This window comes from Chiroxiphia lanceolata, chromosome 14 (genome assembly GCF_009829145.1).
Source record: "Chiroxiphia lanceolata isolate bChiLan1 chromosome 14, bChiLan1.pri, whole genome shotgun sequence".
Taxonomy (NCBI): Eukaryota; Metazoa; Chordata; class Aves; order Passeriformes; family Pipridae; genus Chiroxiphia; species Chiroxiphia lanceolata.
In genome coordinates this window covers 7,821,661-7,893,749 of record NC_045650.1, presented here as the reverse complement: position 1 = coordinate 7,893,749, position 72,089 = coordinate 7,821,661, and the positions used below count along the sequence as shown (strand labels likewise).

Genomic DNA, 72,089 nt, shown 5'->3' with positions numbered 1-72,089 from the left:
CATTTATTTTGTTATTATCTAGCATTATTAGCAGGCCTTGCATGCCCTAGACTTGTCTTTTCTCTTCTGCAGTGTCAAGAACTTGAGCCTTGAGACCACTGCTGCAGTTGCTGTTCATTAAAGAACCTATTTGTCATTTATTAGGAATTTGTAAATGAATCTGGAACAGACTGGTCTCTCAGTACATCCTCCAGTGCTGGTAGTGCTGGTCCTCTAGTGTTTATGACTCATTTTTGCTGTGAGAGAAGGGCTCTTTAGGGGGTTTGATGTGGAGACTGTATTTGAGATGTTGGATTTATACAGGAGGTGTGGCTCACACTCAGCTCTCACAGATCAGAGAAGATGAAGATGTTCATCACCTGCTTGCTTGGTGAATATCCCCCAGTGAAAGCTGTGCACAGCTTCTACCTCCTGTCCCCCCACTTTTCACTTGCATTTGACATCTTTCCTGAGTTGACCAGACAGGTAATACTGAACACCACATTTTAGCTCTGAGCTAGCTTCTTTGAGGTGTGTCTAAAAAATATATGAAGCGCTGGCCTGGGTTTTGGCTTCTTCAGTGAACTTCTGGAGATGTGATCAGTGTGGAAGTGTCTGAGGAGGAAGCAGTCCCAAAGGGTACGTGTCCCTCCAGAAGGTGATCCTTAGGGAGTATAACAGCTCAATCTCTCCTATAAACACACCATTTCTCCTCATCTGAAGAGGGCACTGAGATGTGCAGTGTGTCCACGTGATCATCAGACATATGCAATTCCCTGGCCAAAGGGGAAAAGGCCATCTAAAACCAGAGGGCTTGTGGAGACTTCTCTTCCAATAGACTTTCACAGAAAGTGCCTCTGATGGCACTGCACAGGGAAGCCCGCTTTTCTCCAGCCCTCTTGAAGGTTTTTTTTTTGCACTGTTTTTGCAGTGCTGATCTTCTTAGCTAATGTCTTGAATTCCTCTGCCTGGTAATGCAGTGTGGTCCTCTGAGACCCCTGGGCCTATTTAATTTCATGCATGTGTAAGATACCTTTTCCCTTTTGGCACTATGATACCAGCTGCAGTCACTTTAAACACTGCCAGTCAATCCTAGTTATCAGAATCTGTACAGGGGACAGGAGGAGGGAGAAGATAATGGATTTGCCTTGAAAGCTCATCTAGAAATCCATCCCTACACAGCAGACTGCCTACGTAATGTATTACTTTTTAATAATGTAAATATATTAACATTAGAGCAGTCTTCTCAATCTTCAGTACCTAAACATTACATCACTATCAGAAGCAAATGTAATTAGATATCATAAATATGAAAAATATCAGGACATTAACATAGAGAGCACCAATAAGTTGCTTTGCTTGTCATGTAATTGGAAAGCATTAAGGGTGCACTCTGCTGTGTGCGTGGTGAGCAGGGATCAAGCCTAATGCGAAGGGACAGCTCCGGTATGCAGAGCCTCACCCGAAATAACTTCACAGGGACACTGTCAAGGGTTTTTTAGGTCTGAAAGTTAACATTTCTGTGAAGTTGATTAGTGCTTGCAAACGCTCTGTGCTATTTTCTAATCAGTGACATTCGCTCTCTTGGTTATTTAATGGTATTAGCAGCAGCAGAAGTGGAACCATTTGTTTCAGGCCAAGCAATCATAATCCTGCTCACTCTGGATGCTGGTATTTAAATATGCGTGGGATGCTGTTTTCATCCCACACTCCTATTCTGTTAGATTTTTGCTTTGCAAAGTTTTCCAGTCTCTTGGTCTTCTGCTTAGCACCCTCCAGGTAAGCCTGAAATTGAAGAAATGTCAACCATTTTAAATAAGGTACAATGCCAAAATGACAGATGAAGATTTTAAACTTCCAGAGCAAAAAGGAATTATTTAGCATGGCTCTACTGGGAGTACAGACTCAAGCTGAGAAAAAATGGGATGCTTTGAATGACTTTCTGGCAATGAAATCTGTGGAATAGCCCAAGAGGGAAATGTCAAGTCCTTGTTGCTGGGGTAGATTAGATCCACACTAGAAGATATCTAATCTTGACTGAAAGCCAAGTCAGTGGTGCTTTCCCAATCGGCCGTACAAGGGATTTCCTAGGCTGGTCATGAGCTCCTTAGAGCACCTAGTTGCACATTATCCAGGTGCAGGGGAAAGGCTTGGCTCAACACTCTCTCAGTGAGACAGGACTTGGAACCAAGAGTGACATCCTCATGGCACAGGGAGGAAACAGAGCAGTGCAGCATGACTGTGTGCAACCAGGAACAGTGTCTGGCCTTAGATAAGGTTGTCCCTCCTTCCCTCTACCCTGTGCTGTTTCTCTGTGCTAGGTTTCTGAAGCATCCACCATTTCCCTACCTGCTACATGAACACAGCAGGGATGTGCATGGTGTGTGGAGTCAGCCTGGGTTTGCACGGAGCACCTGCCCTGCTGGGCTGAGCAAGGAGGTGGGATTTTCCTGATATGGAACACCCCTGAGCTCAAGCCTTGTCCTGAGCTGCTTAGTGCAAGCAAGCCCAGCCAATGGGGTGTTCAATGGGCCTGGTCTTACTTGGGCTTGGAGAGTCAGAAGCGGTCTGTCAGGGGGTGCTCCCTTGGGTTTAGGGTAGAAGGGGACCCACCCGAGACCAGCAGTGATGACTGGCTGCTCTAAAAAAGCCTGTCACTGGCATTTCTTCATGTTTTCTCTCCTGGAATTATCCTTGTTTTAGGTTTGATGCCAAATCCTCTTTCACCTTCCTCTGTTTCTCTTTCTGTACACACCTTGTTCTCTAATTAGTTGAATTTCTGTCTCTCCTTTGCTTCTCCCTTAGTCCTTTTCCCAGCATTGCGCTTAGATCTTACTTTTCTTTACTTTTTATCTGCCCTCTTATGGCTGGATATTTGTTTGCTTATTTTAATTTCTCCTGTGGGAAAGCCTTTTCCGCACCACATCTTGTAGACATCAGAGGATCCTCTAGGCCCCCTTCTGTCCTCCCCATCCCTGTGCCAGCGTTTTTCCTTTGCTCTCTCCCCCTCTGTGAGTTGTGCTGTTGCTCTGCTCTCACTGCCATGGTAACTTCAAAAAGACACGGCCATTTGATATACCAGAAGAAGGAGAAGTCCGCAGGAGTGTGTGCGTGCATGTGTGCGTGTCAGGGGAGGGGAGAGAACATCCTTTTCCTTTCTCTTTTCATTTTTAGGTTCAAAGCATTTCATTACAGTTGCTGGAAGGAGACAGGCCATCTCTCTGTGGGACTGGAGCCACGAGCCCCATCCTTCTGTCCATCTTGGGGCCAGGGATGCTCATCTGCTCCCCAAGACCAGCTCCAGGCTCTGCAGGAACAAGGAGATTAAAAAAAAGAGGCGGCAACATCTTAAAAGTCTAAAGCATAGTAAGGAATAGCTCTGTTCCTGAGGGGAAACATATGGGGCATTAGGAACACTTTCCCCAGCTTGCACATTTATACTTGAAAGTTAACAGTGAAAGAAAACAAACACAACAGCTTCAAACCAAACAAGCCGTAGGGGATCCCAGGCTGCAGCAGCTGCTGAGGTGAAGCCAGCAGCACACTGAGGAGGGGAGTGGGGACCCACTGGAGAGGCTCGGCAGCATGTGAGCCACCCTGCAAGGACAAGGTGTGCTGGAGCTTTCACTAAGCATTTGGGCTGGAAGGGGTGGCAGTGAGGCCAGCCCTGCCCAGCTGGAGGTTTCTCAGGTGTATAGTCTCAGGCAAGCCTGTTAATTCCAGCTGGGAGTGCTGCACCCTGCAGCCAAACCCTGGGTGGGGCAACAGAAGCATTGGTGGAGGCTATTGCTGCAGTTTTCATCCCCAGAAACATCCCTACAGAACAGGTAGCACCATTAGCCCATGGAGTCATAAAATCATAGATCACGGGATCACAGAATGCTTTGGGTTGGAAGGGACCTTAAATATTACCTCATTATAACCTCCTTTCCATGGGTGGGGATACCTTCCATTAGACCGGATTGCTCACAGCTCCATGCAACCTGGCTTTAAATACTTCCAGGGACTTCCCATCCCTGCCCTGCCCCACAGCAGGCAGTATAGCACTCCGGGTACTCATGTGCTGTGCCCAGAGCCAGCTGTGGATGAGGAGCCGGAGCCGGGTTCTTTGCATGTCTGGCAGCAAAGGGCCCCTCCAGCCCTGAGAAATACAATTACTGTTTTGGACTCAGTGTATGTTTTCTCCACAGTCTCATTTTGAAAGCGATAATGATCTTTTCCTCTCCCCTGGGTGCCAGGAAGCAGCTTGGGGAATTAGTTGCAGAGAGGGGCTGTGGGAACTGCTCCTGCCTGGGAGGTGCCTGCAGCGAGGAGGAGGAGGAGACCTCTGCTTCTGACTTCCCTAGTTTGTTAACAAAAGGTAAAAAAAACCCCAAAAACAACTGCAGAAATGCCTCTGTATCAAGATGTTTGTCTTGTCGAGCTGCTGGGCAGGAATCAATCCCTCATGCTGGGGACAGAGAGGTGCAGCTTAAGAATACCGACGGGGTTGCAGGACCATGGGAATTCCATGTGCCACCAAAAGAAGGACTGAGATATGCACAAGGTGAGGGCAATGCAGTTGTGTCCTCACTCCCAGCTCAGGCAGGAGTGGGATCATCAGTGCTGGGGCTAGCACGGCTGTCTGCATGAGGTAGGGTTGAAAGCAGCTTTTCTGCTGCATGGAGCTGGGGAAGAACAAACCTGCTGCTCCACAGGGACCAAGCAGGGGATTCTCTGCAAAGATTTCCTCACATAAATACCCTCCTGGGGCTTTTAATATGGCTGAGGAGGAGGGAGAAACAATCTGGGCCAGCAAAGCCCTGGCTTTCTAATCTGTGAAAACCAAGCAGGGTAAGAATAGAAGGAGGGAAAGAGCAGTGGTGACCTTGCTGCGTGTCTTGAAGGAGCAGAAAAAGGTCCCTGAAATGATACTTTACCCCACTCATCTGGCCCTGTCCCCCTCACACATCTAGAGCTTTGTAGTGCACCTTTAATGACTGCATGAGGGATGGGGCAGCTGCTAATGAAGCACGATGTGGTTAAAGGCTGCTCCCTGATGCAGACAGAACTCACTCGGGTCTGTTATCTTTATTGTAATAGCAGCGTGGCCAAGCTATATTAATGCAGAATACTTTTCATTTGCCTGGCATTATTAAGTTATTCATGAAAGGATTTGACTAGATGCACATATTCCTGCTCCTTGGCTTGGTGGAGATGATGGTTTTGCTGTGTTCTCACAAAGAAGATGCAGCTTGAGACATGCTGGAATAAAATGCAGTCAATCTTCTTTGACACCAGAAAGAAACAGAGGAACACCTGGCCAGGTAGGAGCAGGCTGCCCCCAGTACTGGCCATCCCATGATGCTCGATGCAGACTCTCAGTTCAAGTGATGTGGTTCAGGCAGGAATGGAGCCATGGAAACTCCTTGGGCTTGACTCTGTGTCCTTGAGCAGAGCTGCAGAGCTCCCTGGAGCGCCGAGAGCTGATGGGGACAATCTCAGAGGGAAAATTCAGTGAAAAAAGAAATTGAAAGAGGAAAAGGGAAATGTGTTTCGGGTTAATATTGGTTTGGTTTTCACCTGAAAGCATTAAAAAAAATTGGAGGAAACTTGCAAATGAAATGATGTTCTGAGCTGAAAAGACGTGAAAGTCTGCTAGTGAAGGCTTTGACTTTTCTTTTTATTTTTTTTCATAAGCAAATAGCGGATATGTTTTGATGCTTAAGCTCATTTATTTTTGTTGGAAAGGGTGTTTGGCTGTTTAGTTTTGTTTTCACTGGCTTTATATTGGAGAGAAAACATCCTGGATGCAAATGGGTGATCCAAGAGGGAATCTGTAAGTCTGCCACCAAACACATCTTTTCGGTACAAAACGTCTCCAGCACCAGAATCCTGGGTTAATTTGCCATTGTTCCTGGGCTACAAACTGTTTAGCTGATTAGAGATGTGCAAACATTCCCACCGTCTCATACACTGATGCTCATAAACTGATAAATAACAAACCAGAGGCTGGTTTTTCCTCCCCAGAGCCATTTAGTCTTTTTCAGTCCTGCCCAGGTTCAGTGCCTGGTGTAAATATCAGCCTGTCTTACTCAGAAACACCTTTAGATTCACGAACTCTTGCTTTCACTTTGTTTTCTTGCTGCCTTCTCCTTTACCGTCTGGAGCCGCCCCAGCAATGCTCAACAGGCTTCCCTTCAGCTGCGGAGAGGGGAGGAGCTGGACCACATTTGGGCTGGGGATGAGGTGCTATCAGCTCACCTCAGGGAAGGAGACTGGAAAAGATGGATTTGGCGTGCCTGTTGGTACAGTTTAGGTGGCGGTGCAGTGGAGCTGGTGCACGTGCTCCATCATGAGCAGCCACAGGAGGATCTGCTCCATCTGGGAAAGGACAGGCTGGGTATGTTTCATTGCACTTGCCTTGTGGGCATGCATATGGATGAGGAGTGCATATGTGTAAGCATGTGCACGGGAGGAGATGGAGGGAGACTTATGGATTAAGGTGTCTAGAGAACCCACTCATGGCCATGGGGCAGAGAAGTGGGAGGACTCTCCAGATGGAGTGTTGTAAGGGGATGTGGGGCTCTGAGCGCTGCGAGGACAGGGCTGCTCCCAGCAGCACCCACCACAAACCCTCAAGTGCAACAGGACCAGTGCTGACCCTCTCTGCTCCCTGTTTTTTTGGCCACCCCTTTACCCACAGCTGTGAGATCCTGGTGGGGTTGTTCTCACAGGGGAAATCTCGCTGGCCGCTCAGATGAGCTTCTTGTTGCTGGAGCAACGCAGAGCACTGTGAGCAGCCCTGAGTACCTGGTTCCTAAAATACTGCTCAGCATTAAAGCCCTACGGTATTTATGAGGCAGCATTACAGGGAGACACAAGTAGAGCTCTGCCTGCTCCCAGACCTGACCATCACCCCTGCCTCTGGAACACACAGAACCCAAATTCTCCTCCTCAGGAAAACAATACCCCACATCTCTTCTCATACAGCTTGGGAAAAATAAATTAAAAAAAAAAAAAAAAGGATTTTTTAAATTGAGCTCATATTTTTCAAAACTTCCTTTCTCTTTGTCCTTGAAGAAAGTCTCTTGGTTTCCTCTGACTGGTCCCTGCGAATGAATTTCCTAGCAGGAACACCTTGTCAGCTTTTTTTCTTGGGCTTGAATTCAATTTTTCAAATGAAATACCTCTTTTAGTCTCATCTACTTCATCTACAAGAAGATGGGTGAAAAAAAAATCTATTTTCTTTCTTCTTTTTAAAAGATTTCTGTTTTCCCTCCTAGTGGCCTTATGGCTCCTTTTAAGAAATTATATAACAAATTGTGAAAATCTGGAAGGGAGCTGGTAGTTTGATTCCTTTAAGACTCTCCCTTCTGCCACTAAGACAAAGAAAGCAAAGTAACATTCAGTAGGCAAAAAAAATATAATAAAAAAAATCAAACTTCCTGTTTCGCTTTTGAACAAGGTGCAAATTAGTGAATATTTGTTAAAATTTGAGACAGCAATTGTCTAAGAAAAATAGTTTCAAAGAGGAGAAGGTTGTTTTTCTTCTTAAATAAAAAAGCCCCTGAACCTTTCTTTCTTTTAACTTCAAAAGGGAGCCAGATTGCAGAGGAAGAGAGAAAAACCTTAAATCTCCTCTGAAGGGAAGCAAGTAACTTAGTCAAAGTGATCTTATTTTTGAGGGAATAATTTTCAGTTCACATTTTTTTTTTTTTCCTAGATCTTGATCAAGTGCCTCATAAATTTTAAACTGAGCTGGTAAAACCTCTGCTCTACTCGCAAAGGTGTCAAATGGTCATTTATATGAGGATGACTGGATTATGCTGACCTGCTTGTTTCCAAAAACTTCATCAGCAGGCACCAAGCAGGAGTTTTCCCTTGGCTTTGGGTAGGTGTTTAAAGTAGTACCAGACTGCAGGCAAATGCTTCCAGCTCCCTATGAAGGTGTTTTGCACTTGCTTCTGCCTTGATGCAAGGAGGGGCAACACAGCCACACTGAAGGTTAGGCACGGATCCAGGGCTTGGTGGAAGATAAGTGGTGCCTGCCCTGCCTGGAACCTCTCACAGCCTCTGCATTTCCAAATAAATAGCAATGATAAAGAGGGGGTTTCAGATGTGACCCATAGGTACTTCATGTTTATGCAAGTGATAATCTCTGGAAAAAAGATGCCTGCTAAGGGGTGTTTTTGTGATATATCTATGAAAGCCAGAGTCAGCCTTGTTCAGAGCAATATTAGCCTCCGTATGCGTCTATATATGCAGCATCTGCTGAGTCTTTGGCTGGGCTCACAGATTTGACATTGAACTCCTCATTTCAATCTAAACTTTAATAACGTGTGAGTCGCCACAGTGCAGCAGAGCACCGATTCATCCCGTAGCCGGGTCTGCCAGTGGCCCGTGCCAGATGCTTCCGAGGAGATTGCAGAGCATCATCATACAGCTAATTGGTGGAAACACGTCCTCCCGCTGCCAGCTGGTGTTCATCAGCTATGTGTCCTGCAGCACCGGGGGCTGATGAAAATAGCCATGTGTAGTGCTTCTTGCCTGCCTTCAATCAGAGGAGCACAAACACCACTGAATGAAGCCCTTGTATGCCAGGTATTGTGCTGGTGCTCTCTGTTGATTGCCCGATCTCAGGGGAGTGAGAGCTGGCATCTTTGATGGAGGTTCAGCAGTTAAAATCACCAATAGCATCAACACAGGGCCCAACAGATGAAGGGGTTTGTTCACTGCTGTTTGTGCTCTCCTAATTTCCCTTATGGTCCAAGGAAAGTGAGGCAGCTCCTGTGAGTACATGGGGAGCTGTCCCAGCAAGGGCTGGACCACAGTGTGCAGCATGGTGGGCAGAGAGATGCTCCTGCAAGTGTAAGTAGGTTAAAAACATAGTAAAATTAAAACCAGCAAAAGAACACAAAGCTGGGCAAAATGTGACAACAGCTGGAGCCTGTGTGGGAGCAGAATTACAAACCCTGTAGCCCAGAGCTGGTCTCTGGCTGGACCTGTTTGTCTCCAGAAGATGAACAATTTCCTCGCTTTTGCAGAGCAGCAGAAGCTATTCTTGTAGCTGTCGAGTCCTTTTTTGAAAGTTAGTAAGGGTTTTCTTTTTGCCTCAATAACCTACAGCAGAGAGTCCTACAGGCTAATTATATGTTTCATTTTAAATCCTTTAATTTTTTTGTAGTTCAAATAGATAACTATGTTTTTCTCCCACATCTTCGATTCAGACAGATGATTTGCTTCATTAATTGATATGTGGAGGAGAGGGGCTAGAAATGAGCTATATTTATGCTTCAAAAATAATCTTTTCCCAACTGTGTTTTTTCTTCTGTGAATCCTCATATTTATTTCAAAATTATCCTGAAGTGAATATCATCAGCCTTTGTCCAGGATTCTTTTGCTGGATTAATTAGTCTATAATGAATCTACTTCTCACCCACTTTGATTTTAAACTTTCAGGTTGGCCTGGTGTCAGACTGCACCCAGAAATCTGCTTTCTCTCCTGAGCTGTCAGAGCAAGGAGGAGGGCAGTGTGCTGGGGCTACCTGCAAAACACAACAGCGTGGAAGAACTGGGATTTCGGTTGTTGAGGTGAGAAAGCACTTGGGAAGTGCTTCATTCCTGGAGGAGCTATTGGAAACTGGTGAGCCAGAATGGAGCCATTCCACAGCCCAGCCTGGTCCTGGTCCAGACACTCTTGGATGGCACAAGCATCCCTGCACCAGTGATGAATTCACCTCTCAGAGGGGAAGATTTTGTGTGGTGATGATTGTTTCAACTCTTCCTCTTCTTCTTTGTGAAGGTCCCAGCCCTACAAAGCAGACACCAAAGCGAATCACACCACTGCACTGTCGTGCCATCAGCCAGGGTCTCATCTCCCCAGGGAGTTTTCCAGTGCTGCTTGCTTGCTGCTTTCTTCTTGACTTTTTTTTTTTCTTTGGCTTTCAACACACTTTGGTGAAAAAATGGGTGTGAATCATTTTTCATGAGAAACTTCCATTGCAAAAAGTGCTTTTTTTAGGAACTCAGCATCTTTATAAGTGAAATGCCAGAAATCTCACAAGCTGAAGCTGAAATGTGCTGGTTGCAACATTAGGTGCTAACAGTTGGCAAAGCTTGGGTCCCAGTGGCTAAAACACCAGAGAAAATGGCAGACAGTTCCTTGGCTTTTAAATCTGGGCTGGCTCCCTTGTGTGACAGGAGGAGAGAGGGTAGGACTCAGCTCAGGCTGGTTGGCTGTGATTGACACGTTTCATGGACCGCTTTTTATGGCTCTCATCATGGTGACGTTCTGATTGCCTCCCCAGTGCTAATGAAGATCTCCTGTCATGGGCCTGCAAGGTAGGAAAATATTATTATCTCTCATTTCCAGATGAGCCTGCTCCACGTGGATGCATTTGCCTGTCATTGCTGGCCCATGTGACAGTGGCAATGACATGACCCATGAAGGTGGTGCTGGTGCTCCTGATCCCATGGTGCAGAGGTGGCTGCATGGGGCTGGGGCTGGCCCCACGATGGGTCTCAGAGATACTCTTGAACCCACCAAGAAACCTCTCAAGATCAGCAATATTGTTGGCTGAGAAACATGGAGCAATTGCCATGTCCACAGTTGATTTTGTATTGAAATCATGTCTTGAAAAATAGGTTTTGGGGAGAATTGTCAGTGGTTTTGTCTAGAACTCTGAGAATTTTTCTGGGAATGCCTGCAAAAAAAATGTGCATAACGTGCTAGTAACAGTCTCAAGAAAGATGGGAGAGGAGAATTTTTTTTTTTTAAAAAGAGTAGAAATGAATGTAGGAGTATTTTGTGAGATTAGAAATGTTTGATGCTGGCACTAGCTTGGGGTAAGGTGGGGAGAAATGCTTTTGAAAACCATCATTTGGGATAGAACCTTTCATCTGACAGTCCAGGTCAGTCTTCAGGACACCACCATGGCTGTGACTGCTGGCTGGGCAGTTTGAATACCTGCCAAAATTTCAGACCCTGCAACCTCTTTCGCAGCTTGTTGGGGGCATACCTGAGCACCAGGCTCGAGGGTGGGACTTCCAGCAGTGGCACTGTGCCAGACACTGCTTGTTCCTGCTTTATTGCCTGTGAGCAGCTGCAAGGTGATGACAGACACAAGTGGTTTATAGGCAGACTTGTAGAAAGAAGTGTTGTGTAGGTCAGTGCCACGCTGGGGATGACTTGGTGGCCAGCTACTGAGATGAAGGATGATGCCTCTGCTCTGGTCCCCTTTGACCCAAGCCAAGCAGCAAGCTCAGCTTGCCCTCTGGGTGGAGAGGTGGCACATATGGATTTTGATAACTTTCTTCTGTTTAGAGGTCATTGTCCACTTTAAATATTCATGTTCTGAGGGACATTAAATAAATAATGCTGAATTTGTTAATCTGAGTGGCTTGCAACTTTTGCATTTTGTGTTTTGTTTGGAATAAAGAAGGGATGTGAGGCTGCTAAATCCAACCTGCTCTATAACTAGAAAGGTTTTGTTGTTCAGACCCTGTTATCTGATCGCTTTTTCGCAAGGCAGGACTGAACTGGTTTGCAGACAAGCCTTCAAAACAGATGCTTCTGATAGCTACGGAATGGCTTCCATTTTGAGGGGGCAAATAGGAACAAAAAAGGTGTTGCAAATCAACATTTTTATTTTGATCAACCATCAGTGCCCAACATGAATCACCGTGTGAGGTGGTGGGCATTCCCTTTGGTGTCTGCTCTGGCCCTGCTGCAGTCCCAGTGCTCTTCCATGGCTCCTGACGGGGGTGTGGGGCACTCCCCATGGGCATTCATTATGTGGATCCCAATGCATTGCCTGTAGGATCTGCAATAAATGGCAATTTGGAAGAAATCCCTGTGGCATGAGATGGAAAATAAATGTCCATCACCTCACATTTTATTTTTTCATCTATTTGGTTGGTACCAGAATATCCCACGGTGTCTTGGGAATTGCAGTTCAATTCAGATACTCATATTTGCAGAAGATGGTTAATGGCTATGAGGTTTCAAGGTAGGAGCCTTTCAGTGACATAAGATTTATGTAGGGACAATTATTATACTTCCTCCCGCCCCCCCCGTCTGCTTCACAAAGAATGTGAATCACCAGCTGAAGGCCTCCTGATTTTGTAAATCAGCTGAAACATAACAGTGATGTTGGGAAGTTGCACTGAGTTAACTGAGCTACTTCTCAATCTCAGAGCTTTACATAACCCCTTCTTAACGCACTGTTATTTCCTTTATAGATAGACTCATAAATTACTCCTGGTACACAAAATGTGTGGGAGGCTGCCTGTTTGCACAGCATGGGACCAAGACCTGCACATTCAAATATCGGCAGACAGCTGGAACGCAATCTGTGAAAAGGCGCTCAGAGCCTCCAGGTCTATTAAATACAAACTTAGAACATCTACCGAGAATTTTATATCTTGCATTACATGTGTAATGCCAAAAAGAATAGGTGCAATACCCCTGGGACTTTGTCAATAAATGTCACAGCAGAGCATCCAAAAAATCTTTCTTCCGCGGGTGGGTGGAACGGTGTGTACAGAGAGGCTGGGGGGACATATGTGTGGTTGTGCGTGAATGGGTGTTTGTGTATAACGATATATTTGAGTGAGGAGGATCAGCCTATGGTAGCTATATTTAATTTAGTATCCCATTTTGTGCTGAACTCTAACCACATCGATAGAATTAGGAAATGTGCTGCTTTGGGTTCTGCAGTCGTTTTGCCGCAGTCCTATAAAACCACAATGTATACAGAACCCAAACTGTACTTTTCTGAAGTTATTTGCTTCCTAATGTGGGGAATACCTCCATTATGAGCAAAGTTACCATATCTACTTCCACCACTATGTCCAATTCACACCCACAGTTTTTAGCAGATGAGGCTGTGAGATGCAGCCATTAGACTGATGGGCACAAAGGGAGGCAGGACTGAGACTACAGAGCCTCTGGTTTTGCTTCCATTTCATTGCCTTTTTTATCTTACTGCCTGAATTCTTCAAACACCTGGTTTTGAAATGTAGTCCAAGGGTCACCTCTTATCCCAAACCCTTCAGTGAACATTTATGCTGCTTTTACCTTGTGTAGCTGCACAGACTTAACTAATATATTTCAGTTTCCTGTTACCCACATCCAGTAATCAAAATTTGGAAAACTTTGGAAAAGTTTTACTTTGGCTTTAATCCAAAGACCACCTCTTGATTAAGCTGGTTTTGATATGTTTCCAGCTGTGAATAAGGCCTAGGTATTCGGGCTAGTCATATGTCAGATTTGATTAGTAGCATAATCCATTGAGCATGGAAACAATTCACTAGCACTTCAAAGCATCTCTGGATGTTAATGGCTTGTAGTTGTTTGCCATGCAGGAGATGGCTGGATATACCAGGATTTTGGAAACAGAGAATCTCATGATGAAAGAAATAATGCATCCAGGTTTTATCATCTAATCATAGAATAGTTTGTGTTGAAAGGGACATTTAAAGGTCATCTTGTCCAAACCCCCTGCAACAAGCAGGGACATCTTCAACTACCTCACATTGCTCAGAACCCTGTCCTGACCTTGAATGTTTCCAGGGATGGGGCATCCACAGCTTCTCTGGGCAACCTGTGCCAGTGTTTCACCACCCTCATTGTAAAAATTGTCTTCCTTATATCTCACCTCAATCTACCTTCTTTTAGTTTGTTGTTTCTTTTAGTTCTTTCAGATATGTTGAAGTGTTGTCCAGGAGCTTGTATTAGGTGGAGATAACTGCAGTGACGTGATTTGTGCTGCAGTTATTTGGGTGCTCAGGGAAGAATTAGTTAGGTTTAAGCTGTACAGAGTATAGCCAAATAGTATCATTTTCCTGAGCATCCATGGGGCAGTGCCAGGACCTGCTGTACCAGTGGGGGATCAGACCTGAGCCCATGACCAGAGTGTTGCAGCACCCAATTGTGCTCGACAGCGGGCACAGGCCTGAAACCATGTCATGGACACCATCCTTCTAGAACTGGGATAAAACCAGCTGAGAAACAAATCAGATTATCTGTACTGCTCCCAAGAAGCTGGTCATCTCTGGGATATTTTTGTTCCTTTGAGGAATAAGGTTTGGTCAGGAGAGAAGAACAGAAATGTAAAAACAAATAACGCTCTTGCATGTCCATTCAAAATCAAAAAGCCTCCCGTGGGTTAGGTGAGAACTGGGAGGAAAGCCTGTTCCCTTGCCAGCCTTGCTGTCTGCTCATGTGTAACATTATTTAGGTTGCACCAAGTTTTGTTACCCTGGTGCATCCTTCAGTTGCTCGGGGATAAAAGCTCTTGCCTACAAAGCATACCAGATGCAAGGAAAATGCTTTGGGATTTTGGAATCAGAAATGGATAAAAGACCAAATAATTATTTCTCATTGCACTGTTAAGGAATTTTAATAAAATTCGATTTAAGAGGCAGGTATTAGGTATGCTGCTGTGTAAGAACATCAATTAGCAGAAGAACAACAAGCAGTCATACAGTTTGAGGTTGTTAGCAATTCTTGCTAGAAATATTTGGTGAAGAATTTCATGGGCATGAGTTGCCAAGAGACATACAATTGTCTTCTTGGTTCTATTGGTAGCTTTCTGTTTTTATAGCCATGGGTAAAAAAAGAGAAAAGATTATTGTATCTGGTTTTTAACAATCTATCCAGGGTGTGGAAAAAAACACCTTCTTACACTTTGCCTTTCAATTCTCCAATAATAAATTAACTATCACAGTTTAAGATGCAATTGTTGTTCTTTTAGGTCTCCAGACTAATGCATCATGACACCTCGATTACAGGAAGTGTGGATGGCTTCTCCTGCCTCCTCTCTTTTAGGTAAAAGCCTGTGATCACATCAGGGGAATGTTCACCAGCTGCCTGTGCTGGATTTGCCCCATTTCTAAGCCAGCAGCCATGCTCAGGGTCCCCAGCTGTCCCCTGTACCAGTGGAGGGAAAAACACAGGGTACATGTCCCCACAGTACTATCGAACCTCCCTACTATCATCTTTGAAGATACAATGCTTCTATTTGTGCTCCTGTGTACCTGCTGTCCTTAAAAAATTTAAAAAATAAGAAGAGGGAAATTGCAAAGCCACTGGACCGAAGCACAGTGGTGTGCAGTCAGAAGTCGGTGCGTCCGTGTGCTACAGCCACGGATGCTGTGTAAGTGAATGAGAGAATACAACCCACAGCTGTAGTGAGAGTAATGAAATGTTTTGTGACTGAGGCTGCCTGGCCCAGTATCTGCAATAATCAAATCCTGGTAAGGCAATTTAGCAACTTGTGGGGTTTTTTTTCCAAGAGAAAACAGTTGGTTGTTCTTTTATTCCATCAGCTAGGCTGTGCATTCCACCCACTCCCCTCTGGCTGCTCTGCCTTGGCCGGGCTCTGCTCTCCTAAGTGCCTGCTCTCCACAGCTGGACCTGCAAGGCTGGACTGCCACTGAAGCCATCCTGAGCCTCATGACTGTCTGAGTCCAAGTCCCTGGGCAGAACTGCTGAGTTTGGACACTCCCAGACAGAGGCAAAACTCCTTAGCTCATCTCCATGCAAACATGATTATTGCCATTAAATACACACTGTGATACACAATGTCTCTGCAATACTCCCTGATGAGCCCATGCACCAAACCTAATGGCTGCTGCTGTAACCAAACACTGAACTTGGCTGTGGAGGCACCACTGCGAGCTCGGCTCCCACCACTGATGAGTGGTTCGTGAAGCAGCCTAATGATTTTCTAGGGGTCTGAGATCATGGTAACACCATGAGAGTCGCACAAAAAAAGAGATCTCCTTCCCTTCCCTCCCACTCCCTGCAAGGCTCATTTTGCAAACTGCAGCTGCTGAAAATGGAAAGCCAGCTAGAGCAGCACCACTCCGACGGTGTTATGGAACTGGGGTGTTGCAACAGAAATCTGCAGGCGGGGGATGAACATGCTGGGCTTCCAAAGCACTGTGTTTCGATGGACTTACTCTCCCATTTGTGAGACAATAGACTGAGGAGCCGGTGGCACCACTGCTACGTGGATATGGTGACAATGCCCTGTCTCCTGCCAGTACCACCGGGGACATGCGTGGTCACATCCTGCTGGTGCAGCTGATGGCTGCCACCCTGCAGCACTCTGTGTCTGTCCCCAGGCTTGGCTCAGGACCAGGTGAGTAGCTGGTGGCCCTGGGCCACCAGTGTATGAATCCCCTGCTGCCCCATCCAATCACTACCACCTCCTTTGTTGTTTGGCCTCTCAGGAATCTTAATGTAACCCATAATATTTAATGGGTTTACTAGTGATAATGTAATTTTAAGTGACATAGATGTGATAAATCGCTTCCACACGTCACTGAATTCTGTTTCTAAGTTTTTATGTATTTTTGATAGGCCAATTTATCCCTGCTGTAGCTCCAGCCCATGCAGTCAATGGCATTCCACTGGGGGTGAATTTTGTCTGCTATTTACAGTGTGTGCTTCTAAGCAGTGATTGGTGTGACAGTGTGATCTGTACAGCTGTCTCTCTGTATTTATTCTTTTGCCTATAAGTTTGATTTATACTAGCTTCACAAAAAAAAAAGCTCATAGCTTTTCATGTGAATGACTAAATAACTGATTAACGATTATTATTAGCATGGCTATAATGGAACAGGGGTTGCCAAGTTTGCCAGGCTTGGCTGAGCAATTGCAGGTAAAGCTGTTGTGTGTCCCTCTCCAACTCTAAACCTTTTCTGAGGTTTCCTTTATAATTGGACAGTGCCCTCTGGGTTCAATCTGACTTGATGTGTCTGACATGAGGTTCACTGCGGAGCTGCCTGTGAGGGGATGTCTGATGTTTGATGGCACCGCGCGGGTACCCGCCGGGAGCGAGGGGTGCTCTGCACCAGCCTGCTCCTGCTGGGGAGAGGAAAATCCACACCCCCAGATGACAGTGGTGACTTGCAGGCAGGCAGGCAGTGCTCAAGTGCTCTGCTTGAACTTGCGTTGTACTTGTCAGATTTGTTTTCATGAATTCTAAGAGCTTAAAATGGTGACTCTCCGAGGCAGAATCCTTTCAGGCTTGTGTCACATGAAGAGCCCCTAAAGCTGTGTTTATAAAGCCAGCTCTCTGTGCATGACTCTGCGGCTGCAGAGAGTTGTCTCCTGCCCCTTCAGGTGCTGATTCTGCCTCAGTCTTGATTTATTTGGTGCCGCCCCAGGAATACCTGGAGATTTTTGTAGGAATGCAGAGATGACTTAATCCCCTCTGCTTGGCTTTGTGTTTCTTCTCTACTTCTGGACTGACAATACCAGATTCCTGGTGGCCAGGAACACCTGCAAGCAGCAAAGTTCTGCTCCCATGTGTCCGTGTGTCCCAGGGACAGCACAGGGATGGGCTCCTTGCTGCTGAGCCCTGTCATGGAGAGCAGCACAACCAGCATTGCCTTACACTAACCTGCCCTAAGGTGTCAATCAGTATCATTCAAGCAGCAAACTCTATCCCAAGAGAGTAGCTACTACATGGTTAACATTTTCCAGGACTGAGCCTTCTGAGATATTTATTCCAGTGTTATCCTGCTTGAACTACCACCTGTGGTACCAAATAGGAGGAAGGATGGCTACGTCAGTGAGATGTTCATGTCCTGCAAGAAGAAGGAACTTGCAAGCCAGGAAATGTTGTGTGTGTTTTCCTGAAGGTTTAAGTCCTGAATATGTTTGTTTTGATGTGTTTGTGAAAGGGGAACCAGAAGTAGAACCAGAGGTGTTCTATTTTCCCCAACATCATGCAGTGTAGCCATCCAGCTACAAGTATCCTGGCTATTTGTCAGATTTGTCCCTATCAAAGTCCTAGGAAGGGAATAATATGAAGTTTTTTCTTTTTTTCTTTTTTTTTTTTTTTAATAAGATGGCAGTGCTTCAAAAGTAATAGAGGATAAGGCAAAGTCTGGGAATACAAAACATTTTTATTGTTGTTATTATTAATCACAGTTCAAGCAGACCTGCCTGAGAATCACTCTTGTTATTTTGCCTGCTTTCCTCTGGTTTATGTTCCCTGAGTAGAGTTTGATTAAAAACTGTTGCATCTCATTTTGCTCACAAGGGTTGCGGTGCTGTGTCGCTGTCACCTGTCTGCAGCCAAAATAATATGACATATCATGGAAGAGGCTGGATATTTGCTACTGGTTTTGATCTTCTTCAAAATATCGTTTTCACTTTGTGTAGCTAAAGAATAGCCGGCCTCCTGCCGTTCTTATTCACTTCTTGCCCTTGAATAATGAGAAAAAAAATCTGCCTGCAATAAATGTTCAGCTTATGTTGAGGATTTTTCCAATACAGAAATAAAGCACTTTATGAAATAATGGTGCCATTCTCAGATAAACAGATATTTTTGCTGTTAACTTCATGAATAAGGGGTAGCAAGGAGGTCAGCTTTAGCTGAACTCATGCTAGAACTGCTTGGCCATTCAAAGTGTTTGGCCTTTCAGGCTTTTAGAGTTCTTTTTTTTTTTTTTTGAAAATACTTTTAACTCACACAGATTTTACCTTCTTATGTCTAAAAAGAGCAGAATTATTACAGATGTAACAGTGTGTCTGTGGTGTTTCAATAAATGTGTATTCCTCAGGGCTGATGAATTCCATGTCCCTGCAATCAGCAGCATGGGAGCTGGCATCATGTGCCAGGAGAGGCAAATGCAGGTGGGAGGGTCAGTGTGGACCTCTGTGCTATGGAATTGTTCGTGTTTGTCACCAGTGGTGACAGTGGTTTGTCTCAGTGGTGCTTAGGAAATCTTGCTGTTGAGCAGTTTGTCTCTTTCCAGCCTTGGGACTCTTTTCTGCTCCCCTGCCTGCCCTGGCAATGATGATGTGGACATGGGGATGCCAAGGAGGTTGCTCATGAGTACCACAGCTGTATGAAACACACACATTTGCTAGCATGACTCTGCAACCAAACATCAGCTCAACTACTTTTTACTATTAATTTCAAGCTCCAGCCGCTGCCTTGAAGCATTGTGTTTTGTCATTCTGAGAGGTGCTGCTCAGAACAAACAAAAGAGAAAGAAAAATGAAAGCAAAGCCCCTAAAACTCACTAGTAACGTAAAGTCTAGCAAAGATGGTTAACCGTGTCTAATAATCCATCAGGGTGGCTCATCTGTCAGCTATGAAAATGTCATTCCTAGAAGTTTACTAAAGCTTTTTAAGGCCTAAGCAGAGTTTATTGCTCGTGGCAACAGCACTGTGATGGCAGTGTGTGTTGATGGTACTGTGCAGGAGCCAAGAGAAACAGCCCATACCATGCAGGAGCAGCACCAGGAGCATGGGCCAAATGTGTATCAGCCCAAAGGACAGGGCCTCCTTCAGTCTTGGCTGCAGAGGACAAAGGCAGTTAGTGTCTGGGTATATTTCTTTGGCCAGAGGAAGCCAAAAAATCCAGCAGTATGGAGGTCTGACTCTTGGCCTAAGAGTAGGACCTGCTGCAGGAGGGTCCTTGTGTCTGCTTTCACACAACACGGCTTGTTAGTCTCTTATTCCTGCAAAGCTTCGCTCAGTCGTCTCTGCAGTACCAGTGTCACAGTGGAGAAGACAAGGTACCTGTTGGGGATGTGGGGAGAGCAGGGACCACCCCTCTGGCTTGCTGCTCTTGCCAAAAGGCAGCGAAGGACATGCAGCTCTAATCCCACCTGTCCTCTGCCAGCACAGACCCTTTCCTCCCCAGCTGGGCTTTACCTGGCCAAAGCAGGACAGCTGTGGTGTGGCTCCATGGGAGATAGGGGTGAGTGCACAGAGGGCACTAGGGCTCCCAATGAGCCCAGGAGCTGCTGAGGTTGGTCCATCTGGAGTAAACTCATATTGAGTGCTTCACAAGCAGTTGTACATGGCTATTTATCACCAGCAGATACTCACTCTGTGCCTCTTGCAATGTCTCAGTCACCTTCTCCACTCTCCCTTCCAGTGACTTTCCCTTTGCCCTCAACTAATCCATCATTTGGAAACAGCCTGTGGAGTATTTGCTGTTTTAAACTGCCGACCTTCAGACTTCGCTCCCATGGCAGCTCCCAGTCCGCGTTGATCCCTTTTCCCTTTGGAGACTGTCGATACATTCTGATTTTGAAACAGCTTCACATAAAACTGGAAGGAGGTCTCAAATCCAGATCAAGCTTAATATTCACTGCCGATCCCCCACATCCACAGCCCTCCTGCAAGTGTTAAACCATTCTTTTCACTCTGCTTCTTTGTAGGGCTAATGAATTTGCTGCTGCTATTCCCTCTGATGAGGGGATGGGAACAGTCACAGAATTGCTGTGAAAGGCTTAGAAATATATTTAAGTGGTTTGGATTTCTCTGTGAAATCTGAATTCAAATCCCCACTCTGTAAAAAAAAAAAAAAAGGGAGAAGCACCAACACTGAAGAGCAACAACTTAAAAAAAAAAATTGTTCATAGGGAGTCTGAGGTTTTGCTGCCTTTATCTCTAGACGGGAATGTTGTAGCATTGCCTACAGAGCCTTTCTTCTCTGCATTAGGCGAGCGAGGAGATTTCATTTCATACATCATTTACAATGGAGTGCATCAAGAGCAGAGTTGGTGCATATTAACAGGGATGTGGGGAAAGAGTTGGGTTCTTTGAAAGTTTCAAAGCATCTCCACTGAGGAGGGGATCCCAGGCTGCTGATTCCCTTTCACTCTGTTGTAGAAGCTGTGTGAACCAAAAGCCCATGAAATGGAAGGAGGAGAACAAAGGCACTGAAAGGCCTATAATGTGCCAGCATTAGTGGGAGCTGGAGTAGCACAGGGATGGTGTAGCTTTTCTCTCTCTTCTCACTCTCCTCACTGGCACCCGCCTTCCTGTATATTCACATCGGAGTGAGCACAGGGTCCTCTCTGTACTTGGAAAGGGTGTTCATGGGTTGGGAGAACATGAGGAAGACGTTGTCCCCCTTCCTCTCCAGCCCATCTAACCAGCAGCTGCCCATAATCATGTTTTCTCCATTTCCTCCCACTGTACTTTAAGCCAGGTCTTCAGATCACTACTGAATGGCCACCAATGTATTCATTAAAAAGTGTTTTAGATAATGATTTGGTTTAAGAATCAGCATCATTCCTTGATAAATATATTTGGGTTGATTTTGATTTCTTTCTGGAATTTGCAGGCATAAAATATACCCGAGAAAACTGGAAATTGTAACTCATGATGAGCTTCAAAACTAGATCTGGGGATGCTGATGTTGTATCATCACAGGACTCGAGGGGCTGGAGCTTTCTGGAAAAAACTAGACACCACAAAAAGTGCTATGAAAGTTATGGCACTAGTAATGAAATGGCCATGTCTTCTCCCTTCCCTTGTTACCATGCTGTTTCTCCCTTTGGCAGGAGCGGGACAGGCCACCCTACAAGAGGGTACAGGAAAGTCCCCAATGCCTTGTGACACCCATGCTAACATCTTGCCACCTTCCTCATGGCTGGAGAGAGCCTTTGGGCAGGCAAGACTTTGAGTCTTTGTGCATAAAAATCCTCTCTGCATGCCATCCTTTGCCCTTCCAATGGAAGACCACCTCAGGGGTCTTGAATTTTGTTTCAAAGTGTCTGGCAGAGAGCCTTAAGGATAATGCCATTATCAAGGACATCTTCCAGGACTGTTGCACTGGGAACACAATGATTACCTTGTCTGCCCGATGCTGCTCTTCCACCTACACAGCTGTAGGTCAAGGGATTGGGAAGAGATTTAAATAGGAGTTCCCATGGCTCCTGAAATTAATACAAAGTCTTAGTTGGCTGATGTTAATATAAAGGCTTTCCTGGCTGTTATAAGATTCACCACATTCCATTCTGGTGGGTCACCTTAGTGCTATAGGATCTGAGGGAGGGCAGAAACAGCAGCAGAAATGCCCACCACATTTGGAAATGCCTACCTGTACTCAAACACCTTCAGGTTTGTTCAGTAATTCATGTTGAACAGAGATATTTCCCTGGATTTACAAAGTTTATTTTCAATGTAACCATTGACTGGTACTTGCTCAGAGTCTGTTTTCAGAACTAGTGATGGATTTAAGTCACTCAGGAGACATTCAGCTTGTTCCAGGTGACTTATACAAGGTTATAGGAGGAAAAACCAACCAACCGTCAGCTGCAATTTTTGCCCTGTTAGAATTAGGAAATGGAAACTTTCCCCATCCCTCCCCCATGACTGTGCTCAAAACTCCACAATCTATTTTCTCTCACTCTTCACCTCTTCTCCTTTATATTGGCTGCTTTGCACCAAAAGTCCCATAGTTACATGCACTTTGACACTTGCATTTCAAAATGCATGATTGTGGAGTTCTGCCAATACTAGCAATTGATCTGGTGCCACAGACCAGCTTAATTATTCAAGGTCAGTCTCTCTCTGTCTCTTCTTGTCCAGGGAGCAGGAGCTACGGGGAATAAAACTTGAACAGTCTTTAAATTTTAATCATAAACTTTAGTAAGTCACAGATTTGTTTTGCTGTATGTGGGATTTTCTCTATTGTAGTTCCTGCAACTTTTTGAGCCTCCCTGCTCAGAGCATTCCTTTCCTCCTCCGTACAACACCGGGCTTTTGTAAAGCACGGTATTTTACACTGCTATTTAAAATGCATAAGTTGTGTGATCTAAGCAGTTTCCAGTTCACTTCTGAGCTCCTGTAAAACGTATCCCTGAAGGCATTTCAGCTGAGCAACTAAGAAGGTGAGGGTATTAGAGGTTGTGAAATGGCTTGTCTGCTAATTCTTTCTATGTGCATCTCTTCAGATAAATCTCCTGTGACCTCCTACTACAAGCTGAACATTAGTTAAGTATCTTCTTGGTAATGGAGTGTCCTGGACCTGATCTTATATTATACTAAGGACTCTTCACGCTATCTGGGAAGATGTTTGCCTTCAGGGGGGATAGGAGAGGTGTCCCTGAAAGCACATGAGGTGCAAATAACTTCACTGAACAGTGCTGGGCTGACTCAAAGACCCTGGTCCAGCCCTGCAGCCAGTCACGGGCACCGAGTCAGGCTGGAGCCTCCCTGGGCTGCACTGCCTTAGGCAAGCTCTCCACTGGCTCATGAAGGGGTAACAGCATCCATTACAGCAGCCTTGGGCATGCCCTGGATTCCATCTGCCCCAAGCTATGGACAAACAAAGAAGCCTTTGAACTTCTCAGTCCATCCCTGAAACAACATGGAGAGCTGACAGAGTCCAAGGGATTATAATTTTAATAAAAAGTCCTCAAAATAATTATTCTGTATTTTAGAATAGTAATTATAAAATAATAATAAATCCTTAAAAAGAAGATCCAAATGGTTTTTAAAATTAATAATAGTAATAATAAATCCTAATGTTGCAGGAAGGCAATATTGCAAGGATGCAGGAGGTACAATCACCTTTGTCTGCTGGGATCATTCAAAGGACAGTTGTGGGAAAGCAGGTTAACTGGGGCTGTTACACAGGGTTACAGTCATACTGATAATGTGAAAAGCAGCCTCCTGCAGTCATTGCCACAGCTCCTGTGCTTGGGAGAGGAGCTGGAAACTGTGACCACAAGGACAGCGCCAGACCTGCCTGAGAAGACCTCTGCAGAGGTGAAGGTGGGAATTGAAGGCACCTGGCCCAGAGGCAGCAGTGAGGGGCACGGCTGGGCTGGGGATGCTGGGGTCACCCAGCCTGCCCACTGTCATAGGTGCTGCCAGCTGGCAGGGCTGAGGGGTGGCGTTTCTTACATATTTTTTTTGAAGGGAAATAAAGCCCAGCAATCTTTGTTAATTTTCAAACTCCCGGCATGATTACAGTATCTCTGTTTTACAGCACCCAGCTATTAGAGAAAAGCACTATGCAAGTCAATTAATGATAATGTCTCTTTCCTTGAGATAAAATAGTTCATTCTTACACCCAGCCGGGATGCACAGCAAGGCGAGCTGTGTGCTGCCCTTGATGGTGTGGGATGAATAGCGGCGCAGAGCCGCTTTCTTCCGGTGCAGTTGCTGGCTTTGTTGCAGATTTAAAGCAGCACTGTTTGAAGCTCTGCCTCTATAGCTGTGTTATGTTGTCCTCCTTTGTAATGAAAACTTCTCCTTTTTCATCATTTTTAATTTCAAAGCCTTCAGGGGCTGGCTTCCCCAAGGCTACATCTCAGTCTGTGAAAAACAGGGTGTCTGGCTTTGCTCTTCCTCGCCAACCCAATGGCCAAGGCTAGTTGGCTTTCACCTTCTATAACAATGGTTTATAGCTCTTGGCTGGTGTTTACCCAGCACCTTGTCTTACTTTAAAATGTATTTCTAGATGTGAGGCCATTTGTTCCCGAGCTGAAGCACTTGCTGTTAGTTTGGGGGACGTTTGTTTACTGCAGTAACCAGCTTGCTTCGTATGTATTCCCATCACTCTCCCTTGCTATAACCTACAAATCTCTCCAACTTATTCAGCTCAATACTGGAGATGGTTTTTGAAGTCTTCTTTAAAGTATAGTGAGTGCCCTTAAAAATTTTCCCGGCTTTGAAAGATTCTACCTGTTCTAATGCAATTCCCTATTTTAAAGATAGGGAATAAATATCTTGGGGATGGTTGGCTCACATACAGCTCCTATCTCTTAAAACATTAATGGTCCATGCTGTTTGATTCTTTTTGAAAGTACTCCATTCCTGCTTTGTTTATTTAAGTTCTTTTCTCTGCACTGGGACTTGCCAAACGGAGTTGTGTCCCCCCCACACCTCCCCCTCCATCCTTTCATTCACAGAAATCAGTGAGATGTAAATATGGCTCATTTAGTTTTAGCACTGCCAACTTTTGTTTCAAAAATCAGACATGAGGTCCCTTGAATTTTGAAATGGGTTTCAGAAACCTTTGTTGAAGAAATAAATTCTGAATAATTTCTGGTTTTGCTTTCTGCATTTTGTGCCTTTGAAGGTTCACACTTCTGAGCCTTCATGTACAATCATAAGAGATTGAAACTTGTTTTACTGTTAATAATTGCTGCATCCTCTGCAATCACACAGCTCCAAAAGAGAGCCACTGCAGGAAGTGAGCCAAGTCAAATACTGTGGCTTAATAAACTTCTAAGACTTGACAACAACAAATTTTGCTCCTAAAAATCGCCCATCGGTTTGCCTACAGCAGCTACGAATGCTCGGAAAACACTGGCAAAGGGAGCACCACGACTGCGCTCAGGGCTATGAGACAAAATAAATCAGGCCAAGGGATGGGGGCATTGCCTTCCACGCAGTGGGATCGGGGATTACAGGCATCGAGTTTGAAGATACCAATGAATTTGTGCCCTGAAGGGCGTATTGGCCCTTAAGGGGTTTGTCAAAGCTCAACACTACTTTGTGTTAAAGCTGGTCTTTCAGCCCTGGAGCCAAGCTTGGGCTGCTTGAACCTCCCAGCAACACCCCTCGAGTTTGCCCACAAGCGTAAATCACTGGGTTTATTAGCTGGAGCTGTCTCTCCTATATTAGTGTCATTTTAGCTTGTCCTGTCCTGTGGCAGGTATCCATGGTTGTTTGGCTGGGTATGACTGATGTCTTCTCTAATTCATGTCACATGTCAAGAAGAGAAAAGCTGGAGGAAGAGGGAGCTGCCCTTGGCCAGCACAGGGGGCTGGAGCCGGGACCCTGCTTCTGTTGCTGGCTGGGGAAAGCAGGGCTGGGAGAGATACTTGAGCACCTTTGAGGGGAGCACAGCAGTAAAACTTCTGTTGGTCACATATTGATGGCATAATTTTTTGCTGTGGGTTTTGTTTTTAGCAGCTTCTTGTGCAGAAGGTGAGCAGGGGCTGAACATGAGATGAAGATGATTTGGTCTGTCAGAAATATGGACTGTTTTTTCTCTGCTGTTGGGATATGTTGATGACATTACACAGATGGTCAGGAGACAAAGCTCGGGATGGCTGTGGCTGGCCATCTCTGCCCTATGTCTGGGTGATGTTGACAAAATCTGCGCCAGTGAAATCTTCCCGCACATACGGACCAGTACTGACACCAGCAAGAGAGGGAGACCAAAAGCATATGGGCAGAGACGTGGCAGTTTGTAACAGAAGCATGTACAGGCAAGGACTTAATTAATCAGACGTTATCTGGGCAGCCAGGGCTGGCAGGCGGGTCATCTAACCACCCAAACTTCAGTCAGTGCACCAGAATCCCCTGTTCTTTTCTGCCTTTTAAGTCTTTTATCTTTCCAGTCTGCAAGATGTGAGATAGCAGCACAATTTTGCTTCTTTCTTCCTTTTTCCCTTACACACAATATAGATATAAAAATATATATATAATTTATAGATAACATATACATAAAATAATATTCTATCTAAATACATGCAGACACACACGAAGCATGTTGCAGAGCCTGTGGGAAATACTGTCTGCAATGGAGTTTGCTAATTATAGCAGCTCTAGTGGCAGTTTCCCCCCACCCTTCCCAACAGCAACAGAGATCAAAACCTTTTTTGTTTAAAATATTTACTGTACAGCTTGCAAAGCTTTAATCAACGTAACATGACGTTTCCTTGCAGCAGCCGAGTAATAAATATGCAATTAATAGGGAATTGAAATACACCCATTAGCTGTTTGCAGAGGCTCCACTTCCCCACTGTAAAAATGCTTTCAGAGCATTTAATGCTCTGCCTACAGTCAGCCGTGCCGCCGGAGCACAGGGAGACAGGCGATCCCCCTGCCTTTCGGTGGGGAGGGGGATGAAGGGTTTCAGAGCAGCTTTGGGAAGTTTGCAGTGGGAATCACTCTTGCTCCTGCTTTGGCGGCCGTGAGAAACGACACGGGCGGATGGTGAGGTGACAGCTCCACCCACGATTTATGCCTCTCCCGCTTGGGAATTGGGCTTTTGAGGCTGCTGGTTTTGCTTCAGTAAGTGTGACTCTGCACAGCCCACAGGTTCGGGAATGCTCTTTTCCAGTGACTTCGTATTTGCCCGGTGCAGGGCTGGCAGCAGGGAGCAGGGTTCTGTACATCCCTGGGTCCTGTGGACCTGAGGTCACAGCAGGGCTTCTCTTGAGCTGGGGTAGCCCTTGGGCAGCCCAGTGCTTGCTGCATGGGCTATAGCTGTGGCTGTGTTCATTCTGCAGAGGCCCGTCAGCCAAGTTAGCATGTGCTTTCTGCAATTTATAAGCTGCTTTTAAAAATGTTAACTTCCCACCAGGGTCGTAGCACCTGGTTCTGTCTTGGGTAGCAGGAGACATCACAGAGGTGGCTTGAATACCCTTGATACAAAGTAGTAAAATATATATGGCATAACAATCCACTTAGGAGTATTCTCCCAACCCTTGTCCCACAACTAAAGCCACAGAGTGAGACGAGCCTGAGCTGAAGCAACAGCTCTGGCAGCTTCGCGCAACAAGCTCCTCACTGGTGGGGCTGACCATGTCCCCTGTGGCCACCCTGCTCAGCACTGCTCCAGATTGGGTTGAGTGATGCCCAGGAGGGTGTTGGTGCACTGGAGCTCATGGAGATGTTTTGTGCACAGCCAGAGCAACAGCCAGACACTGCTACCCAGCAAAGCCTCCCCACTGCACGGGGAGGAGGCGGCGCAGAGCCGTGTGCCTCCCAGCTAAGCATTAGTGAAGCTTTTTAATCTCTCACTGTGGGATTTCTTTTTGCTTCAACATCGCGCCATAAAGTATTTCAGACAAGGTGACATTTTCCATCTGCATAAAGTGCTTGCAAACAGTGTGAATTTAACTTTTATTGGCCTGATTTAGGGGTATGGGACTGTGCATAAGTCTTGGTCTCTCAACCTATAGCCTTGCACTTCAAGTGATGAATTAGACAGTAAAATAAACAGGGCATTATCTGGCTGTACACACGTCTGCATCTTCCAAAGAAAATTAAACCGTGTTTGAACGTACAAAAGCTAATGATAGTGAAATCAACTTGGCTATAAATTAACCAAAACTCAAAACTAATCCCAAACTTTCTGAGAGCTTGAAATTGTTCTGTTCCCTGAGCAGAAAGCTTAGCAAGTAGGAGGGCAGTGGGTGACCATGCTGAATGGCTGCATGGCTCTCTCTGTGCCACTCTGTCCATCCATCTGTCTGTCAAGGTTCTCACCACTCCCCATGAGGTTTGAGCAGTGGATGGGGGGAGATACTGATGTTACTGCAGTTCCCATTCCCATCCCCACGTGCTGAGGGAAAGAGTGATCCATCAGTTACCATCTGCAGTGATCGACAAATGTTGACGTCTTAATGGCAACCACCATACCTGCACCTGGGGTGTGATGGAATACTGATAGAGACATTAGTACCCAGGCTGGCAATGTGATTTTATATTTCATTTAACCCAGTACACAACGCACTGCAATGTATACATTTGTAACTGCTCCCTTGATGGTCTCTCTGGAGTATTATAAAGATTTATCATGTAGTGTTTGGTCAATACTAAATACTGTGAAATGTCAGTAGAGCAGTTCTTGGGATTGCTTGAGCAGTAAATAACAGAATCCTACAATATCCAAAAAGAAATGAGCAAGTGAGCAAGAAACCTTGGAGAAACAAAATGAAACAAACACAATCCCTAACCTTTAGGAAAAAAACAAAGCAGGAAAAATTTTATTATTAAGTTCTCCTGACTTTTAATGAGGTATATGAATATTTGTCATGTAGATGCGTTGAAAAGCCATCTAGATCTGGAAAAGCTGCACCATAGATATTCAGAGTCAGGCACCACATCAAGTTTTCTCTCTTTCTACCCCCATGAAACCCTTGTACCTCCTGCTCCGTGACCCTGTGGCAGCAGCTGTCTTAGGGTTAGCGAGACAGCACGAGCATCCTCTGCTTTCTCCTCTCCAGAAACCTGCCTGAGAAACAGCAGCTGTTTCGTGGGAGGTGGGGTGGACAACCCCTCCCAGTGCTGACACGTTCCCTCCTAATCACTCCCCAGCTAATGGTGGGGATTGCTCTGAGAAAACCTTCCAGGATTTTTTTTTTTACAGGTCAGAAGTTGGCTACTGCTTAAACATATGTTCCTCTTTCCCTGTCTCTGACTTGCAGAATAGCTGCTAACTAACCAAAAGACAACATGGTGAGCCAAGGCTATTAGTGAATAATAATGCCATTTGCAGGCAGCAAAGGCTGAAAGGCTTCCAGAGCAGTTAGCAGTCTGCAGGCATCTCCCAGAAATGCATGAGCAGAGCTCCCGTGCATCAGCCAAAGAGCAATTATTCTTGGAAAGCACGTCTGCCTCATGCTTTAAAATCTTTTCTAGTGTCTTGAGTTTAAAAAAAATAAATGTGCTGAAAGAAAGCAGAGAAACTGGAGTAGAGGACTTTACATGCTGTGAATGAACATGACTGCAGGTATGGGCACCTCCTGGCACCCTCCAGCTCCATGCTGGGTGCCCCACAGCAGTGACAGCCAGCTGGGGTGAATCCAGGATGAGCAGCCTGGAGCCTGGCCCGGAGGAGGAGGTGGCAGCCAGGGGTTCCCCCCTCTCTGGCCTTCCCAAGAGCAGAGATACAAGCAGCATGCAAAGCTCCTCAAAAATTGTATTTTTACAATGAACTTCAGTCAAGCAGTCTTGTTTGTTGTTGTTGATTTTTTTTCCTTTTGGCTTTCCTGTGGTTTTTCCCCCCAACCATCTCATTTGTAGCAGAAGATTATATTCCTAACGGGGTCTTTTTGAGTGCAGTATTGTACACAGTTCTGCTCTTTAAAGAACTAGCACGGATCCTAACAACTCTCCAGGCAGGAAATCTGGTGGGAACTCTGCTTTCCTGCTTACTGATCTATCGCTGAATCCAGCGATCCCACTGAGCCCATCAGTGCAGTGCCTTGGTAGCAAGTAATGACACAGGGAGCCACCAAAGGACTGTTTTATGGTCCAGACTTGTTAACTTCAGAGAATACTTCTTTTACAACGTTATTATATTTTTTTTGGCAAATCACTGAGAAGTTTGCCACAATTTTATTTAACCACCATGGTGCTATATTTTCCCTTTAAATTACATATTTCAGTTCCTACATGAGACTTACTGTCAACATTTGTGTGTGTATGCTGTTACATCTTTTATTTTTTTGGTTCACTTATTTTAATTATGCATTTTATTTTAAGTACATTGTTTTATGACATCACTTGTTAATTCTTCAATTATAACTCTATTCCTCCACTGCTCTGCAGTGTGCAGTAGCCTTGAAGTGCTGTAGGAGTGTGCCACAAACAGTGAGGAAAAAAACAAATGGCCTAAAGACCCAAAGATGCATTACTGTGCTATTTAATTACATGTTGTTTGACAAATGATTGGTAAGAAATTAGCTTCTTTCTCAGTATTGTAAGAGCTTTTGCAGTTTGCTACTGGGCCCTGCTGGGAGAAGCCTGCTGCTCCTGCATGGCCTGAGCTCATGGCATGGCCACCAGCCTGGGAGCAGGTGACACTGTGATTTCCATGGATCATGACTGGCAGGACCCATGGGGTTACACTGAGACATTCTTGGAACTTCGAGCACTTCATGTCACCACAAACATCAGCACGGGGACTGTGCCAGGCTGTTAGCTGGTCTGAGAAGGTGCAGGTTAACAGCATGTGCATTTAGCCATCACTTCTTAGCTTCCTCAGCTCACCTGCCATTAGAAGTCCATGCTCCTACTCTTTCCTTTACTCCTACACCAACTTACTTACCACAATCATGCTTCCCACCTCGCCTTGGCTTTAGGGCGCCAGCTCCCCTTTACCCTTTGCATCTTCAGTGAGGAGATAGAGCCAGTGGGCTGCATCTCTTGCTGCCAGCCCCACCTGAATTTCAGAGGAAGTAATTAAAAACAGCCCAAACCCCAAGTGATGCAGCTACACAGTTAGTTACAGGTGTGATGCTGAGCACTGTATCTGCAGATGCAGAAGCAATCAGGTGCACATGTTTTGACAGATGGATGAAAGGTGCGTTGTGATTTGCAGATGCAGATCTATTGAGTTACTTACTCACTTTCAGCTTGGAAAGATGATGTCCCATATTCTCTCTGGCAGGGAAAGGACTGGCACTGGCCTTGTGCTGCCTGAGCAGTTGGCCAGTGCAGACAAAGGCAGCACTGCCCAGCAGTGTGTGCAGGTTGGTGTTAGGGCAGTCGGGTTTTGAGTAACTCCCACTCAGTTTTGGGAGACTAAAAGGAGTGATGAAGAAGTGCCCAATTCCTCTCATATGTCAAGCCCAGAGCTCTGTGTGACATGTAGCTGTGCATATCTTCTATCATCTTTTTTATCAAACAAATCCAAAGACAGCCTGGAAGCCAGTTTATAACACTAAACTGTTCATTAGATAGCTCAGACAAAGCATGCCAGGGGTGTCACGGCATGTCCGGGTACAAAACGGTTTCATTTGCAAATCCATACTGTTTACTAATTTGGAAAGGATGTGCGAGTTGATGGCTCATGTCTCTGTTAGGAATGCAACAGTTTGCAACCCATTTATAACAAAAACCTGAAAGAGAACCAAAGATGCTGAGATTCCCCATATATCGCTGCAGTTTCTTGCTTGTTTTACAGTAATTTGATGCTGCCTGCACACAGTAGTCGACCTTTTTTTTAACTCCCGCTTGCAGGGTAGAACAGCAGGGATGATAAACCTTATGCTTTAGTTCAGAAATAGCACACATCAGTGAGAGCGACCAGGGTTGCACCACGGGACAGAGGGGGTTGTGGCAGCTCAAAGCAATACTGATTACTGAGGTTTATTACATATACAAGAAAACCATACTGCCTGCCAGAAAAATTGCATGTTGGCCAAAAAGACTGCTTAGGCTTTGTTTGCTTTTAAACCCTGGCTCAGATCTAGTTTTATGTCCTTTCTCTCCTGCAAACTGTGTTCATTTTAGAGCTCTGAATTAGTCGGAGTCCTCAGAACCTGAAATGGAGACTTTTGTGAGCACTCTGATGGTCCTGCTCCACCTGGAGCTGTCAGTGGCTGGAGTCTGTGTCAGCTGAACACATGTTTAGGTTGGTGTTCCTTCCTAAAAGGCAAAACTGGCATCTCACAATACTCCAAGTATAAAGAAACCTGTGAAATAGCTACTTGAGGCTGAAAGGGAAGCATGATGAGTGCATGAAGGGGAAATCTCACTCTGGCCACTTGAAATTGTATTTGTGCCCTAAACTGGAGAACAAAAAATCAAGAGTAATAGTGACCTTGCTTCCTGTGTAGCCTCACTGTGCTTGGGCTGTGGAGGACCAGCTTAGTTCTTGGGGCAACATAGTTGTGGGGAAAGGTAAAACAAACGACAGCACAAGGAACATGGAAAAAAATTAATACAGAGAAAACTAGCACAGGATGAAAGCAGCACTCAAAAGTCATCTGGGTGCTGGATAGCATCTGTTTTTGTGTATACAGAAGGAAACATAGCATGAGAAATGGCTCTGAAGCCATTCTGGATGTTTACTACACAGATAGGAGTGGGCAAATGAGAGCATCACCTTTCCAGCGAGGCTGTGCGCAATGTGCATGACTCGTGGTGACCACAGACCTCAAGAACACTGGGCAAGCACCTTCCCTCTAGTAAACCGTATAATCTCTTTCCAAAACCGTGAAGCCCAACCTCAGAGATCACAGGGATTTTGCCTGATTAAAGAGCAGAATAAATTTAGAGGCCAGGTTGTCTGGCTGTTGTAGCAGCAAATGTGGGAAGAAGAGCCTTGGGCTATTTTCCTTGACATGGAAAAGTTACATGACAGATCATTTGATGTGTTGATTCTATTTTTTAAACATTGCCTAGCACAGACATCAGAGCTGGCTGCAGCTCAGCCAGCCGTCAGCTCTGCCCTGCACAGTCCAACACTTCTGCCTTCCAGGGCAGGAGCTGTGCCCGGTCCCTGTGTCTCTGCTGGCAAGGACTGTGCTCCCACACGGGCAGGAGTGGGATTTCTCAGGTGTCTTCCTCACACCCAGCACAAGCTAATAATAATCCCTGTGTTACTCCATGAACCATTTACATGAGCACAGCCAGCCTTTGGCACAGCTTTGTGCTAGTGCTGTAACAGTAATGGCCCTCCCATAATGACTGTGCTGCCACCAGCTAAAACTGCTCCACAAATTATCTCACCTGGCTCACAGTCTCCAGCTCATCTGTGTGGGGGTCAGCAGGGTGAATAGTCCTGCAAGACACGTGGCCCCAGGTGACCCTGAAATTATTTTGGCATGTTCCGGAGAAAGTATTGAATCCCTTTTGCTTGTCACAGTAACTGGAAGATTCCACTGGAGCATCACTGGCTCTGGGACTCATCGTCATGGGTGACACCTGGGGAGGGAACCATTCATGCTGGGGAACTTTGCTGAGCTTTTCTTGCATTTCATATGCATGAAAGGAGACATTCTGAGGAAGGAGTTTCATGGGAGACTTGAAGTGGCATTTGGCTGGTGGGATCCCTCTTACTGGTGCTAGTGTGTGCGGAGGACAAAAATGAGCCCAACTGTGAGGTCCTGGGAAAAAGTATGCTCAGGAACAGGAAAAAAAGACAAAACTGTACTTTCTGCTCTGTTGTTCATTTTGTAAATAGTTTTAAAAGGAAAAGCAATCCTAAACATTCAAGGTTGAACCTTTGGCTCTCTCAGATTTTCTTTTCAACACCAGTACTTCAGAGCTTGTGGACAGACCTTTAAAATTACATAAAAGGGTAGTGTTGAAGTGCAGAGACAGCTGAGAATCTTCCACTTGGAAGTATTCTCCAAACTGCACTTCCTGACAGAGACAATGGGAGATGGCAGATGGTAGGTGGCATTTTGTTTACCAAAACAAGGACTGTAGGATCTCTTGAGGTGCTGGAAAAACTATACAGCTGAAGTGAAAAGTTGTCTGTGTGCCCTTAACAGCTATTTCCTCTGAACTAAAAAACTTCTTCTGTTTGGTGCAACTGCAGAAAAAAATTAATGTAGCCAATGAGAATCAATAGGGAGGGCAACAGTCTTGTGCTGGGTTTGGAGGTGAGGTCACCAGGGCTGCCCATCACCAAGAAGCCCACAGCTTTGAGCCTAGAAACCATCACTGAGGGTTGGAAGGGCATCCATGCCAGGAGGTAACATCAACCCCACTGAGAACCTCAATTCCAGTCATTTTAGACCACATTTTCAATGTGCTTTTTTATGTTCAGGTCTGTGGCATCCAGAAAGTGATTGGTATGCTCTCATATTCTGTCTTTAATATCTAAAATATTCAGAGACTATTTGACTGGAGAGGCTGTAGGCCTGTTGGGTTGGGTTTTTTCCCACACATGAATATTGCCAGGTTCCATAAGAAATGCACGTTTTCCAGCATTTCTAAATGCCTAAAACTATCCCAGTTTTGGCCTAGAAAGGGCAATTAATCCAAATTATTTCTTGCATGCTCCAAACTCCCAAATAACTGGGATAGCTGCAGCAGAAAGATGAGGTGCTCAAGATGCCAGACAACTGTAGCATCCTCATGGGAGCAACCTAAAAACTGGAGGTAAATGCCTCTCATAGAAAATAGTGTAAATTAGCAGGGGCTTCCCTTACCGTGGTTTTTGGCTGCTTCCCTCAGCAGAAAACACTGAGATTGTTAGGTAAGTAGCAATTTACTCTACATACCAAAGCAGATGTGTACCCAAACAGATGTGGTCATTCTGCCACTGGGGCAAAGCCAGAGCAGCTTTAGGGATGAGAATGGAGATAAATTGGAATAAAAAAAGGTATGGGAGGAGAAGTGGAACCTTAATGTGGCTTTTTCTTTCAAACTGATCTGTACACATGTCACACAGTTGGATGTATGAATAGTAAATTATTCTATTCATTTCTTACTCTTGATGAACAGCAAATTAGTCTAATAACATTTACTGTTCAATTCATTGATTGTCAGAGGGAGATTAGAAGCAAATAGCTTTTAAGTCTTTCCAGCTGCAAACATTAGAGTTGTCTAAACTTATGATTTTTGACTGTAATTAGCTGCAGCTCTGCAGCATCCCCACCCCAGCTCCATCCCCACCGTGCACACACCCCCAAGCCCTGCCCAGCCCTCCTTCTGCCAGCTCATGCTGCTTTTGTGGTGGCAGGGATTCCAAAGGGTCACTTCAGCTATGTGAGCTCCTGTGGCAACTTTGGGAAAGCAGTTAACAAAAATAAGGTTTTTTAAAAAAATACCTTTACCGAAATGGCTTAGCAGCGCTGCACAGCAAGAACGTTGGAGAGTAGAGAATAAATCTGAGATCTGTGAGGCTGAGGGGGTGTAAGGGTGTGTGTGTGAGTAAAGTCAGGCTCTGCATGGCATGAAAAGCCTCACTGTTCTGTGTCTGGAGGGTCTGAAGTGCTCTTACACAGGAGGACTTCACTGAAGTTGCTGTACCGACACCGGTGGAATACAAGTGTGCGAGCGAGGAGAACAAGGCCCATAAAACAGCAGACAAGTCAAGCTAATTTAAGATGGATGCCTGCCTTGTACCCAGTGTGCCTCCCCTTTGTCATCCTCCTGCCCGTGGCTTCAGCTCTGCACTGGGATTCAGTCCTATCTGTATGAAGGCGCTGCTGGCTATTTAACAGACATAGAATTACTTGTAGCCAAAGGAAACCATAAACAGCAGAATCACTTCAAACCTTGCCACAGCTTGGAGGTGTTTATTACCTTTATCTACACCCTCATCCCCCTCTTTTCTTTCACAAGACTAAAGAAGTAAATAAAAGTAGTCTTCTCTTGCTATGCTAGTCAGGTTTTATCTCTGTTAGAGACATGTTGTGCTCACTGCAAGCTGCAGGTGGGCTGAGACACTGGTGCTTTGGGGAAATCATCCTCCTGCCAGCACCAGAGCCCTGCTCAAACATAGAATCCTAGGACGGTTCAGATTGAAAGGGAGATCACCTAGTTCCAACCCCCCTGCCAAGGGCAGGGGCACTTTCCACTAAGCCAGGTTGCTCAAAGCCTTCTCCAGCCTGTCCTTGAACACTTCCAGGGGTGGGGCATCCACAGCTTCTCTGGGAAACCAGTGCCAAAGCCTCATCACCCTCACAGGGAAGAATATCTGCCTAATATCTAATCTAAACCTCCTCTCTTTCAGTGTAAAGAGGGTCACCCCTTGTATGACCTCCCAAAGGGGATCATTACCCCTCATCCTGTCACTCGAGGTCCTTGCAAAAAGTCCATCTCCAGCCGTCCTGTATCCCCTTAAGGTACTGGGAGGGGCTCTATGGTCTCCCTAAAGGATCAGCCATGGTACCCAGCACTGCTGCTACAGGCTGGAGCAACAAGAGGAGCTGCTGGGGAGAGCTCAGGAGAGGTTCCTGGCAGAGCAGCTCCTGGCTCCTGGCACAGTGGGGCCAGCAGGGGTGCCCATCCAGCCCTGGTGCAGGGACAGGCAGGTGAGCTGAGGGCACGGGCAGCCACTGGCACAGATGGGGCTGGTTCAGCTGCTGGAGCTACAGCTTCTGCTTTCTAAGCATGTGGGCTGTACACAGCAACAAAATGCCACTTACCATATTTCAGGGAAATTCGTTTCCATCAGGAAATGGAAATCCGTTAAAACTCTCTGTGTGCAAATAGTCGATTTTGGGTGGAATATTCACCTGGGAAATCTGAGAAGGCATTTCAGTGACTTGGAACATGTCGGGTTTGGTCTATATTTAGTTCCAGGCTCACCTGGGCTGTCGGCATTTTCTGTGAGCAGCTCTCCATTTCCAGGGGCATGGTGTTGGCCTTGCTGAGGCTGACTCATTGCCAGGGTTTGGGCACGATGGGAGAGGAGCACAGGATGCAGAAGCTGAGGGGAAGAATGGGCCCATGACTCCTGCAAAGGCAAACAATATCTCAGCTGCAGATAGGCATTAATGTCAAAGCAAGATCTTATTAAAGGCAAGGCTTCTAATTTAAATTTCCCTGAGTATTTTTACTCACTTGCTTTGCTTCCTCTCCTTCCCATAGAATGACCCACAGTAATGAAAAAATATCAGAACTTGGGGGAACTGGACTTGTTATTGTTTGGATGGGGTTGATTTTAAAAGCTTTACTGTTCATGTCTTTCTTATCCTAAGGTTTTCAAACAGAAATACACACATACCTTAACAACAAAAGACTATAATGACTGCATTGTCACTAGATAAAACTGTACTAAAAATAAATAAATGCTGCAGTTTAGCATGATTCAGTAGGCAGGGTCCTTATTATTCTTCCACCATTGAAAGGAAGATTCAATTTTAGCATAATACGCCTCATCTCTGTAGCATCCCTTATTTGACTGGGGCTTCTTTTAGAGTTTCTGTCTGCTCATGAATGCAGAGGGTTAAGAATATCCACGGGTGCGAGTGTTGTGGTCACTGATGCATGTTTTTAAGTAGCAGGACGCAGTGAAGAATCTTGGTTTAAGTGTAATAAAAGTGAGGTCCCGATTTGTTAATGAGGAGCATTGTCTGCTGCAGACACTAATTTCACTACAGGGTGCAGTCTTCAAACTTTTCATTCTAATTAGAATGCATTTCCATATTCTTTATCAATTTCTTCCCTTATTGAAATCTTCTCAAATGACCTTTTTTTCTTCACTTATGACTCATCCAAAGATTTTTATTTTTCCCAAAACAATCATTCAGATGCAACTGCATTTTTCCAGTAAACACGTTAAAAAATAAATGACCTTGCCAGCTCATGCCTACACAGTGGGAGAAGGGCATTAGCAGTGCAGAGGCAGCTACTAATAATACATGGGAAAATTAAGTATGGGAGAAGACCATCTTCTTCTAATTCCTTGAGCATTTAATTTCCGAATGCCCTGCAGTAGAATGTGTCTCGAGTAGGAGCTTAATGGCTGCCAATGGAGTTCCAGCAGTGGGAAAACAAGTCCCAACAGAAAAAGGGGCATTTTATGCACATAAGAAAATAGGTTATCTGCTAAGGAGACTTTTTTTTTCCTTCAGTCCTCCACAGCTGTGTCCAGTTCCAATTTCTATAATAAAGTAAATTATTAACTCAAGTTGACGAATTGGTTGGTGTTGGTAATAGGCTTTCAAAATGATTAGTGATATATACTCATTACCCAAATTAAAAAGCCATATTAAAAATAAGGAGAGGAAATGTAGCAGCATTATCAAAGTAATAATTTCTATTTAGTGCGTATCTTTCCTGAACTTTGGCAAATGTTGAATTATGCAAGACAAACACTAATCTGAAACCGTTCCAATTAATGATGGTATTTCTTTGCTATCAAATTAAAACCAACACATTCACAGTGCATCTGACTTAAATGTTATCACAAGTTCTTCACACTTTGAGGAAAATTGTTGATATGTTTGAAAATATTATACCTATACCCAAGCTACCAGACTTAAGCCATGTTCTTCCCTTGCAGAATAATTGTTACTGGGAAAGACCTGTATAATTGAAAGTTCACCCAAACATTTGTTTTGTTATTCAGTCATCTCAAGGATAATAATAATAACAACAAGAATAATAATAATCAAAACAAATCCCAGAGATGAGTATCTTGACTTCAATTAATCACAGTGCTTTGTAATCCAGGGTTTGCTATGGTCTTCACCAACTAACAGAATCAAACAGTTGCTTTCACTTTAAAGATGCTTTATAGATGAAAACACATTTATAAAACTTCTCTCAGAATAAAACAATAATCAGGCAGCTAATTAAGCACATTGTAAATGCTGAGCTTCTGAGTTAAAGACCTGTCCAGGCTGCAACATCATTTTTACTTTATTATTATATGCAGAAAGCTAATAAAAATATAATTTTGAAAAAAAAAAATCACATTAGCGATTTGCCAGAGTGAATGTAGATGTCAAAAATGCTAATGCAGAGAAGCTGTCAGGAGTTTAAATAGATTTTTCACTGACTTGCCGTTCTTAATTATAGCTCAGCACCCTGTACAGGTTAAAAATGCCGGGTTCCTTCGAAACAAACTATGAGCTCCCTACCATCTCGTCAAATTCTCCTTCTCTTCCTTTCAAATGGATCAATCAGATGCCAACACATAACATTTTTCATTTACATCTTTTCTTAAGCTTCCTTATCCACTGCAATTATATTTTTACCCAAACCTATCCTGAAGGGGATAGAAGAGATTTCATGGAAGAAGCATAATTGGAAATTGAGCTTGCTCTTTCGTGGGCTTCTTTTATGAGAAAGGATAACATTTTGTGTGGTAGAAATTCAGCACTTAAATTAGGGGGTATGCTGGCTACTTAGTTAAATAATCTAGAATAATCAGGTCAGGAGGGAATAGCACATAGATTTCACTTAATGTTTGTATTAATTTTTCAGATAATGTAATTCCACACACTAAGCAAGCATTCAAGAGTGCATCAAAAAAGTGCTACGAACTGGAGGATTGACAAGTTGCTAATCCAATCCTCTGACAGTCACAGGGTGCCATGTAAAAGAGATCCTTTGTTCTTTAAGAGCTGATTGAGTTCCATTAGTATCCATATTCAGAGCCAGGGGCACAATATTAATGCTAATACCGTTGTTACGGAGATGGAAATCCGTTAAGAATGAACAATAATCAGCTCACAATATCACTGGACATATTCATGCAGCTTGTAGTGGGGTGAGATCCGATAGCTCTAAACCTTTCTAAAGAGAAAACGAAAATCCAATTAACATCTTCTGTGTAAACCTCCTCAGTTACTTTCACTGGAGATGACCTTGGGCAGCTGTGTTGCAATTTTGCCAAACCTCAATTATGTCTTTAATTCAGCGGTGTTGTTGGGTTTTGCCCAAACAGAAGGCCTGGCTCTGCAGCCTGCCCCTCATGCTGGGTAGGAGTTGCTCACACAAGTCACCTCAGCAGCCTTTGGCATGTTCAGCCCTGAGCTGCGACACAGACGGGCAGCAAACAGACTTTGGGCTTTACAAGTCCCTGGGGAATGTTCAGGCCAACTGGCAAGAAAACTCCTTTTCTCTCACGCTCCCACCTCCTGTAAAAAACCCCAGTTCTTAGGTCATAGAATGGTCTGGCTTGGAAGGAACCTTAAAGATGATCTGGTTCCAGCCCCCAGCTGTGGGCAGGGATGCCCCCTTATGTGGCTGTTCTGGGTAGGACAGGTGGTGAGACCTGGCAAACGGTTAATCACATTGTGCTGAGGAAGGATGTGGTGGGGGGAAGAGATGCTCCATGTGCCCCCATTCAGGACTCCTTTCCAGCCCAAGGTTCAGTGGCAGATCAGACCTTGCAGTGCAGTTCCCTGAACTCAAGGTAGTCCAGCCTATATTCAAAGGAAAATACACTCCTTTAGAACAAAGTTTCCTTGCAATCAGTTTGAATTGAACCTAGAAAAACTCTAATTATCAGCAAAATTTAGCCAGATGGGGGAAAAAAAAGGAGTGTTTTATTTTGGAGCTGGATATGAATTTACCTGCAATTATTGCCCAAGGTAGGGAGAGAAAGCAACTGCCATGATAGAACTCTCAAACAATTATTTTAGATGTATTTTACTGTACTGTCCACTGAATGTTTTTCGTTAACCCAGTAAGAAAACACAAGTTTTCATAGCCTGTCCTCCCTTTCTCTTTTGTTTCTGGCAAGAAGCCTGCAATTAAACTGGAAGATACTTCATGACAATGAACCCTCATCCTGGTGGCCACGTGGCTCAAGGCTTCCGTGGGCAACATCCTCCATTGCAAGGTCTGATCCTAATAACCATAAGCAGGACTCTGAAAGGAGAGAGAATCTTGATGGAAAGAAGTACATTCATTCCCGGGGCAGCTTCTGGACATAAAGCTTTTCCCTCCTGTAACTGTACAATCCACAGGAAAAGAGGTAAAAGCCTTGTTACTGACTGTGCTAATGCCATTGAGATGTTCAACATGAATGTAAGTTGTCTTCAATCTGAATCTTTGTTGCAGCTGCTGTCAACACCACAAGTGAAGATCCCAAAATATAAAGCATTTTGAACTCACTCTTTTCATTTCCTTTTCATTATACGAGGACGATACTGCCTTATCTCAAAGACACACTTGCATATTTGCACTCTATAATGGAGAAACAGCACTACACACAGGTCCCTAAAAGTAAACACCAAACTCTGTAAATCTTGCATATAATTAGGAAATTTCTTCTGGATTTATTATTTTTTCCCCAAAGCTGTTACTGCTTGATTTGGCTGTCATCTGTGTCACTTCTATGGAAAGATTTTCTGTGTTAGAAAGGGAAAATCAGAGCAGCAAGCTAATAACTTGTTACAACAGGGAGATTTAAGGAAGAAAATAATGAAGCCAAGCTGCTGACAGCACTGTGGTGGCTGTACCTCCTCTTTAAGTGGAATCAGCCAGGATTACCCTTTGTTTTAGAGAGTCCCTTTTAGAAAGAACCCACACAAACCTTGGACTGGATGGACACACAAACATCCTTCAGACTGCAAAGAAAACAGCTTCCCCCATAAATATCCCCAGCCCAAGACCAACAAAACAAATTTGGTCTCAACTTTATAACTTTGATTTAATTTCCTACTATATTAATTTTGGCCATTCAATCTCACTGATTTGTTGTGACCTTGATTCGATTGCTTAATTGGCTTAGCAAAGCCTGGATGCATTAGCTCTGTAATGTGCTTGCTTATTCTTTCTTGTAAGATCTATAAAAATAAGCAGAACTTATTTTACATTAAATGGCAGTCAAGCTTAGAAATCCCAGGCCAAAGATAATCTCAGGTATATGGAGGGCACTCTCTAGTCTAGTTTGATCTTGCCTTGTTCAGATCTGGCAATGTTTGAATGTTGACACGTGCCCTTCAGTACAACTTTCTAGTTTGAGATCACTGTCCAGTAACAGCTTGGCTGAGGCAAGAGTGCTCATTTTTTTCTCAGATGACTGCTGTGGGGGTTGTTTCTGCTGGTAGAAGCAGAGTATGGAGCAGCTGGTGGCAATACCTTCTGCAGAGACAGTAAAACTTTCTCATATGCTTCACTATCATCATTATACCTGACTGAACCCAATCTCTGCTGCTGATTTTAAGCTTGCCGACACAATGCAATGGCATTTCTGAATTTGCTTCATTTGCATTTAAACAATCAAGAGTTTTAATTAAAATGCATAAATGAATCATGCACTAGAAGCCCTATCTCCCATGTTATTTATTTTTTATATTAAACCTTCAGTTTGATGGATAAGCACTGCCATTGGTCATTTCTGCTAAAATGATCCCATCAGCAGTGAAATATTTGACAAATCTGATGTTAAATTTTTCATCCCTAGCTTTCAGCACTTGTGGTCCATTGAGATAAATAGTACTTCTCACACTTTTCATCTATTCTTTGAAGCTCTCTGGGACCAGCACTTCGCTAAAGAGGGAGAGGTATAGGTCAAAGGATTGTTTGAGATCCAAACAGTGCTCTCCTTATGGCTTTTTATATGGCCTAGCACATCCACAGTGATGAGAGTGTCTTTAACTTCTTCCGTGTCTTACATTTGTGACAACTATTGCTTCTTTCTCTATAGTGACAGAATTTTGGGTTTTGGTACTGACCTGTTGATGAAACAGAAACCAGTGTGGACTTTCTCCTAAGTAAAACCCATTACCTTAATGCTTTTTAAAAATTATTATTATTTTTACCCTGTGACAGTGGTATCTGCAGTCATCACAGAAGTTCCTGCTACTTCCAGAATGCACTACTTTGCAGCATGGTACTGAAATTTAACTCCAAGCAAAGTAATTTGTCCCAAGAACTGCATCCTATAGAGAATAAGGCAAAAAACACACTCTGCTGGTAGCTTCTCTCAGAGGATTACTGTAAAACTAAGCTAATAACAATGCAACATTCCTTCAAAAACTGAAATCTTGCTCACATGCTAAGAAGCTATAAGAGTAACAGCATCATCTGGTGGCTTCTGCCACAAAGAATGGATTAATTGATTTTTTTTTTTTTTTTTTGGTTCTACTTTCATTTAAATTCCTCATCTCTCAGGTGAGGCCAGGTCCTGAAGGAATGTGTGAGAGGAAAAACAGACGGAAAAGGATAAAAATGAGAGGAGGTAATAATGAAATCCTCAGCTATACTGAAACATTAAACTGCATCTGAGTATCTCAGATCTTTTTAAAAGGATTTTTTAAAGAACATTGAAAAACACCATGCTCATTGAAGTCAAGCTTCATTTACAGCAATGCCAGATGGGTTGGGATTTTCGAAGCATGCATTAAGAACAGGAACAATGCTGCTAAAGGCCTTGAACCTTAGATAAGGATTGGTGTAAACCTCCACAAAATCTTAAGACAATTCCTTTTCATCATTTCTTTTGTAAGTGCCAGATCAAATCCTTCAAACTCCTCCTGCATCTTCCTTTTGGAATTCTTATTAATCATCCTCTTAACACTTGGAGAGGTGGTATGTAAAAATGAGATGAACATACATTAGTTTTCAAAAGAGTTTCTGCTGTGAACAAGTGCTATTGTGATTATGACTGTAAAACAAGCTAATCCACCAAAGCTTACATCTATGGTTAGTGTAGTACTGTAGGCTGAATCAGCCTGCCTGAGGTATTAAACCTCCCCGACCTTAATGGGCTGAAGTATTCCCAGAAATGTCCAAGGTCCCTTGTAAGAAGTTTACCACAACCCAGATGAAGCATAAGGGCCATACTAGTCCACAGAACCCAAAGTCTCCAGGATTAGTTGTTGCAAAAGCTTATTAACAAGGCAATAAAATGAAAATTATTCCTTCTGGCTTTATTGGTGCACAATGTCTGTTTTACATTCGTACAGTTTCTGTCCTATCCTTGGCAGTTGTCTTCTTTGTTGTATTCTTACAAAGAGAGAAATATCAAAACATTAATTTAAGCTGTCACAATGCAAAGGGCTGACAGTCATATAAAGAATTATCATTGTGGCAGAGAATGAAGACAAGTTAGCGAAGGAAAATTAAAGTGACTAGCTAAACAGAACCAAACTTCTTAAAAAATCTAGGATATTGCCATGACAATTCGAATCACTCCAACTTTTTCTTTTTGTGTTTTCAGCACTTTCCTACACAGTCTATTATCAATCTGATGGGAAAAAGAAATCGCTTCACACATAGTCTAGTTTCAGTGAAATACGTATTTCAAAAGAGAAGATTCATCCTGTACCAGTTTATGCAATAAGATAAATTGCAACTAACATCAATCTTTGTAATTTTCCATAATTGTAGAAGTCAGACTGACCAAGATTATAGCCTGTCTAATCTTTTTTGCTAATGCATACTGTATAGAAATGTTTCTTTGTCCTCTCCAGGTCTTTTTTGCAAAACAAAAATTATTCCTTTCTAGCAAACAATAAGATTCCTGCAGGTGGTGGCTTGGGGTCTCAAATTGCTTCGCATATTCTTAAGAATAATTTTAAATACTTTACAAATAAGAAAAGGAAGAGATTGGTTAAAAGAAGAAAATAACCACTTTACTCTTGTGTTATGATTTTTAGCTATAGCTCTTGGGACACTTTACTCTGGCTCTGAAGCAAGTGAGAGCATGAGAGAGAGTCTCAAGGTGCACGTCCATGCCCAGCAAGCCAGAGCACTGCAGCCTGAATAAGTTGTTTTCTCCAGCAAAGAAAATCAACAGGATCTGTGTCATAGGACAGGTTTTCAATGCTTAGTCCTGTGCTCTGGCCTCTCATCATATGCTACCCAGCTAAGAGGTGGAGGCTTAGAATTAATTGCAAAGAGTTGGTGAAACTCCACATCCCATCTTCCACACAAATGTCCGCTGCCTTCTAGCTGTGGTATCTGCAGTGCAAATTAAGTCAGTCAGCATTGCTGTGGCTAACAGATCAGATTACTAATGAAGCATGAGTCCACAAGATTGCTTTATATAGTCAAAATTCATAATTAATTCCCATACACATAAGCAATCGAGTTCACTCAGCTAGCACATCAAAACCCGATGAAAACACCAAAGGCTGAGCAAAGCAGTCTTCCCAAGGTAGATGAATGAGAGGCTTACATGACTAATGCCAGCAGGACAGAGGCACAAAACTCCCTGTGGATGTAAGGACATAAGATCCTTTCCACTTGTTCATCATCCTTACCTGTCTTTAAGTACTGTAATCCTGGAATTAGAAAAGCAGAGTGTTTAGAAACACCGCAGTAGGTTGTGTGTGTATTCAGCAGCAGTAGGCACTCAGTCCAATCAACCCCAAAACCAGCTTGCCAGCATTGCCTGGTAGAGCAGGTTGGCCAAGGCCTGATGTGTCCTCGCAGGGTTGGACCCTCTGCACGGTGATGTCACACCTAAAACATCAGTCCAGATCATGAGACAGAAAAAAAATAGCAGGGAAGGACTGCAATCACTATTACTCTCCAAATAAATCAGATGTACATTATGAGTTGGGAAAGAAGACAAGAAAACACTTAGAAATGTAATAAATGTGAATTGCTGCAGTCACACCAAATGCAGATTCATTCCCCTAATTGTATCAATTATTTTTTATGATTGTGATCTCAAAGATGTTAAGTTTTGTAAGAAGACTTATTTGCAAATCACTTTGATTACTACCTGTGCACAGTGTGAATGTGTTTAAAAGCTTCTGCATATTCTCTTTGGCCCTCTGATCCCCTGTTGCAGCATCCTGAATCAGCTGGCAGAACATTAGGCACTTTAGACACTTCTACTTGAAGCATTCAGACAATCCTGGAATTATTGGGGTTACTCAAATGGAGAGTCTTTGTCTAAGCTGTCCTTTCATTGATCCCAGGGCTCTTATGACAGACTTTGCTTTTCAAATTTCTGTGTCTCTCTTTCATTTTTTAATCAGATATGTTTTACTGTGAGGAAGAATTTGACCATTTGCTATTGTGTTCTAAGAAATAAGCCTACTAGACCAAGCATTCAAGGTAATTTCATTTCTGCAATAGGAGGTATAATTGAAGAATCATATTTTCAATGTAAGACACTATCTAAAACTAGTCCCTGGTATGAACCCTAGTCAACTATATACAATCCTCTTTAATATGGCCTTTGATAGCATTCATTTAGCACTCCAGTGCAAAGCCTCCAAAAGGGCATTGAATGAAATTAGTTTCCAAAAGGACTAGAACAGTAACAAAAGTCTCTTCCTCTGAATTAATGGCAATCTTAAAATCTCAACTGCTTTGAAACAGCACATTAATCCGCAATGAAAATGTTTGCATAGCATTAAAAAAATACAAACAGGATTAACAAAGAACTTCCCAAGGACAAGATATATTCACTTTGATTTTAAGAGTGAAAGGAAAGTTAAGTGCCTTAACTTTTTTTTTTTTTTAAAAAAAGAGAGAATTAGAGAGAGATGTTCCAACTAGATGAGAGAAAAAACTAACCCTGCCCTCTTCTTCCCCAAACACCAACTTGAATATTGCTAAGTTTATTTAGTAACCATCTATCACCATCACAAATGTAAATCTCACTGCTCATTGATGCAGCATTCCTGGCAATGGGTCTGTAGCACACTTGTCACAAACACTCTTTCCAGGCCGTGCTGGAAGGCAGCCTGAGCCTGTAAGAGCCCCTTGTACCCCAGAGCTCCTCAATGCTCATACCAGGATCAATAACAGCAACTTCACTGGTGCAAGGAGTAAGATCTGTGAGCAGATCTTTTTGGATGTTTTTGGTCATGCAGCTTTACAGACTGTAAAGGGAAGCACCCAGATCATCACCTGAATAATTATTCACCAAAGGAAGGGGAGGTGCTTCCAGAGCAGGAAGTCATCCCCTTTCGGAGTCTATTTTATGGTGGCATAAAGTGACTCCTCTTTTTGTTGACTGCAGAAGAAGATTAAGCAACAAGCTTAGACTAGACAATAAAGCTTCAGAAGGCTAAAATTAGATTGGGGGAATCCTACCCAAAATATTTTTGAGTTTGGTCTACAGCTAACATATGTACAGCTAGCCCATTCCCCTGATGAAGTGTGTGAAACCATTTCCTCAGCAAAAGTTTGCCTTTCATAATATACACAGTCTGGATCCAGAAGGCAATGAGCAAAAAGCTTCTGTAGGACAGAGAACAAAAGGCTGCCAAAAGAGAAGCCAATTGCCTTGATTGTACCTTCATGAGGACACTGGTTCCACCTAGAGACTATGTTTCTCCTTGAGATTTTTCGCCAGCTTCTCATTTCTCCTTCGTGTTCCCTTTTGGGCTGAGCAGAGCTGTAGCACCAGATCTGCTCTTACCATCACTGTTCAAGGGTGGTTTCAGTGCTGTGCAGCACAAGTAAAGGACAAAGGCAGCCTGGAGTGGAGGTGAGACTCTGAAAGATGAAACAGCATCATCTACAAATTATCTACCTGAGAGGTATGGGCTTAGGAAGGCTCATTCTCCTACAGCAGAAACAAATTCTTACCCTAGTCCAGTCTCCGACTTCATTTCTCCATCAAGTCAGGGCTGGCCTGGTGACCACTCTGCTGAATGTGCTGAATGCAAGATGAAGCCTTCCTGCCCTCTCTGTCCTCTTCCTCACTTTTAAACCTGCACATCTGCACACACATCTCAGCACCTGTGCTGGGGGACCTTGTTTCTAAAAGTGAATTTAGTAGAGTTTCTGATTGCTCCAGGGTATATATGTGCTCACATGTATGTTAGAAGTGCAGCAAAAATGATTAAACACACGAGGGAAGAGGCTTCCATCTAAAAAGTGATTAAAAAGACTAGCATTGTTTAGTTTACAAAACACAAGAGTAAAAGATGATATAACAGAAGCAGGGAGAAGGGGCTATTTATTTTGTTTTCTCTGAAGCACAAATATGCATGGAAAGGTGAAGGAAAAATGATGAAAACATTTGTGCAGTGTATAATCAACCCTGCAACTCATTGCTGCGGGATATTAGGCAAATTTTTCAAAAACATTTCTAAATGTGTTTGATGCTATGAATAATAAGCCTCAGTTCCTGAGGTGAAGGAAAAGCAAAAACAAACCATCTCCCCAAACTGGAAGGACGGTTAGTCCCTGTCCTTGTGCTTAGATTGGTTAGAGATGGAATTTTTGTCTCCAGAGGGATGGCATTATTTATTTATCAAGTGCATGATATGGGAGTGCTTGTTTCCTTCAAGCAGGAGGTTCTGTAGAAGGCAATTAAAAGGGTCAGCAAGTGCAGCTGTATGAAGTCATTGCCGAAAGATTTGCCCCAGAATACATAAACTTAGTAATGGTGAAGTGGCTTGGGTTCAGTTACTTTGTTCTCAGCTGGTTATTTTCCTCAAAGAACTTCAACTACAGCTAGGTAGTTGAAGGCTGTGAATGAAAATGGAATAAAATATATTTATGTCCTTGGAAAGTTCTTCACTAATCCTGCTTGTTTCTACACGCTTGCACATGCCAAGTAAACACTTTCGCTGCAGATACAGCCTATTTTGGGTATAAAAGGGAAACTGTTGTACCTCCAATATTACTCCAAGCTAGCAGTGAGTGGAGTCTGGATTTTAATGGTCCCCTCCACACCAACCAGTGCTGAGAGCAGCCTGAGAGGGAGTGGATCTGGGTGCTGAAGTGACATGGCAGCCCAGTGCCGCGCTGCTGGGGCTGCCGTCGGCTGCGCTCCCACATCCCGTGCGGCTGCAGTTGGTGCTGTCAGATCGGGAATGAGCTGGGGAGCAGGGGAGGTACTGCTGCGAGCAGAATTAGTACCTGCTTAAAATGTACATGGAGAACAAACTGTCTTTTTAAAAGAATTTTAAATGCTACTTCTGGCTTATGAATAGTTTCCTTGCAACTGTCAGGCCATCTGCTTGGAGAGGGGTCTGTGCAGTCATGAAAAGGATCTTAAAATATACTCTCCTCATAAACATCTTTTGTTTGGAAAATCCACATGCATCACATAATGCAGTAAATGGCAGCACAGGCTGAAGTGAAACATTTTTAAATGCCGAGGATGCAACCTTGGATACAGCTCCCCCCGCCCCCCGCCTCCCCTCTATTAATAAGCACGCTTTAAATGCACCCTCAGACACATTCTCTTACAGCCTCAGATTGGCAGCACCCACCTGCTGGGAAACATGCTAAGATAACTTCCTTGGGTACATCCAAAATACCAAACTGGGTTGTGGGCAGAAAAGAAACAGGCTCCTGCAAAGCAGCTCTCTCTGAGATTACATCATTCTCACAGCCAATTTTCTGCCTACACTGCACCATTTTCTACGGGGTGTGTGTGTGTGAAAAAAAAATAGCATACGTTCGTGTGTACACAATCAAAAAGGCCAAATTAAGGATGTGCAAGCACATCTAATTCTAGCATTTCCTAACTTTTGGGAGCTTAGGTTTTCAGAACTGCTTGGTACGTGAATATATACAATATATACATATGCACATAAACATTTATTTGGTTTGCATGCTTAGAATATGAAATCGTGTGTATGAGAAGAGTGTTATGCTTTCCTTACATTTTTTTCTGTTTATTTTCATCATTCTTTGGTCATTTTTTTGTTTACTCACTTTTTGTTATTCTAATGTAAGTTCAAATATACAAAATGCTAATTTTCTTTTACATAAAAATGTAATAAAACTTTCTGGCTTTCTTTATAAACAAATTTTAGCAGGAATGTTGATGGGATGCTGTATACCAAGTAAAGAAGAAATACTGTTTAATTATCTTCCATATAAAATCCAATAAAACGTTCTGGCTTTTCTTATTTTTCTGTACTGGGGATTAACATCAGTGTCTTTGTGATGAGAAATCTGCATTCATGGCTCCTCTATTTAGATTTAAATAGGAATTATAGTTCTTGGCAGAAAGGGATCTGTCAAATATCACAGCATTTGTGGCAGGTGGTCACTGCATTGCTTAGTACAGACACTGCCTGCTTAACCATAGCCTGAAGTAAACATCAAAAGTCAATTATTCTCTTTGTAAATATTTTATTTATATTTTGGAGGCTAACAAACATCTTTTCAGTGCTTGGCTGAGACCTTCCTCCGCGGATCATAATTCTACTGAACCTGCATTTGGGTGGTTAAGAATGTGTTTAGCAATCCAGGGATCCAAGCTTAGCTACCACTGTATATTGGGTTCCATAACCCAATTCTCTGCTTCAAAACCTTTAATGACTTGGCTGGGTTGAAGTGGACAGAGCTAAAACTTGTCATGGTTGTTACCACTGCAGCTGCCAATTAGTACGACAACCATGTATTATTTTGCCTTTCCTCAGTTAAACTGTATTTTGAATATAAATAATGAAAAAGAAAAAAACCAAACAGGGTCCATTTCCTTGGATTTAACACTTTGGGGGTGGGAAAGCAGGAGGTCTGGTTTAATAGCAAGATAAGTGTGTGCATAGTGGCCCTGCAGTGGTAACTTGAATGCACACTGAGTAGCAAATGTGGAACAAGAGCTGAACTCTGAGGGTCAAATGCCTTGAAGAAATGTCTTGTTGCAGGGTGAACCTACTAAAATAAAATGACAGTATCTGGCAAGTTATGCATACATGGCAGAATCTCTCCCCAAACCACTATGGTGTGGAAAACATCGAAAGATGCTGCAACACATTTTAGATCCTTATTTGAACTCTGTCTGAACTCTTCGGGCCATTAACTAATCAGATCATCTCATTTAAACAATGTTATAAAAATAATCAAGTACTTCTGCCTACATAAATACACTTTGAATATATTTACCTTAAAGAACTGAGATTTCTTGGGTGTTTACTCCTGACATTCGGGAAACAGAAGGAGCACAAAATGTTAAGGAGGAGCAGAATTCTCTGAGATGGGGCTCTGGGTAATTTTCCCTGTAAGCCTGTTTGGTGGCAAGTTAATTGACTCCCACATTACTGAAACTGCAGTGTACTAAAGCACTGGGTGCTCGTTTTGCTGCACTATTTGACTGGCAAAGGCCATCTGTTCTATCCCATCCATCCACATGCACAGCGTCTATTGTTGTCAACAGGATTCACGTACACGTGGATCAAGGCAAGCATGTGCCTCAAACTGCTTTGATCCCTAGAACATGGATTTTTCATTTTCTTTGTTTCTTTGTGCTCACCCAGTAATAATACTTGTCATCTGAGAATTCATATTGATCTTGTCATTGCCTTAAAATTGGATGACAATTACTATCTCTGTCAAAATTCGATCTGATGAAATGGCTCCAATTAGGAAGGAAAAAGAAGGAATCCATCACAGCAGGGAGCATTGCATTTGGCTTTAGAGTAGAAAAGCTTCTATTAAATGGGAACTGTTGGAAGAAGCAAATGGGAACAAGTTTGACAGATATTAGGGCACCAGTCTCAAAATCCATAGAAATTAGGTATACATATGAAATGAATAGCCATTTAATATTTGCAGTCCGTATCTCTCTGCAAATCTGAGTTGAAACTCCTCTGACAATAAATGCCAGTAACTGTTGTTTTCATTTTCTGATTTGGTCAGACACACAGTGGCAGTTGATGCCAGGCTCCCTACATTTTCCAATCCAGTTCTGATCACCAGTGTAATTATAATACATTATCAAGAGTAGATTTGCTGAAGTTTGTGAAATGATAACAGCATAAATTACATCTTGTTTCCAGATACTGATCTTACCTTGAAACTAAATGGGAAGAGGTAGTGAAAGAATTGAAAACAAAAGAGCAAGTGCACTTCCATTGCTACTGATATTGACACTAAAGCAAACAACTTATGCCTGCCAATTACAAATAAAATTGTGCTAATTACAGATTTTTTGGTTTATAAATTAGCCCTGAAAAATTAGTGCGTGCATTTGTGTGTGTGTAGGGGTGGGGAAACCTTTTTCCAAACCAAAGATGTTTGTTTCATATCAAATTAATGTTTTATTCAACTAAAAAAAACCTGACAGTGTTCTGTTTCTGAGGTCAGGTTCATCTGTAATTCTGGGCAGGTCTTACCTGGGAGCAGAGAGAAGGATGTTAGTGCTCAGCTCTCCTCAAAGGACTGGAAGCCTCCACCCACCCAGCAGGATGATCTCAGCTCAAGGCCATTCTTGCATTGGTTTCTCTGAATTGGCCCAGTAAATGCTGTTTCTTCACAAATAAAAGCATGGCAGGAACTGGCTTTTTAATTTGTACAATTATTGAGCTTCTGAACATGAGACTGCACAGTTTACCTCCCAGGAAAATCATGTTTTCTTAACTATATGGCAGAGCTCCTCAAGACACTGAGGGAACCCAACCAAGCACACTATGCCTTTAGCAGGTGGTGACTTTCCAAGCTAAAAATGCAGGATCTGTGTGATGCAGAGATGAGTCACCACACCTCACACAGCAACAGGCTCTTTGGTGAAAGAAGGTAGGTGAGCTGGTGCTCACAGGTCTTCTTCTAGCAAGCTGGGTAGACATGATTTCCTTTTCCCCAAACCTTTCTCCCCCACCTCTGTTTTCATTAGCTAAAAACCTACTTACTGACTCTGACCTACATTTGCAATAGTTCCGGAATGCAACAGAACTGTGTTTCTGGGGAATTTGCTATTTGCTAAAAATTTTAATCCAAGCCATTTTGAAATGTTATATGTTAACTGAGCAAACACAGCAATCAGAAAAGTATACAAACCCCAAGCAATTGTCCTGGATTTGTTTACAACACACTGCTATTAATGAGCGTCTGGGATGAGTATGGGATCTTGTACTATGGATCTCATGATCTGTACAATAATGGCTGATTTTAATTGACTTTTGCTTCATATAGCAAATCCCAATTGGAGAAGTTCCAGGATGCTGCTAGTGAAGAACTGTGGGCGGGTGCATGTTTTGAAGTGATGGTAAACATTGTGACATATACTGTGTGTACCACATATTCTCATATGCACATTTTGACTTTTGTTGCCTTGGCTTTCACACAGCATTTCTAACATAGACATTCCTATTTGCCAGTTTGAGTGGAAATCTGTTAATATGTGAATACTGCTCGCCAGCACGTACCAGCATCGCTGGACTCTCAGTACTTCTCTTCTCCCATGGAACACCCAGCCCTGCCTGCTCAGAGGGGCTCCACAGGACTGTGGCATCTGTGTGAGCAGGACTGGCAGAGCTGTGCAAACGAGGAGTGATGAGAGCTGCTATGAGAAACCATAACTTTGAGAACGTGTAACTCAGCTCAGTGAGTGATCCACTAATTCCCAATGTAAGTCTCATCACTAAGAAGGCCTCGCTCTTTTACTGCCATGGATTCTATTTGCCTTTCAAGAGATGCTGGTAGCTAATGCCAAATTTGGTCAAGCTGTTTTAGCATTTGGAGTACTATGGGTATTAAAATACCTTTAAAGGTCTGGGACTTTGAGCCAGATTACCTCTATGATGTATTTTAATGACTAGCCAACCCTTCTGCTTGAACTGAAATTTGTCCTGAATCCACAGTAGCTCTTTTGGAACCTGGACTCAGCCAAGATTTGCACAGGTTTTTTAATTTGATGCATTAAAAAGTCCCCTGCTACATATCCCATTCTGCCTGGCTGCAATATCATGGCCAATATTAGACTAACAGTTTGGTTTTAGGTTCTTTTCACAAAAACATTTGCATCACACAGACCAAAGCTACAAGGTATTTATAGGCACTGAAGCTATGTCTATCCTCTCCCTAGCAATAAGATGCCCTGAGCACAGGGAGGGTCTCTGCTGCTGCCCACACCACTGCCTGTATCTCCAGTGATGTGGCCAGAGTGTCTCTGATACCATTGCAGCAGCTCCTCCACTTTAGCCTTAAAATATTTTTTGAAAAAGGAAGGAAAAAAAAAAGAGATAAATTTTCCTCAGTGCAGCAGAACCACTTCTCACAGAGTCCACCTGGTTGTTAGACAAGAACTGTGCAAGAGAGATTTGCATGTGTGAGGAAGCCAGTGTGAAGTAGCTGCTCGAATCCACTGTGCTGCACACAATGAAACGAATGCTGGTGAATGGGTGTTTCTGTGAGGTAATACTTCCATCACATCCAATTCTAATGTTATCCAGCACACTGCCTTGCCAAGAGCCTTCTTTGTATTGCAGGAAGCCATCTGTGATGGTAACTAAAATGGGAACGGAACAGGATTCACTTTGGAGCGCCCGTCAGAAGTGCTCCCCTCCGGCACGCGCTGCCAGCAGCAGCATCTCTTCCAAGGTGAGGAAGGCACTGTCTGAGCACGTCCCAGAACTACCCAAAATGGGTGTTGTGCTGCTCACCTGCCATTTTCATGGGGGGTACATACCATCTCTATGCCTTGAACCATAATGTGTCCTTGGTGGGGACCATTAATTGCTATGGAGATGGTGGGTGGGACGATGGATCATTTTGAACAGGTTATCCAAAGCCTTTTTTTCAGTCTTTTAAACATATCTCCTGGCAGAAAGTGCTGATTGTTTTCATTGATCTTTGCTGCTTCTGGTTTAATTTTTCTTTCTCTATCTTCAAGTCTCCATCTTTGTCCCTTTCTTTGCCAAACTATTCATTTGCTGCTGGCTACTCACAGGTCTGTGTTTCAGAGAGCTTCCTGTTTTGTCCATCTTGCTGTTCTATTTTCCATATATTTTTTTTTCTCTGAAAATTTTGCCTTATTGTGCAGTGGCATGTGACTATCTGCTAATGCCAATATTACTCCTTGAGAATACTTTTTCCTTGCATCATCAAGGGTTTAAGTGGAAAGCCTTCAGCACAGTGCAAATTTCACTCCTGAGAAAATCCATCTTTTGAGGTAGCTGATTTTAATTAAAGAATACTCTCTCTCCCTCTCTCTCTCTCTCTCTCTCTGGATTATACTTTAATTTCAGTCTCTATCACAACAGTAGATACTTCTTAGATAAAATGTATTTTTGTCTCTTTTCATCCATGATTATCTGTAGTTCTTAAACACTTGGGGTCAGCAGCTGGTCCCTAGTTGATGTAGTTCAGGAATAATTCTATTCAAAGGAATTAATTCAGAACAAAATTGGTTTTAAATTCAAAATCAGGCAAAATGTTCATAATATTGTGCCCTTATTACATATGTGAGTGAAACTCCCAGAAATATCAGTGATAACAATCATGGTAATAAACAGTAATCTCTGAAATGTATAACCCCTTCCTCCTGAGCATTTTAGACATCAATGCATTAAGCTGCTGTCATATGAAGAAATGTCATTATCCTAATTTTACACAAGGGGAAAAAGGGTGACAGGAAGTTAAGAAAGCACCTGAAATTCTTGTAACAAGAACTGAACCTACATCTCCTGATCTCCTGTTTCTAATGTCCTAAGCACAGAGGGAATCTGTTCCCAAGGGATATAAAACTGAGGTCTTGAGAGTTAACAGTCATGAAAGAATCAACACTATTCAAAACAAGTACAGTTTGAGTTTCTGCCTCCATCATCCTGCCAAATTATGATTGAAATAATATCAGTATCATAACTTAAATTGTTTATGCATGATTAATTTGCACATTTAAACCATTTCCAGATTTCTCACAGAAATGGCTGAAGCATAATGCTGGGTAGAGAAAGTCTTACTGCAGATTTAAAACCTTACTGGTGTGAAGGAAGCTGGAGTGAAACCCTGTCACTTTTGAAGCCAAAAGCAAAACTTCCCCTTATGGCAGAACCAGGATCCTGGCCAAGGTCCCTACGGCCATGAGGACTCCTCTCAATCCCCCCAGATAAGTGTTTCTTCATGTGAAACAGTAAGATATGGGTGTGCATATACACACGTGTATATATGTGACAGGATGCAGGCAGATGCGTATAAACCCACACAGAAATTATGGGATGAGTTCAAGCTGGAAAGACGGGGTTGTTCTATTTTCTGTGTGCTGAGTGACATGAAGCAAGTCCTTAAGTCATTACACCAGCCATTATGCATTTTTTCCCCTTTTCTTTCCTCTGCTTTTTGTTTGTTTGTTTGTTTGTTTTAATGCCCCCCCCCCAGCCTACACACAACACAGATATGTATCTCTGCTTAGTCATGCACTTCTTATCTCAACAGAATTAAAGGAAAAAATATGTATGTAGGATAAGTGTAGGAATAAAATGTGCTTTGGCAAAGTGCTTTAAACTGCCTTTCTGCCAGTAAGCCATTAATTTGTGCTGCTTTGTGTTCTCCAAGCTCAGAATAATTCCCATCTGCCTTGACTCACTATCTAACACAGAAAGGAAGAGGTCCTTTTCTGAGCATGGATGAAATAAGAAACTTTTTGTATAAATGAAGAACGGAGCTTGGAATTCTAGTGTTTCTACCACTGGGACCTAAAATAACTTGAGGTCCTGCTCTTTTAATTAATTTCATTATGATGAGCCTGCCTCTCCTGTCTGTGTATGTTTTTCCAGCTTTTGTGTTCCTGGCCTGCCTGAAATACATATGTATTCCCCTTCTTTCCTCCTGCTGAAGCTGAAGATGCAATCACATCTTTGAACCATCTGGTTTTTAATTTATTATTTTCCCCCATTGCATTAACGGGCTCTCTCGTTTTTCTGTCAGGCTAACAACTTGGCTCCTGTTTATCTTAGATATGTTAACATGCTGTTCCTCTTCTGGGCACTCGCTCAGTCTATTGTATTTTCTGAAATTAAACACCAGGGAGTTTTTAATATTATTTTCTTCATCAGCCCAGGGAATATCCTCTACCTTTACAGCCTCTCTTCCTCCTTTTGTTGCTCCAGCGAACATTTTATGACTCTTGCTAAATTTAGGTTAATATCTTATTTTTCTGTCCTCTCTAGATCATTCCCAAGATGATTTGCTGGAGCCTGCCTAGGCATGTTCCTGTGTGAGGAACTTGGTGAGCAACCTACTCGTGTGAGGCCAGAGAGCATCCAGGATTCCCTGAAGGAGGCAGAGGAATCCCTGCAGAACTCCTCATGCATCCCCATGGGACAGGACACAAGATTTGGGGAAAACCTTCCATGCCTTTGTTAACTCACCCACAAAATGAGTGGATTGGTGCAGTGGAGCCCCTCGCATTGACATAGCCAGCTCTTGTCCCAGCCAGGTGAGGCTGTGCCAGGCAGGGCAGCCTGGCAATCCTGAGACATAACAGGGAGCTGTACATCCCCAAGATGGCTTGGAAGTTCCAGGTAATCACAGTATGGAGCATAACGTGGATTTATATTTGTTACTTTACTTGCCTATGGTACCTCCCAAGAGCCTTCTGAGGCATTCCATTCTTTAATAAGCTGAAAGTGCTCCGAGATTTTTCTAATGAAAATGATATAGGAGCGCACAGTGTTATTATTAAAACCTCTCTCTTTTTCTCTAGGAACTGCTAAAATACATTTACAGTTTATATCCTTTTTGGTGAGCATTAAACTTTCTAATTTAAAATAATAAAGCCTGGTTTGCTCGCTTTCTTTCCCTTCTATTTCAAAAATATAAAAAACTGACAGTTTTCTAACTATTCTTATTTTGCTGAGTGATTTTTGGATTTCAATAAAAGTAACACTGTGGTTACAACACTTTGTGAGATAAGCAAAGAGATTTTTTTTACAGCACAATTATGGAAATTTCAAAGAATCTTATAAATATCCTGCTATTTGCATATATGAGATAAGCATATTTTAGTAATGGTTATGACAGGCTAGCAAGGAAAATGTGTGGGACAGCTATATAGCAAATACATGCAAACATGAGGGGGTGTCTGTGCACATGCAAACAGAGAGAGGGTGTCTGTGCACTTTTCCAGTGAAACCCATCCTCAGTGGGTGCAGGATCCCCAGGAATACACGGTGCTCCCCAAGGAAAAGGACCACCCCTATCCTACGACTCAGTTTCCCCCCTCACAGATGCAAGATTAGCGTTATTTTTCTAACACAACAAGGCATTTTGGTCGATCCAGATGGTGAGCACTAGATAAGAGTTAATATGCCAGCTCTGAGTTTTGTTTCCACTTACCAGGGTACAAAGGCTGGGATTTGCCAGGACCTCAGGGTGCAGCTGTGCCGTATCTCAGCTGTCCAGGCTCAGGGCTGGGGGACATGGGGACGGCTGCATTGTGCACTGCCAGCCCCACCACTCTGCTGCCACAGCCCTCACACCTCACAGGGACAAGGGCTGAGCCTCACCAAGGCAGGTCACTGCTGCCAGGAGTGCTACTCAGCAGGCTACTGCAGGCTGCCTAAAAGGCTAACACAGCCCTAAGTGCTCCTGAAAAGCCCATGAGGCAACTAAGGCCAGCTTGGTCTTCAACACATACCCAAACCTCCACTCAAAATCCCATGAGAATGCAGCCATAGCCACCTAAAAGGCTTTCTGAAACGCACCGTGCTTTTATTCTGTTGCTTGCCTTTATATTTTTAAGTTGGAAATTGCTCCTCGGGTTATGCCTCAGAGCTGCTTGGAAGCTCCGAGAATTAGTGTGGCAATTTTCTCAGTCCTTTGTTGAAGAGTCCACACAAAAAATGCACTGGCATTCCAGCTGCATAAACAGTGTAAATTGCTGTCAAACAAAATGACGATTTAGCTAAAATAAACCCCAAACAAACAATCCCCTCCACACATACTTTTCTGTCCCCATTAGAACCACAGGTTTCTATTCTGTGGACCTCCCATCCATCTGCTTGGCCCTTGAAAGAGTCCTTGAGAAACAGAAAAATGAAAACCACTTACTTTCTGAAAACTAATCTTGGCTTCCCAGTGCCCGGCTTTCGGGGGAGTTCCACTTGAGGCTTGATTTCTGTAAGTGTAGATTCTCAGTATGTCCTGAGCAATTAGATACCTTTGAGGATGTTGAAAGTAAGACATAAAAAACAGAATCAATCATGAGTCTTTTTTGACAACTGACACTATTTCTAATGCAAAAAACCCCAAGCACTAAATAAAACAGTAATAATAAAAAAAACCCAGAAAGCTCAAAATCAAAAGAGCATCTACCAAACCAACCCTCGTCTCTTTAGGTTTTAAAACATATATTTTTTCTACAAAATTTTTTTTCATTAGCCTACCTAGAAAAAAAATACGAAGGTAGAGATCCATCTTTTTCCTCCCCTGCTGAGGTAGATCACCTTTTTCAGAAACCAGAGTGAGTCCCCTGGCTTGTGCAGCACAGCCAGGGACCCTCAGGAGGTTCACTGGGGGGTGCTAATGGATGTCTTCTGGTGTTTGCAAGTCCTCCTTCCACACGACAAAACTGGAGGGGAGATGGGGTGACAGCATTACCCAGATCTTACAGGAGCCCCTCAACACAGCCTCTGGGCAGAAGGTGAGTGCTGGCATGAGGAGTCTGAAGGCAGTGAGCGGGACTGTGAGCTGCCCAAACTGTAGGCAATTATGTTGTAATTTGTTCCCAAGCTCTCACAGAAGCCTGTCTCTTCTGTAATGGAGACAGAAAGGATTACAAGCAACTGCTGCCTCCCAAGCAGTTGATATTCACAAGAAAAATAGAAGAGCAAGGAAAGGGGCAGTTTTGCCTCGTCAGCTAATGATCCTTGACTCTTTTGCTTTGTGTTTTTGGTAGCAACCACAGAGAGGTCACACATGAAACTGTGGAAGTATGAGGTATCTTTATTAAATATATCAATGGAGTTTATTAAATGGAACACACAGTACTGGGTAGTGTAAGCCACTGTTGGATGGGCTCAGGGTCACGCAGGCCTCCTGCCTTGATGTCACCGGCTTTCGGATTAATACTATGAGCTCACAGCGTGGGCCTGATTAGAAGGCTGGGTCCCAGGTGGTTTTACCTCTGCCCTCTGCCAAGGCTTTGTTTGCAGCGTGAGCAGTCAGCTTTTCAGCTCATCACCCAGCCGAGGCGGATCACGGAGGTCTTTTACCACCTCTGGCAGATGCGGGGCTCACAATTCCTGTCCGGCGGGAGGAGGCCGCAGAGGTGGAATCATTATCTCCTATTGTCTGATTGACTGTTTGGGCTCTTGGAAAAGTCTTCTTTTTGAAGATCTTTCTCTTTTCTTCATTTTTTTTTAATCTCCCCCCCTCTTTTTCTTCTCATTTTCAACGTGCACCAGGAGGGCAGAACAGAAAAAGGAAGCTCAAAGACGTTTTTAGCTTGCTTTCTCTCAAGAGTTCATGGCAGAAAAAACAAGTCCCTCTGACAGGAAAAAGACCCACCACCACCATAACAAGGCAGTTTTCCCTTTTGGAGCCATTGGATTGCTTGCACAAGTTGGGGACAGGCAAAGACGGAGAAACAAAGGAAAGAGAAGCCCAGGCTGTGCTGAGGGGTGAGGGAGGATGTAGTGTAATCCAGAGGAATGCAGATGGGAGGAAGGGATTTAGCATGATGGTGATCACTGTGTGATTAGAGGTGACAGGAACAATAGTGCATGGCTGTGTCTACACTACTTGTTAGCGACACGCTGGCCTCTCAGGAAAGAGGGATGACTCCTGTTAAAGACAGTACTTTTAAATTGAAGTGGAAAGGACTGCAGCATGGAGGGAAAAGAGCAAAGGAAACAAAACATAAGGACTTTCAAACTGTCGGGTGAGCCTGTGTTTTTCTTACAGCCACAGCAATGCATGACTAGCTCTGTGAAAGCGGGGCTGATGTAGTTTTAAGCCATCCTTACATGCCATCCAGGTGTGGATGACCAGGGAACTTGGAGATAAAAGCCTGAGAGCTCCACGCTGCTGCCCAGGACTGAGTACATCAAGGCCTACGCACTGGTTTTATCCCACTAACCATCCACACTGCCAGCAGAAGGTACTTAGCTCAGCCAGAGAGGGTGCAAAACAGTGAAGAGGCAGATGCAGCCATCTCAGGGAGCATCCCTGACAGCTCTGCTCATTCCAGTCCTGTCTGTCCAGTGCAAAACACTGGCAACACCACACTGCATGCAAACAGTGCACTGACACAGGGGCCAGACCAGAAAGCACCCAACACTATTCAATAATGTTCCTAACTTCAGTAACAGTGATGTCCAATACAACAGCTGGAAGAGCTATTCTTACACACCACTGCAGCTCTATGTTTCTACACTGATCCAAGTATGCTGACTGGTTAACACTCATTCCTTTCTGTCATCTGAAAAATAAAGACAACTTTTCATATGGCTTAGTGTTTTTTCCTTTCCAAAGTTTTGTCTGTGATTGATGAAGCTGCCTCACACATTGTCAGAACTCACTTGAACTAATAAACAATGGAAATGCCTTTATAAATGCTAGTGCTAGATCCATCCTCCTTACAGCCTAAGGTGTGCTCTTTCTTGGGAGCCCATGATGTACTACTTGCCATTCTTCATGTTGATTATTTAGCATTTTATACCTTTTATCCATTCTATGAACATTTTGTCCTAATTGCTCAGCTGTTTGTTGATTATCCTGCTGCAGTTTGTCAGATCCTTTTATCCATTAATCTGTGAGACCCTTCAGTTGCTATTCATCTGATAAGGAAGTTTTTAACCACTTTAGAAGCTAAATTCTTCATATCCTGAGGTTTAGGGGCATTCTGCTCTGTGTAGTTGCTGCTTTATAACTAGATGGGCAAAAAACTTGTTCAGCAAAATGCAATCCTTCATCCTTGTTTGCTCAGTCCATGGGGAAGCATGCCTGACAAAGCCTATGGGATTTCTGCCACTCGTACTGAGCGAGGTGAGACCTGCCCCACTGCCTCCTGCTCTTCTCTGCAAACTGGAGCACATCTTATGCAAGGCTTAGTCCACGGGAGCCTGAACCACCTGTAAAGCAGATCTCTGGTTTATGTGGATGTATTTTGACAGAGGCAATTAAACCTGCACGGGCCACTGCACATCAGGAGGCTGCAATATCTGATTCATGTTCAGCACCCTCCACCACTAAGGTACAGAGGTGCTTGTGCCACATGTCCCATTCCAGCTCTAACTCTCCGAGTCATTCACATCAGGGTCCATTTTGCCAACCCAAAGCTCGACGCACCATCCTGTGCTTTATTGAACACATTGTATTTCAAGGAAGCATGACTGGTGCGTTATGCCATTGGCTTGGCCTTCCTCCAACAAGATAATCCAATTTTTCTGATTTCCAGACTAAAGATACTCATTCCTTTTGACAAGGAGTTGTGGTGTCAATAAGATTTGAGATGCACAGACAATAGCCTGTAACACGGTATCTTTCTTTTTGTGCCAAATTGGCACTTTTTTCCTGGCTGACAGAGACAGACCATGCATGAGAAGGTTTCCTGGGTCTAGATAGCCCAGCATTGCAGTTTGGGCTAGGGCTGGCTTCAGTTTGACTGAGCTGCCTGCTTTCCTGCACACTGCTCCCACTGCCTGGTTTTCTCTAAAAGCTTAGCTGGAGGATGATTCACTCCAGTGAACACCAGAATAAAATCCTGCATAGAATTAAATGTGCTGAACAGTGCTCTTAGCTAGGCAGAGCAGTAGGGCTGGGTAGCTTTGGAATTAATGCCACACTCTGTTTATCAGGACTATGGCCTTCAATACCTAGTATTGCTACTAAATATTTTACCTCTTGTTGCACTAATTGAACCTTTTGTCTGTTGACTTTCCATTCTTCCTCCTGGATTGCAGCCAAAACTTCCAGGTTGCTGATTTGCTTGTTCTTCTAGATTCCCTCAATTCAGGTGTGAACCACATATGATGTCAAATGCTTCCTAGACCTGCAGGCTAATTTCTCCCACGTTTGGGTGATGTGTATGTGACAGACCACAGGAACTTGTAAAATCCTTGAAGAACTCATGTGAATTTTTTTTTTCCTCCTGAACTGTAAAAAATAAACTTTTACCAACATTTCTCTGCTAAAGGGCTGAAGAAAAATGTGTTTGCAAGATCTATGACCAAAAACCACTTAGCTCCTTGTACTGCTGCAGCCGTAATTTCTGGCATTTTAACAAGAAGAGGTGATGTTTGCAGAGTTACAGCATTTAATGCTCTGAAATCCACAGTCAGATGCATCTTTCTATTTCCCTTTAATACCAGCCACACAGGGGAATTACACACACTGGGTCATTGCACTGGCATTCCTTGATCCACCAGGCTTTCTGGGCTCGCTTGGGTACTTACACCATTTCTGCAGTCTTGGATCAAGCCCTGCTATTAAAGCAAAGGCATTAATCTTTCCATACTCCAACTTATCTCAAGCTTATACTTGCAGAAAGGTAACTGACCCTCGTCCTGAGGTGTTCTGACTATTTCAGGAGCCTTTACAGGAGAACATCATTTTGTAGGTAAGGTAATTATGAGTCTTTCTATTTCTGTATTATGCTTCCACAGTTAGTCGGATCTAAAGTAACCTATTTAGTTTAAGGAATAGGCTGCCGAAAAGCCCATTTTTTAACCTGCACATGATGCTGAATACAAAAAATCTCAAGCACACTCTCCAGTAAGCAGTTTGTACTGGGAGTGTGTGTAGAAGCAGAGCTGACACACTCCCTGCACCAGAGGAGACCATTGTACACTTGTGCCTGTGTGGTGTACCTTATGGGCAGCCATACTCTTGCAAAATAGTAGTTTCAACAGTCACTGAGGCACCAGAATCTAATAACAGTTCGGGCTCCCAGCAGCTTGTTTTTCATTGCTGTTGTACAGTTCTGCCAATTTATGCATTAAGACACTAATGGGCTTTATATTCCATCTAGCCAGATCTTCTCCCAGGCTTTAGTTCCCTCCAAACCCTATTTCACGTCTACTTCAAATGCCATTTCCGAGATTTATCCAGTCCAGACAAAATATCCTCTGCCTTCCCATGGGCAGAGAGCCACATACTGCGGGACTGTGAAGGTCCCTCTCATCCTCCACAGCTTTGGGTTTGTTTGTCCTCAGGAATCCAGATTATAATGAATATTGCTGGCATCAGTTGCTTTTACTAGATTTTTTTCTAGTTCATCATCTTTCCAGAGAATCCTTCCGGCCCTCCCGGCATGTCTTTCCACTCCTGCTGCTCATGTATGTTAGCAACGTTGCCAGGTCCCTCAGTCATGCCTAACATCCAGCACTCTGATTCTGAATCCCAGTTCATTATTCATAGCACCTCAGTCTCCTCAACAATGGAGCAGCAGATATCCCAGGAGCTCTTTTCTAGCAATACATGACTCCAATCCCTCCTTTGATTTTTTCTTTTCTTTAATTTTTTTTTCTAGTTTAGGCACAAAACCAGTTCAAAATCTCAAGTCATCACAACCATCATAACCTAGTACCTCTCACAACTTCTGGAGCTCAGTGTCAAGCAGAGTCCAGTTAGTGGGCAGTCATTCACTTTTACCTCCAGGATTTACCAGAATTGGTTTAACTGGGATGTTCGCCTAAAGCCACAATCTGCTCCACATAAATATCCCTATTTGAAGTCCCAATTCCATAGTGAAAGCTCAGCCTTGAGTGGTAACCAACTCCATTTAAGTGTGTCTTTCAGTGGTCTCTCTTTCCCACCAGTCCATGTCTCCCTAAACTAAGAGCATTCTTTATCCTGATGGGATCCTCCTATGCTTGTAGCTTATTATGCAACGGAGCATAAATTTCCAAGGTATGTTCTGGTGAAACGGGACCATTCTGAATGTCTCCATTCCAGTCACCAGGGTCACTACTCCTCCAGTTTGTACTGCAGTCAGTATATCCAGTTTAGCTGACAACTTCTGTTTATTTTTCTCACTAGCTTTCTCACTGGAGTCTCAGAATTCAAGTGTTTTTGTTCACTCTGTGTGGCAATGATTTGATTTCTGTTCCTGCTCTGCTCAGGCTCTCACAGCCTCGCTCTCATGGACCTGACTGCTGGGTTACCACCAATCTGCCACAGGTAAAATGCAGCCCAGTGATGCATTCAGACACCCCCTTCCCCACCAGGGCAGAGCAGAATAAAAATGGCTTGGCTAATACCTCCTTTACTAAACACAGCTTGAGAGGCTGACAAGTGCTAGTGCTGCCCTTGTACCAGACAATTTTGGGGCATTTACATGTGCATTAACATGCTCAAATGCCAAAGCCAAGGGAAGTCCAGATCCCTGGGGTAGATGCATGTCCTGCCTACTGGTGAGGACCATAGCATCCATGCTCTATTATAGCCTCCTTTTTCTCCTTGTATAGCTTAGTTTCAAAGAAAACCACTCCTGATCTGCCAGTTCAAGCCTCTTTTTTCTAGGGTTACCTTTGCAAATATAGCAGTGGGTATGACTGTATCACATACAACTATATGATCATTCTGAGAAATAGATCCCAGTTCCCAACAGTTTTCCAGCCTACTCACTTCAGATCTACTCTAAGTTACTTTGAGCTGGCAAGAGACAATGTGTGACTAAGGCACTCGTGGAAGTTGTGCTGTAGCCAGTGTCACTCTCTGTATCATAACCCTTCTCAAGAATGATGTCCTCACCTTAGCTCTTCCTTGCCCATCCAAGCTGCACAGCTCCTTCAAAAATGTGTTGTTGAAGAGGTGAAGCATGTGATAAATAGATCATCCTGCCTTTCCATGGCACAGCCCAAGGATCACGCTGCCCTTCCCTGTCTGTCAGCCAGGGTCTAGGGGCTGAAGGATCATGTGGAGTAGCAGCTGCCTGTGAGGGTTTGCCTGCCCCATGGGAGTCCTTTTGCAGTTCGGGGGTCCCTGATGACGCTGCTTCCTCTTGCAAGTCTGAATGGGGAAGTTGTGATCTCACGTGCTACACTGTGGCAGTGGTGCTGCATGTACATTGAAGGACTCCGTGATTTGTGGTGCTATAAAAGCTGAAAACTCCATCATTGCCTTTTATATATAATTGAAAACACAATAATTGACTGCAGTGTCAAGTAAAGAAGGCAGCAGCACCCTTGGAAACACACACACTCGTTCGCACGCACACGTGCACACACAGCCTCCTGCTGCCAGCCAGGCAGTGCTGCGTGACTTGTCTTAATAGAAAGCTTAAAATAAATCAGAATTATTTCCAGATTAGAGGGAAAAAAATCCTGTGAAGATGTTTCAGTCAAGCACAGAGAATACAAAGAGAGCAGTCTCTCTGCCAGTCAGCACAGCATTTGCTTTCCTCTGGTCCTTTGCTCTCTGTCCTCCTGCTCCCACAAACTGGTTTAACCTTCTTTTTTGTCTGAGGCAGGTGAACACACAACATTGTAAAGCTGCTGCATCCACATCAATGTGTCTGTGAGCAAGTTACGTGTTTCCCAGCCATTCCCTTTTAATTTTCTTGACAGAGGTCTCAGCCAAGCTCACCAAACCAATGTGATTCTTTTCTGAACTCAGCTTCAGCAGCTGAAAAATACCCATCTACAGCCACAGTGTCCAAGACGATGAACTCTCTTCCTCCTGGTATCACCCGATCAGGTCCTAACACTATGAAGCCCCTTGACCCATGACCATGTTGTCTGACAGAGTTCACAGCAGGGACCAGGAATGCACGGGAGCACTGTCTGCATCTTTGCCAACTCAAGGGCCCCAGATGCATCACAACGTCTGGTGGAGCTGGTGCTCCCACCTCTGTTTGATGCTCTGAACGCTGCCATTTCAGAGCAGCGTGAAAAAGTTTTCTGTGGTGGGGAAGCCACTGCAGGCAATTCACTAATTTCAGTGTCAAAGCACATGGGGATCTTGCATGACTTCCCTGATGCTTCCACTGGAGGATGAAGCCCGGAAGACCTACTGTATGGTAGCATTTAGAACAGCACACGAGGACAGGGCATTGAAGGAGATGGGAAGGATGAGGGAAGAGGGACAAAGGCTGAAAAAAACCAACCCCCCCCCACCCCAAAATGCCACCAACATCCTCCACTTCAGCTATTTAAATTAGGAGAATATTTCATTTTTGACTGCTCAAGTGTGTTGTTTTGTTTACCTCGGGGACTTTTAGGGCAAATTACAGAAACAGGCCAGTTTACTTCACTCTCATTTTTAGACAGTTTCACTTTCAGCTTCTTCTGCACAAACAACGTGCTACAATTTGGGGGTTGCAAAGGCTTCAGGGAAATATTGATTTCCTCACAATAACACTAAAACAGTTCGACCCAACATTTTCTGAAGGCTTTTACAAAACATACATTTTGAGGGACAAGTTTGGCTTGACAGACTTCTTTAAAGAGAGCTGCCTTTCTTGCAGCTGCTTTAGAACAGTTATTTACCACTTTTTATTACAGAAAGAGAATTATTGATGTTAGAAAATTTTTCTCAGGTAAATCCCTTTAAAGTTTCAGATTATCTGGCTACGTGAAAACCTGCATTGTAACGCAAGAAAAATTCTAATTATTCAGCTAATTAAAAAAGACTTAATTATAATAAAGAATAATTAATTTCTTTTGATACTTACAACTCAGACACTCCCTTGTTATACCTCAGGGGTCCAGAAGTCTTAGCAAATGCAACAATGGGAATTGCTCCTTAGAAAAACCAGCTCTCTAAGGCTTTTCTTAGCTTGGCAATAGTTCTGTATATGAGAGTAGGGACTGATGGCCAATAGTATAGCTGGAGATTCCTGAGCCATCAGATCTCAAATGCAGGAGGTCATATGCCACCTCTTCTATCAAAAGCGTTCCAAAAAAAGACAGCAAAGTATCACGAACTGCGATACTATGAGTGCACTACTGCACTACGTGCACTGCAGCTCATCTCATCTTGCCATCACAGCCCCAGTCCCAGCCCCCCGGGGAGTACCACTGGACTAGGAACTCCAGAGCCAGCCTTCCTTTAAACCCCTCTGTCCCACAGTTTCATCACAGGCTTCCAGTCTATTCCTGCCTTGTGAAACTGCTCCGTGTCATCCAGTCAGCTGACACTCCAGGAGCAGAGCTGCTCCTCTACCACACACAGGAGCTTTAATTTAGGTTTTGCCACAGCTGCACTTGCAGGGGGCACTGGTGATCACAGCTAAACCCTGCAGAGATGAGTAGCTCAGATGGACACACAGGGTCAGGAGATGCCAAGATGGGAAGGAGGCTGATGCCTCCACTCAGAACCATCACAGTGACCTTTTTCCTCATTTTATGCCATTTGCCTCAACTACAGAGCCCTCCCTGATCAGTTTAATTCAAGGAAACAGATCTTAGCTTCAGTCCTCCCTGTCTCATTTAGCCCAGTGAGCTGGGTGGCAACTGCTTTGCCAGTTGCTTCCCCTAGCCACAAAAACAATCCATGAAGAATGTGGACTCCATTTGCACACCGGTTCCCCACATATGGACTGTCAATTTGCAGGGGGTAGCAAACAGATACCCTAAAGACTGCTGACAAATATTGAGTATACTCATATGTTACTAACCTTGAGATTAAAGGTTGCAGTGCAGGGTTTCTGGGTCTGTCAAGACAGGAGGTATTTCCTGGGACATTTGCATTTTTCTAAAGTTAGCTAATAGAAAGGACTTGATTTCATGAAGGCCTGCAAATGATTGCTCTGTGAGATCAATATCAGATAACATATTACTCTAGCATTCAGTACACCTTCACTTTTATGTGTTCTCCCTTTCCAGGTCCAAGTACCAGTGGAAAGCAGCCACTGGGAAGCATGATGTGCCCAGGGAGAGCCTGCTGACATGCAGCCAGCAGATACTGAAGATCCATGCTATGCTGACTCTTTTCTTCCAGAAAACATTTTAAAAGGAGAGATTTCTGAGAGCTTTGGAGTCTCTCAGGTACAGCATCTTAGCCTTAGACTCTGTGACACCCCAACAGCACCTCTCTCTCTCTATTTCTTACAACATGTCATGTAATAGGATCTTTCCCCATCCCTTCATCCTCTTGGAGGTTTCTGGAGATCAAGGCAGGACAATAACAGCCACACATACTGATGGACACTCAGTGGAACTGGTAGTTAATACTACTCATAAAGAAGGACACATTTGCCCCATTTCTGCTCTTGGTGGTGCACTAAATCCCAGTGAACGCAATTGTGCCATCTCATTTCTTGCTCAAGGCTCTAAGTCTCCTCTCCACCCATTCATGTGGCATAGATAAGAGCTGCATTTACATCCCCACAGTCACTCCCCACTGCACAAGAAGGTAAAGCCACTTCACTCAGGTTTGTTAGTAATGCAAGACTCTTTCCCACAACAATAAACTTCTTTCTGCCATCTTTGATGATGAAATAGGAAAATTCAATTACATTTCAATCCCTAATAAAATTCACTTGTCTTTCATCTTTTTCTATTTTTAAATTATACCTTCATTTGCTACTTTTACTGGATCTTTTCCCTCTTACTATTCAGTAAACCTTGTCTGCATCCTCACTCATCTCCTCCTCTGAAGAATTAGACAGAATTAATAAGCTGGGATAGTTGAATAAAATCCTTTTTATTTCATGGCCTGATTTTACTTCCATAAACTCTGCAGTTATAGCAACCTCATAAATTACCAACATATACAGAAAATAAATACTCCTTGTCTCTCCTACTAAGCCTGCAGACTTAGCAAACAGATCTCTCAAAATCACAGGAAAAGGAAAGGATATTTTCTTTTCGACTCATTCGACTGGAAATACAATTTTGAGAAAAGCAAAGCAGTGTTTCCCTTTCGCTGTTTCCATTTCATTTAGGCTGATAAATGCCTCTGGGACATAGCATTTCTAGTTTCACCTCTTCTCAGCTGTCTGTCTTTCTCTCTTTCCTTTTCTTTCTTTCTCCCTCTCCCCTGCTTTTTCAACTGGCCTAAAAATAAGTGGCACCTGGCAGCTGCAGAGTGGTGGCTGTCATAGGGGTTGTTGTTATGTGACCTTCTGTCCATGGCAGAGGAGGACTGGTTTCCTTTAGACAGGTGTTGAGCAGGCTGGGAAGGGGTTTGACTCCTCACTGACGACGTGAACCAAAGGATGTTCCAGAAGATGTCAAAGTCCTGTGTTTCGGTAGGCAGCAGATGTGAGTGACGGGACTTTATTGAAAACAGCCCCATCCAATAAAAGCATGTTAAGACTTTGAAAAAGAAGAAAGCCACTGTGAATTCATGTCCTTCTTTGTGCTTCTGCTGGCAGCAAGGCACTGAATTAGTGTGAAAATTGAGCAAAAATTAATCTTTGCCTCATAATCCATTATTTAAAAGGGAACACTCACTCACTATAATTTTCAAGTCACTGCTACAGCAAAGTCATTCTGAAATCTGTAAGTTTGCCATAGGGGAAAAATAGCAACATAAGACTAGGTCTTGAGATTTGCCAGAGTGCCAGACTCTTAATCTGCTTACTGCATTTACCATTTGCAATTTTGCATTGTAGTCAGAGCCTCCCCAAGGTCACCCCAAACATCTCAAAGCTCTTAACCATCTGCCTCTGATTCCTAAAAATTAACGCAGAGATGGAGAGAGAAAGACTATCTGAGTTGTTAGGGTCACTCATTTACCACAAAGAAAAGCCCCTGTGCCAGCTGCACTGGGAGCAGAGCCCTGGGCAGCCATGGCAGCAAACCAAAACCCTTTGGTCCTCACAGCTAAGGCCAAGGCCACACCACATCTCTGTCCCTGAAGCATCTGGCTCCATGCTCCTGTAAGGAAATGATAGGCAAGCTGGGATCCCACGTGCCAGCTCCACCAGCACTCACCTCTGCCAGCCCCAAATCCTGTTGCAGGAAGAGATATGGGACTCAGAACCTCTTCACACCTGCCATGGCTTGACTGCTCATTGTGCAGAGAGCCTCAGGCTCTCTGCCTTTGTTCAGCCAGGGTTTCCCTTCAGCACAGCTGCCTCTTTCACATCCATTTTTTGGTCTATACCATGCTTAAAATGAGCAGAGTCGTGCAAGAGACAAACTACACGGCTGTGCTTCATTTGTCATACAACTGCCCACTGCTCTCCAGCTTTCCATATGATTTCAGAGAGCAGGAATAAGGCTGAGAGGATAAATCAAACAGATAAACAGTCTTGTGGCTACAGGAAGCAACCACAGATCTTTGGGAAGGCTTCAACCAGGTCACTGAATCGCTCTGGGTCTACTTTCCCTTCCTGGAGCATGGCAGTAAACACATTCCTTGCTTATGTATGTAGATTGTGATGCTGTTTGGGCTCCTGCTGGATGTTTTGCAACCCAGGATGCCAGGCACTGTTGGAATCCATAAGATTTAACGTAATATAACAACAGTACTAACAACGAAATACATATGTTTCTGAGCATGACACATACACACAAATCCAGCTCCTGCTATGACACAAGAAAGGACTAGCAGAGAAATTTGTATTTTGTTTCTGCTTTTAGGAAAAAGCAAAGGAAGCAAACAATAATGGTAGACTATAAAACAGCAATAAAAAGAATGGAGATTAGACTGCAGCATGCAGGCACTTAAAAAGAAATAAATAGTAAAAAAAGTCTAAATTTGTTTCAAATTGGTTCTGAAAAACAAATCTGAGACAAAAAAATCCCCCGGCTCCCTCCCCAAAAGCCACAGGCTACCTAAAAAAAGATACAATGGAAGGAAAAGACTGATGAATACTTTGAGAACGCGTTAACTTTTGAACAGCTTGAATATTCAGACTGGAATAAAAATATTCCTTCAATTAAAAATTATTAAAATTAGCTCAAAGTATTTTTTTGGTGTGTTCTTTGCAAGAATTTAATAGGATCTAGTACTCAGCAAAGCTTTGAAGCAAAAATAACGTCTCAGGAGCTCATTACGCATTAAATCCTATCAAAAAGCAGAATCCCACTATGAAATTAACACAATTTGCAAATCATTATTGCAGGTTACTCCTTCCCTTGCTCTTTTGGTCACTTTTAACTTGAATCTGTGATGTTGTGAAAAGCAACAATAACAAAAAACACTCACAGAAAAATGGTGATTGTAACTGAAACATCCTGAGCTGTGAACAGCATGGTACAACAGTCACACAGAACAGCACACACAGGAGAAGCTGCCAGGAAATCCGAGAGGTAAAAAGTGAAGTGAATCAAGGGATATGGATCAAAAATTGTGTTTGGGTACTTTTCATATGGTAGGAAATGTTAAATCTTGTGCCTCCATGGGCTTCTGTAAATGTAGTGGTATAGTTTTCAGTTTTCAGCCTGAGTCTTAACATGGCTGAATTAATTGGTTATTTTATAGGATGTGTTCACTCACAAGTATTCATGAAATATGAAACACTGGACAAAGTCTTCTTTTAATGAAATGCTGGTTCTTGTTTCCTTTTTTCTGAATTGGAGGAAGAGGAAAAAAAGACAATCAAAACAGTCTGAAACAGTGATAGCTCATTAAAATTCTAGGCTGTCAATACAGAATATGTCTATCACTTTGGAGGCTACTGAAGTGTTGGTGGTAATGGCACTTTACTACTGTATTTGCTAAAGTACTCGTGGTGTCTGCTAAAACTTATCAGGTGTTGGCTGCCTTCAGCATTTCTGGGGGCCAAAAGGAGGTGACAAGAAAGGGAGAGTCATCAGTCTCCCAACTGTCCTCAGTTAATGTGAAAACCAATGTAGCTGAGTTGGGGGATTCATCTCCTTAGAGCCCAGCTGTTATTTTTAATGCAGTATGTGGAATATTAAACTGTTTATCTTGTTATTGAAGCCATAAGAAGGCTCTTTCATGTCATCATTTCTATTTTATTTTGTTTAGAGTCCTTCATTAACTTTTCATATGAAAGATCTGTAATTT

The 72,089-nt window shown here is 43.5% G+C and overlaps 2 long non-coding RNA genes across 3 annotated transcripts; both read left to right on the top strand.

The window, feature by feature from the left end:
* Nucleotides 1-14,715: 14,715 nt before the first annotated feature.
* Nucleotides 14,716-44,171, top strand: LOC116794015. 2 transcript variants are annotated; one of them, XR_004359671.1, is made up of 3 exons: nt 14,716-14,791; nt 15,292-16,109; nt 40,369-44,171. It is a non-coding gene; the product is annotated as an uncharacterized LOC116794015 (long non-coding RNA). The 2 variants fall into 2 exon arrangements; XR_004359670.1 differs by having other exon boundaries at nt 40,366-44,171.
* Nucleotides 44,172-47,307: 3,136 nt separating this feature from the next.
* On the top strand, nt 47,308-56,963 carry LOC116794014. Its single transcript, XR_004359669.1, has 3 exons — nt 47,308-52,850; nt 53,711-53,822; nt 56,390-56,963. It is a non-coding gene; the product is annotated as an uncharacterized LOC116794014 (long non-coding RNA).
* The last annotated feature ends 15,126 nt before the right edge of the window (nt 56,964-72,089 follow it).